The sequence below is a fragment of the Staurois parvus genome, unplaced genomic scaffold (assembly GCF_062004578.1).
Source record: "Staurois parvus isolate SC_StPar_1 unplaced genomic scaffold, SC_StPar_1.0 ptg000085l, whole genome shotgun sequence".
Lineage (NCBI taxonomy): Eukaryota > Metazoa > Chordata > Amphibia > Anura > Ranidae > Staurois > Staurois parvus.
Window position 1 is genome coordinate 1,884,072 of NW_028317881.1, and position 60,948 is coordinate 1,945,019.

General features: G+C 42.2%; 1 protein-coding gene and 1 pseudogene across 1 annotated transcript; one reads left to right on the plus strand and one right to left on the minus strand.

The window, feature by feature from the left end:
• Positions 1-16,898: 16,898 nt before the first annotated feature.
• LOC149468564 (uncharacterized) lies at positions 16,899-17,966 on the minus strand (annotated as a pseudogene).
• A 4,564-nt stretch (positions 17,967-22,530) lies between these two features.
• PPP2CA (protein phosphatase 2 catalytic subunit alpha) lies at positions 22,531-56,825 on the plus strand. The gene is made up of 7 exons (XM_089669951.1): positions 22,531-22,959; positions 42,123-42,332; positions 46,955-47,128; positions 48,700-48,789; positions 53,124-53,285; positions 53,825-53,943; positions 55,912-56,825. Exons 1-7 carry the CDS (start codon positions 22,858-22,860, stop codon positions 55,982-55,984), a joined length of 930 nt encoding a protein of 309 aa, XP_089526077.1. The 5' UTR covers positions 22,531-22,857; the 3' UTR covers positions 55,985-56,825.
• The last annotated feature ends 4,123 nt before the right edge of the window (positions 56,826-60,948 follow it).

Below are 60,948 nucleotides of genomic sequence, written 5' to 3' on the forward strand. Positions count from 1 at the left end.
AAGGAAAACATGAAACAAGAATGGAGTACATGGGAGGACACCACGGAGGAAGCCATTGCTGTCCAAAAAGAATATTGCAGCACGTTTGAAGTTTGCAAAAGAGCACCTGGATGTTCCACAGCACTACTGGCAAAATATACTGTGGACAGATGAAACCAAGATTGAGTTGTTTGGGAAGAACACACAACACTATGTGTGGAGAAAAAAAGGCACAGCACACCAACATCAAAACCTCATCCCCACTGTAAAACATGGCGGAGGGAGCATCATGGTTTGGGGCTGCTTTGCTGCCTCAGGGCCTGGACGGATTGTTGTCATTGATGGGAAAATGAATTCCAGAGTTTATCAAGACATTTTGCAGGAAAACGTACGACCATCTGTCCACCAACTGAAGCTCCGCAGAGGATGGGTGATGCAACAGGACAATGACCCAAAGCATACAAGTCATTCAACAAAACAATGGCTGCAACAGCACAGAATACGCCTTCTGGAGTGGCCCAGTCAGAGTCCTGACCTCAACCCGACTGAAATGCTGTGGCATGACCTTAAGAGAGCGATTCACACCAGACATCCCAAGAATATTGCTACACTGAAACAGTTTTGTGAAGAGGAGTGGTCCAAAATGACCCCAGATCATTGTGCAGGTCTGATCTGCAACTACAGGAAACGTTTGGTTGAGGTTATTGCTGCCAAAGGAGGGTCAACAAGTTATTAAGTCCAAAGGTTCACATACTTTTTCCTCCCTGCACTGTGAATGTTTACATGTTATGTGCAAATAAACCATGGCAACATCTAATTTTGTGTAGTATTATGTTCAGCAGACTGTGTTCTTCTATTGTTGTGACTTAGATGATGTTCAGAGCACATTTTATGCCCAATTCATGCAAAACTCCACGTAATCCCAAGGGGTTCACATACTTTTTCTTGCAACTGTACGTCTGACCCTCATGAACTGACTCTTAGGAATATTGGCCAGCCATTGTGGGTGATGACAGCTGCTAGTGGGGATGTATCCCTTCCTGTCTGTTTTTTTTGAAAAAAGCCTCAGTTGTGCAATAACCTCCTTTGTTAAGTATGGTAACAACCAGGAAATTAACCTTATCAGTGCTATATTCGAATGTCAGCTTAATATTCAAGTTGTTATTGTTTAGTGTACCAAAAAAGTTCACTAAGGCTGTTTCCTCTCCTTGCCATAGAAGGAGGACATCATCTACATAGTGTTTATAGAACAGTAGCTCTGGCCACTTCCTAGAATAGATGATGTCCTCCTCCCACCTGGCCATAAACAGATTGGCCAAACTAGGGGCAAATTTCACCCCCATCGCGACGCCTCTGGTTTGTAAATAAAAAACATTATTTTACCAGAAATAGTTTTTCCGCATTGCGAAATCTAATAACTCCAAAATAAATGCCTTATGATTCGTGGAGATATTGTCGGCCAAGTCAAGGTAATAGTTGGCTGCAATCATGCCATCCTTGTGATCAATATTACTATACAGAGAGGTTACGTCCGCTGTGACAAGAAAGGTTCTAAGGTCAGAATTCCATCTCAGGGCCCCAATCTAAGGGCCCCAATATCATTTAGCACTTGTTTGGTGTCCTTAATATATGAGGGAGTAGATAAGACTAAAGGTTGCAAGAAAAAGTCTATGTACTCCCCAACTCTGGAACAAAGGGAAACTATCCCACTGATGATAGGTCTGCCAGGGGGGTGTATAGGGTCTTTATGTATTTTAGGGAGGCAGTAAAATACAGGCAGTCTAGGTGCTTTAGGGCACAGGTATTCTTTTTCTCTTTTGTTGATAACATTAAGCTCATAACCTTTATTTATTACATTTTTCAGAGACCGTTTATACATAACGATAGGATTTTTAGGTAATATAGTATACGTATCCTTATCATCAAGAATTTTCTGAGCTTCCATCATGTAATCTGATTTGCTTAGAATTACCACCCCTCCTCCCTTATACTGTATGCGGGTCTTATTACAAGATCTTTATTCATAAGTAAAGACTTAAGGCCCGCTTCCAGGTCCTTAGGATTACATGGGCTTCTAATTTTGATAGCTTCAATGTCTTTTAATACTAGTTCTTTAAAAATGTTAACATATGATTGTGTGTGTGGTGGGGGATTGAATAGAGAAGCATTATGGAGATTCGAATAGGTAGAGGTGTAGGTTGTGTTGTTAGCACCGGATGGTTTATTCATGAAGTGTCTCTTGATGGCTAACCTCCTTGTGAACTTGTGGATGTCCACGTAGGTCTGAAACTTATTAAGTTTGGCTTTTGGAGTGTATTTAAGGCCCTTGTCTAGAACTAGAAGTTCCTGTTGTGTAAGATTAGCACCACTAAGATTATATATACCTTTACCTATTATGTCTTTCTCTTTTTTGGATCTATTGATCCTCTTGCCTCCTCTGCTTCCTCTGCTCTTATGCTTCTCTTTCGTGTATTGCCCCCTCCTAAAAAATAAGGCTGTTGGTGTGACTCTGTACGATAATTCGTATGACGGTTATCATATTGTTCATCTGGGTAGGTTTCCCTCCAGGGTGGAGGGTTGTAGGATTGACCCTTAGGATAGGAGTTGGGGTTACAAGGTGTTCCCCAATTCCTTCTAGGTGAATACTGGTAGTGTGTGGAGCTTGAATTATTAGCTTGCCAGCGTCGTAGGTAGTTGGCATTACTATTCTTATATTTGTTTTTATTTTTATTATTATTGTTGTTGTTATTCTTCCGAGGTTTCTTAGGGAGGACTGGGTGCCATCTCATGTCCCTAGAACCTATGTTATCATCATCCAGATTATACAATGGTTTTTTTATTTTGGGTAGGGGTATAGGGCCCGGTCTTCTAGGTGATTTTGGATTATGATAATTCTCCCTCCTCTGGTTGGTTGTGGGTCTTTGAAATCTGATAGCAGTGTGGTAATTGGAACTATCAGTGAGTGGTGGATTATGTATATCCTGATTAGAGTCAGCCTTAGGGATCTGCCAATGAAAAACTAAATTCTCTTGGTAGTCCTTTGTGTCTATCATCAGTGGGATAGGTTCCCTTTGTTCCAGAGTTGGGGAGTACATAGACTTTTTCTTGCAACCTTTAGTCTTATCTACTCCCTCATATATTAAGGACACCAAACAAGTGCTAAATGATATTGGGGCCCTTAGATGGAATTCTGACCTTAGAACCTTTCTTGTCACAGCGGACATAGCCTCGCTGTATAGTAATATTGATCACAAGGATGGCATGATTGCAGCCAACTATTACCTTGACTTGGCCGACAATATCTCCACGAATCATAAGGCATTTATTTTGGAGTTGTTAGATTTCGCAATGCGGAAAAACTATTTCTGGTATAATAATATTTTTTATTTACAAACCAGAGGCATCACGATGGGTGCGAAATTCGCCCCTAGTTTGCCCAATCTGTTTATGGCCAGGTGGGAGGAGGACATCATCTATTCTAGGGAGTGGCCAGAGCTACTGTTCTTTAAATGCTTTATAGATGATGTCCTCCTTCTATGGCAAGGAGAGGAAACAGCCTTAGTGAACTTTTTTGGTACACTAAACAATAACAACTTGAATATTAAGCTGACATTGGAATATAGCACTGATAAGGTTAATTTCCTGGATATTACCATACTTAACAAAGGAGGTTATTGCACAACTGAGGCTTTTTTCAAAAAAACAGACAGGAAGGGATACATCCCCACTAGCAGCTGTCATCACCCACGATGGCTGGCCAATATTCCTAAGAGTCAGTTCATGAGGGTCAGACGTAATTGTACTGACATCAGTGTCTATTATGACAAGGCTCCCATCTTAAAACAAGGATTCCTAGAAAAAGGATACGTGGAACACACTCTTGACATGGAGATTAATAATGTAGCTAATTTGGATAGGGACAGTATGCTTTCTGGTCCACCCACACAACGTAAGAGTATATTCTGCCCTTTCATTACCCTCATCTTAAGGGCTTTTTTCCAAGTAAGAAATGTCAAATGTGCCAACATAGTAATATGTCTAAAGAGAAAATTGAAACATTCACCTCATCCACAATGGGGAAATCTTATGATATTCCTATTTTCATTTCTTGCAACACCCGCTATGTGGTATATCTTCTGGAATGCTAGTGCCGGAAACAATACATTGGCCGAACAACATTGGCCGAAGACTAAGAGATCGTTTCCGTGACCACATATACAACATCAAGAGAGGCTTTCGTGAGCATTCATTATCAAAACATTTCAGATACTTCCACCATAGAGACCCGTCATCCCTTAAATTTGTAGGGATAGATGCAGCACAACATCACCGGTGGGGTTCAAATAAATGCAGGCAGGTCTCCCGCATGGAGACTAAGTGGATTTTTGAGATTAAGACCCTGATCCCTGCAGGCCACAATGTCGAGATCGACATAAATTATTTCATTGATAACAGCTGAACTCTATACAACATGAATGAACATCACCTATATTTCATTTTATTCATTCTATCAGTATCACTTTTATGAAGGGTACGACAGTCTGATGGTACCATTCTTACTCCTAGTATATTCATTTATTTTAAGATTTTATGATTTTAAGATTCTTTTGTTTGTGATATATATGATAATATATGATACTATAGCTCTTATGAGACTCCTAATACCGGTATATATCCATACCGGACACAGCTCTCATTTTTCATGATTTTGCCATTTTTTAACTTTTTATGGAATTTACTGTTTATGGAATTTATTCACTAATTATTTGAGACGTAATGTGTATATGTATATGTCAATGTTTTTATTTTTATTCTTATTTATATAACTTGCCTTCCTCGTACGTGTGGCTTAATGATCACATAAGGGAGGAATGCAAAGATTTTAACTTACATGCCCATTTGCATTGTTACAACTGTGTGTGCCTATGTCCGCACAGTATTATTATTATTTCCATCATCATTCTTGTCACCAGTAAAATGGCGATTGCGACCCTCGCGCATGCGCAATCCTATGCGCACCGGCCATGTCCACAATCTCCAGTAATATGGCGATCGAGACACTCGCACATGTGCAGTTCTATGCGCGTCAGCCATGTCTACGATCTCCTATAACATGGCGCCCATGACACTCGCACATGCGCAGTAGCGCGAATCTCGGGCAAGATGGCGCACGCTCATTTCCACGTGCATCTGCCTATAAATAGAATCAAAAGACGTCACGCGGCCACGGCATCACCCCTACAGTAGACGTATGGTTATACGAAACGCGTCTAGGAGGAGCCCTTGCACCCCTTGACGTCACGCCGCCGGATCAGGGAGGTCCGGCGGCATCCATTTGTTCTGGTCAGTGTATTCAGCAGTTTCATACTGCGCTTCTACCTACACCCACAGTCACCCTGTGTTGTGATATACATATGTATGTATATTGGCTACTTTTATGCTCAATAAATACTTGACTTACTACACTATGGGTATCCATACATTGTTTCTCTGCACTGAGCATTTAACCCCAGCCCAGGACCTCAGATGATCCAATTGGACCAGAGGAGGAAGGTGATAGACCAGACCTATACTAACCATCTGATTGAGGGACCCCCTGGAGGACATCAATATTCCACCGACCTTTATCAGACCTCCAGCCTTTTTGGATTTCTACATGCGCATTAAGATTGCGCTTCTGGTTAGTGGGCAATCTTATCACTTTCTCACTGGATACCACACTGGAATTTATTACAGAACTGTCACATCAGCACTCATTATTATTATCATTGAGGGGCCCGTCAACTCATGACTACATTCAACACATGAATTTCTATCATATATGAGTTTTCATTGGTTTTTATTTTCCTATGCACAAGTGATATTCCACCCGCGGGTAGATTATTATGCAAACAAACAAGAGGTACCTGTGCTCAAATCCCAACAGCTAGTGCATGCATTTATCCATCAGGTGCTAAAGGGGTGTAACCACATATTAACACTAGAAATTCTGAAGAACCCTCTGCACACTGGTATATACCCTTTCAAGCAGACTATGAAATAAATAGGGATATTTAGTTCATACATATTGCAATACATGCTTAAGCTGGCCAACTGCGTCAAAGTAATCCCTCTATGGCCAGTCCTACTCTGCTCTGCCTACGCAAATGCTACTGTGGACACAATGCTAGCATAAGGGAAAAGACACAATGGAGAGAGCTACAATGTTCAGGTCTGGCTACTGACCCACAATACAACAAACAAGAGATACCTGTGCTCAAATCCCAACAGCTAGTGCATGCATTTATCCATCAGGTGCTAAAGGGGTGTAACCACATATTAACACTAGAAATTCTGAAGGACCCTCTGCACACTGGTATATACCCTTTCAAGCAGACTATGCAATAAATAGGGATATTTAGTTCACACATATTGCAATACATGCTTAAGCTGGCCAACTGCGTCAAAGTAATTCCTCTATGGCCAGTCCTACTCTGCTCTGCCTACGCAAATGCTAATGTGGACACAATGCTAACATAAGGGAAAAGACACAATGGGGAGAGCTACAAGGTTCAGGTCTGGCTACTAACCCAACAATACAACAAACAAGAGATACCTGTGCTCAAATCCCAACAGCTAGTGCATGCATTTATCCATCAGGTGCTAAAGGGGTGTAACCACATATTAACACTAGAAATTCTGAAGGACCCTCTGCACACTGGTATATACCCTTTCAAGCAGACTATGCAATAAATAGGGATATTTAGTTCACACATATTGCAATACATGCTTAAGCTGGCCAACTGCGTCAAAGTAATCCTTCTATGGCCAGTCCTACTCTCCTCTGCCTACGCAAATGCTACTGTGGACACAATGCTAGCATAGGGGAAAAGACACAATGGGGAGAGCTACAAGGTTCAGGTCTGGCTACTGAGGGTCAGAGGACCTGAACCTTGTAGCTCTCCCCCTTGTGTCTTTTCCCTTATGCTAGCATTGTGTCCTCAGTAGCATTTGCGTAGGCAGAGCAGAGTAGGACTGGCCATAGAGGGATTACTTTGACGCAGTTGGCCAGCTTAAGCATGTATTGCAATATGTGTGAACTAAATATCCCTATTTATTGCAGTCTGCTTGAAAGGGTATATACCAGTGTGCAGAGGGTCCTTCAGAATTTCTAGATTATTATGCAGACACGTCTGAGGATTGATTAGATATGAATTATGAAATTCTACACTGAATGGTTCACGAGATATACTTTTCTGCTTTTCTATGTATTCCAACCATGAAGAGTAACCTATCAAGCTGTTCACCTCCTCGTGGCCAATCTGACGATATGCCTGGTTTTTATGTAAGTCTCTCATATTCCAAGATAACAGACATAGGGGAAAAATGGATTTTTAAAAGTGTTAGCTGTTCCCGCCTTCCTTGGGATGTTTTTGAACTCCTGGGAAGGCTTAGTTATCTTTTTACGAAGTGTTAAATGGCACAGGTTCTTTGGACAGCTCCCTTGAGGATTTTATAGCTCCTAGCCCCCTGCTGGGCTCTGGCCTCCTGTGGCACTCCTAACACTCACACACTCTGGCCAAATGTCACTGTGCCTCTCAGAGAGGGAGGGGAAAAGTATGAGGGGAGAAAATGGAGATTTCTTAACAAAATGGAGGCTGCGTCCTTCACTGTGTGCACGGTTGTTACAGTGCCCAGCAGTGCCTCCCACCAGTGCCCAGCAGTGCCTCCCACCAGTGCCCAGCAGTGCCACCCATCAGTGCTGCCCAGCAGTGCCACCAGTCATTGCTGTCGGTCAGTGCCGTCAGTCTGCGCAGCCCGCCAGTGTCGCCCATCAGTCCCCATCAGTGCTGCCTATCAGTGCCACTTATCAGTGCACATCAGTGCCGCCTATCAGTGACCATCATTGCTGCATATCCGTGCAGCACCAGCAGTGCCTCCTCATCAATGCCTACCAGTGCCACCTCATCAGTGCAGCCTATCAGTGCTGCCTATTAGTGCCCTTCAGTATTGCCTATCTGTGCAGCCTTATCAACGCACATCAGTGAAGGAGAAAAATTACCTGTTTGCAAATTTTTATAGAAACAAAGAAAAACTTTCACATTTTTTGGCTCATTTTTGCTTATAGTGCAAAAAATAATACACCCAGTGGTGATTAAATACCACCAAAAGTAATCTCTATTTGTGTGAAAAAAATGATAAATATTTCATATGAGTACAGTGTTGCAGGATCATGCAACTGTCATTCAAATTGTGACAGCGCTGAAACCTGAAAATTGGCCTGGGCACGAAGGGGGTAAAAGTGCCCAGTAGGCAAGTGGTTAAAGAACGAGGACTTACATGACCTTTGGAGGTGTATGAATGACACCAGATGAGAGTACTCATTTTACTCCCAATCCCATGACTCATACTCCAGGATTAATCTTTTCCTCACAGACAAACACCTCCTCCAATCTGTTACAGAAATATCCATTGGCCTGATCTCATGGTCTGACCATGCCCTAATCTCTATTAAAATATTCCCAAACCCTCATCCTACTCATCCTCTCTACTTTTGAAGCTACCCCTATGCTCACTAGAACTCTTATTACCGGATTTATCACTTCATCCATGGCTTAGTGCAGGAATCTCCACAGTGGGAACTTTACTTGCTAACCATGGACTCCACTCCTTCTCACACCTCCAAGATACCTATCAACTAAATCCTGCTTCATGTATCTTAGTATTCATTCTCTGTTCTCTAAATTCCGATGGTCTGATAATGATATACCTTGCTCCTTGATCTAGTACTTTAACACACCTAAACCAGTCTCCAAGGGTATATCATTTATGTACAAACTGCTCACAAAGTCTCCTTCAGAATCCATCTCTTCTCTCCCGTATTGGTTGAAGGTCACACACAACACTCCACCAATTGAACAGATACACCACGGCCTTACTTTACCTTTATGAACTTCTCACTGTATAACACATTGGGAGTCTCTTCAAAAATTGTTCCATAAATGGTATTTTACTCCCACCAGATTGGCTTCAATACATCCCAATACTACTTCTACAGAAAAAAAGCACATTCACTCAGCGCTACCTTTGCTATCACTAGAAGGTAATCCTATCGGATCAGATTGGATCATGTATAGTGGATGGGTTTAGATCGTTTGCACATATCTGTAGCAACTCAGAGGTGACATAAATGGTCTAAACCCCACTCAATAGCAACATATAAAACTATATGTGTGAACCCAAAATAATGAGTATATATATTCTATATAGTATATATTTGTATATAAAGTCTGATTCCAGAGGTTAAACCGTAGAAAGTAAAAGTCACAGGCTAGCAACAAGAAGCTGAAGTGAGACTGCCTTCACTGGAGGACTGGGATCCCTAGCACTGCAACAGAAAAAAGGAAGGGAAAGAGAGGCACCAGGCCTCCAGCGTAGTGTAGCTAAGATACCTATATATTTATGGATATATTACTATACTAAATGCCAACTGCTTTTTTAAATATTTAATTATTAAATATCAAGGTATATTTAAACACATTTACCTAAAATAATAATTAATTGGACACTAGGGTTACTCATTATAATAAACAGAATGGTGCAGCGCTGTTTTTACACATACAAATAATTATAAAATCAGTGGATACAGATCAATAAACATAAACGCATATACAGTTATAAAACGTACAGGTGCGTAAGATCTGCCAGGATCTATTAGGTGATAAAAGGTGCAGAAGAAAAACATGCGGTCCAATAGGACCCAAATGCGTGACTTAAACCTGTCCCTCACTGGGACCAATCCCCAATATTCAACTGTGATATGCAGAAAAAAAAGAAAGTGGGTCCCTATACAGGGCTATATATTGCAAACAACACGTGCTCAGTGTACCATTCGCATTTGTTATAAATCAAGTGTGAATCATAAATGTCCATATAGTACCATCATACATGCTAATAGCAAGAGTAACACAATAATTTTCTCCTTCTATGGGTGCTCCAATGTTAGTGCAAGTGGTGAGTGTAAATCCTAAATGGCAAGCATGCCCGCTCACCTTCCTGCTGCAACCCTACAAGGGTCAAAACACTTTTCGGATCTCCCTGGATCCTGCCCACAATCTCCAGGTAGGTAAGATATCACAGCCCTTTATTGGTCTCTCCTTCCCTTCCAGCTCCTCTTCCATGTGCAGGTGACCATAGGCTTACCAATACGTAAAGACCATGTAGGAATCATATAAGGACAAAACAAAGATCCTCCATAGTGCAATATTGTATTTAATGGTAGAATAGAATAAAATCGCCAGGTAATCAACTCACATTTAAATAGAAAATGTCAGGCACTTAACACCACTAAGCATGGGTGTAATGCAGACACTTTGGAGTCCTAAGATGGCGCTCACCGGAAGTGCGTCACCACACCGCATCTACGTGTTACGTCACGCCCTCGTGACTTCCTCAGGATCCTGTCTGCAGTACACGGACAGTAAGGCCTGTCCATAATGCAGGTTAAGTTCCACGGCGCACAAATATGCGCATGCGCAGAGTCCTTACGAGCCAAACAGATGTGCAGGCACTTGGACATAGGCGCGCACACGTGCGTGCATGCATGCGCACTCGCACATAAGGGCGCGCGCCTGTCACTAATACTGGCGCCAAAAGGGCTATTTAAACTGGCTGCAGTAGTTGTCCAATTGCTGTATGGTCTTTTCCCTGCTCGTGTTCCCTGATTCCCATGATTGTCTCCTGATACCGAACCAGCCTGTTCCTGATCTCCGCTTGATTGCTTCCTGCCCTGACCTCTGGCTTGTCTTGGATTATTCTTCTGTCTCCACTCCTGTCTGATTGATCTTCCGCTGCTGACCTGGCCTGCGACCTGACTACTCTTCCTCCTGCCTCTGTAAGCCTGATCTGCCTGACTGATACCGAACCTGGCTCGTCTGACCCTGCGTCCTCAGCACACAGCTCTCGAGTATCCATCCAGCACGGCTACATCAGAACCCTGCTCCCTGCCTACAACTCATCTGCTTACCAGCTACTACTGGACTGATCACAGGCACTCTTACCCCACCGTGCCCCTGCGACTGCTGTCTCACCATCAACGGTCCTTGAGCTTGTACAGAAAGGCCTGCCTCTTCACGTCAGGCTCACTATCCAGGTACGTGACAGAAACACTGGCATAAACAAATGCCTAACGAATTTAGAAGTGTCTCTAAATGAATGATCAAGAAAGCCTGTTCTCAAATAAATAATAAAGAATCAGCTAAACATTACAGATCTAGTCAATCTGACCAGACAAGAATTCATTTATTAACATTAGACTATGGTTATCTGCTGCTGTCTTTGAACTTTACATATGGCCTGCTTGTCCTTCAAAACTGTGAAAAATTCAACAGTTTCAGTTTGTTGTGCTAACCATAGCAGATCTGGATTAACCACTTGCCCTCCTGAGGATTTACCCCCCTTAATGACCAGGCCTCTTTTTGCTACTCGGCGCTGCACTAATTCAACTGATAATTGCGCGGTCATGCAATACTGCACCCAAATGAAATTTACGTCCTTTTTTCACACCAATAGAGCTTTCTTTTGGTGGTTATTGATCACCTGTGCGCTTTTTATTTTTCACGCTATAAACAAAAAAAGGCCAAAAATTTTGAAGAAAAACAATATTTTTTACTTTCAGCTATAAAAAATATATAGTAAACTCAAAGTTGGTTATAAATTTAGGCCAAAATGTATTCTGCTACATGTTTTTGGTAAAAAAAATCTCAATAAGTGTATATTGATTGCTTTGTGTGAAAGTTATAGCGTCTACAAACTATGGTATAGATACTGCAATTTACACCATTATTTTGCTATACAGCGCTGTGCTAGTTTAACGGACAATTGCGCGGTCATGCAATACGGTACATAAATGAAATTTACATCTTTTTTTCCCACAAATTGAGCTTTCTTTCGGTGATATTTGATCGCCTGTACGTTTTTTATTTTTTGCGCTATTAAAAAAAAAAATGCTGACAATTTTGAGAAAAAAAAACAATATTTTGGACTTTTTGCTATAAAACATGTCCAGTAAAAAAAAATGTAAAAATCAAATTTAGTAATAAATTTCAGCCAAAATGTATTCTGCAACATGTCTTTGCTAAAAAAATACCCAATATGTGTAAATTAATTGGTTTACATGAAAGTTATAGCGTTTACAAATGGTGGGAAAGATACTGGGATTTTTTTTTATTTATACTAATAATGGCGGCGATCAGCGACTTATGGCGGTGATCAGCTACTTATGGCGGGAGTGCGGTGGACATTCTGAAATTGGGGGGGAACTCACTTGGGGTCACTGACATCCCCAGTGACACCAATACAGTGATCAGTGCAAAAAAAAAAAACACTGACACTATACTAATGGCACTGGGGAGGAAGGGGTTAACTTTTTTATTTACTGAAAGGGTTAACTGTGTGAGGGGAGTGTTTTACTAGGGGGCGGGGGGTGTACTGCAGGGGAACATGCTGATCCGGAGAGATAAACTCTTCTCTCCGGATCAGCATGTCAGGAGCTGACAGGGGACTGACAGGAAGCACAGCTCAAGTGTAAACACTGCAGCCATCCTGTCAGTGGTTGCCGCTAATTGCCGGGACATGGTAGGTAATGACCGGCCGTGACCCGGCGACTGACACCCGCGGCCGCAATCGGAGGGATGGGTAGGGTGGGCACGCGACTCGCGCGCGCCCCCTGCCTGTTTTGCAAATGCACGTTTTAAAATGTGGTTTTGCCCAGCCGTGTCGTCCTGCCACTGTATTTCTACAGTGGCTGGTCGGCAAGAAGTAAAACAATGTTTCCAGTTTGCTATTATTTAGGTCAGCCTTTCTCAACCTTTTCAACACAGAGTAACCTTTTAAAATAACTTTCTGGTCCCAGGGAATCCCTGCTAATAATGGCCATATCTACAACTCATTATTCCTTAGTATGATGGTCAGTGGGAAGAATGTTCCTTACACTTGTGGCCATTGAGAATAATTACCCACTTACAGATAGCTAAAAAGATCAATGGTGTCATTGGGAACTAACCTGAGAGACAGAAATTGTTCATTGTTCAAGGAACCCCTAACAACCTCTAAAGGAACCCTGGTGGAGAAACCCTGGTTTAGGTAGTCAGGTGCTGCTAACATTAATGACCATAGGTAGTTAACTCATAAGTTTATTGAATTTGCCGAGTCAGAAAAGGATTGCCATTGCAAACAATGCCTAATAACCTTATTACCTCAGGGAAACATCATTAAATATACAGTATATTTACCTTCAATATCAAAATGCTAAGCAGGTATGTAGAGCTTTTGGAAGAACACACATATGATCATTGCCTATTCTCTGTTTCAGCTGGGAGAGTCAACAGCTATTTTACATCATCTGAGTACTTTGCAGATAATTAGACAGCTTATCATGGTGTAGTTATTGACAAAAATTGAACCCTATTTTGCAAAATGCCACTACTAGTAAGTGAGTTGATCAAGTAATCCTTAGTGAGATATTTAGATTTCAGTTTTAGGATTAAAACAATCAAAGTGGCAGATAGGTTGAAAGGTTACAGTATAATCCTTGAGTATAACATTCTAAGAGGATTCCAAAAAGGGAAATCCCTCTTAAACGTAACCTGTGCTACTGTCATTAATGATTTTATCACTTGATACTTGCTTTCACATTTTAATAAATAGTGTGTGGGAATTTTCTGTCAGAAACTAAGCCATTCACCTGCTATGATATTCTAGAGTTTTATAAGACCAGAAATCAAAGTAATAATTGTTTTATAGTTATGAATTTCCTTGCCGATCCATTACAAATATACTTTGCAATATATTGTTTTTTTTCCTTTTTCCTAGATATTTTCAAAAATATCCTAGCTAATGGAATTGTTAAATTTACTTCTCCAAAGCCCTAGAGCAGTTGATTGCATTGATAATTGAAAGGATTAAATGGAATATAACTGAATCCATTTTGTATACACTAATAGTGTGTACATATATGAGATATGTACACACTAACAAAACTGTTTATGCCAGCTTCAGTTTTTGCTACCTACTTTCAATAATCATCACCATTTTTATAATGCAGTGAATGGGACTTTCACCATAGGTTCACTACAGGTGATTCATCTTCCCAATACAAAGCACGTGCAGCAGGAAGATACACCTGCAATGAATATTTGTTGAATTACACATTCACTATTTTATAAATATACCCAAAATGTCTTTATTGTGGTAATTACATTGTTAGTGAGGTTGAAAAAAAAGTTCATTTAGTTCAACAAAAAGAAAAGGTAAATAAATAGAAAACCCCAATATACAGAACCCTGTACCCACAGTTGATCTATTCTAGAGGAAGGTGAAAAGCATGAGCCAATTTGCTCCATTGTTGGAAAAATCACTTCCTGATCCCCTGAAGCAATCAGACATTCCCTGAATCATCAATCTCTGGTGTTATTACCAATAAATGTTAATATCCAGTTATGTTTTGTGCATTTGGGAATGCATCCTTTTTTTTTTTTTTAACACTCCGCTAAGCTGGCCAGATCTAGTTACTGAGGGAATCTATTTCATGTTTTCAAAGTTCTTACTGTAAAGAAGTCTTTCTTTCTGTGGAGTTTAAACCTCTTTTTCTATAGACATAAAGAGTGCCCTCTTGTCTTCTGTAATGACCTGAAAGTCAATAACTCAACACCACTTCACTATGTGGATCACTCATGTATTTATACATGATGATCATATCCTCCCTTAATTGCTTCTTATCGTGAAAGAATAAATCCAGTTTAGCTAATCTTTCCTCATAGCTGAGGTCCTCCATGACTCCCTTTAGTTTGGTTGCACCTCTCCGCACTTTCTCCAGTTCCCCAATATCCTTTTTGTTAACTTTTGTGAACTTTTCAGTTCAATTGCATATTTCAGATGGGGTCTTTTGTACGTGGTAAAATTATTCCTCTTCATATACTGTACCTCTTTTAGCACAAGAGAATCATTTTCTTGCCATTGCATGCTATTATTAAGCCTAAACATTTTTTACCTTAATGTACTGCTTACATTAACAGTAAAAAATGTTTAGTATCAGTTTCCCCATCACCATCATCTATTTTTTCTTACATGCATTTGACAACACAGCAATTGTGTAAACTAGACTAATTAGAATAAATTGATTTTCCTTACACATCCATTCATACTGCATTAAAAAATGCGTTCAACTGCATATAGTGTAAATGAAGCCTAAATTAGGTCAAATTGTAGTAGTAATACCAAAAAGTAAAAAAAAGAAAAGCACACCAATGTTTCAAGTCCATGATGCACCCCTTTCTTTAGGTGCCAAACATATACTGTAAATATAATATAAATCTCCCTGACTGCCACCAAAGGCAAGTATAGTTACTGTTCTATTACAGAAATATTTTAGCATAAAAGCTACCCAGTGTTAACAGGGTAACTTTAAGGATTTCCCTCAGTATTTCTCTTCAGTCATCTACCAACATCTCAGTCTACACATTTGCGTTCTGTTTCCTTACGAATCGAATTTCAGCCAAAATTTGAGTGAGTCAGAGATTCGGATGCATCCAAATCACAATACTAAAGAATTTCAACTAATCTGAAATAAACTATAATAAAAACCACAAATTAATTTGTATTCATTTGTTTCCTTCGGATGGCATGATGCAATAGTTTGGGCCTTTTGTTAATGTTTAGCATATAAATAACATAACGCCATAACAAATGATTCAAATTGATTAGGATACAATCATTTTTATTCTAGTGAGCATATTCTAAAAATATTATTTTTGTATTGGGGTTGAACTTGAGGGACCATTCATTTATTTGTATGTGTGCAGTCCAACAAACAAAGTCAATTGGGAATGGGGAAATTAATTCAACTTAATAACATAATTAATTATTATGTACTAATTAAATGAATATAGCCAATCTTCTGAAATAACAAAAGAATAGCAGAACTTCCAAAAATACAATTCAATTTAGAGCAATGAATATATACTCTCCCGAAATAACAAATGGTTCTGAAAATGAATCATTCTAACATTCCGAATATAATGAAATGAAATTATTTACTTAAATGAAATCGAACTGAAACACATTTTTCTGTAGTTTACATCTCTTGCTCAGCTTTCCTCAGTGCAAGCATATACTGTATATGTGACCTGTTAGTGAAATGCCGCAAATTAAAAAACCTTTTGTATGGCCAAAACCTGTTGTTCCTTTAAAGCCATGCAAGGAGAGTCCGTATCTCCTGCATGCAGCACAGAGGGACCATTCTTTCTCATTTAATATCTGTTAAAATGTATCAATAAGCATAAATTCAAATGTAATAATCTGCTCACCAGATCATCTAGGCACTATATTTGGCATCTGACATTTTATTGATCAAAGGTAGGAGTGTATTTCTCCCCATATATGATATGATTGATATTTTTGTAATCCATGTAAGAATGAAATGTAATTGTAGGAGGACTTAAACACACCTATAGGTAATCACAGACTTGAGATCATAGTTTGGAAAATGTGATCAATAGTCATTGTTGACTAAAGGTCGGGGTCTATTGACGCCAGCATTTTTCAACCTTAGTCACAACACACTTTAAAAGTATACAAAATCTCAAGGCACTCCAAGTACTTTGTTTTTTTCCTCCTGATTTGTTTTTAATTATCATAGGAAAACTGGCCAGACATAGCAATTTTTTTTTTACTATTAGCTGTACATTTTAGCCCATTACCATGATCCACCACATGATATGCATGAGGATGCCACATATATGACGTTAAGCTTTTCCCCAGGCCTGGACTCCAGAGAACCACTAGGGCCAGAACCTGGTACACAGTCATTCACCCCCTGACCCTCCCCAGAATCCCCAGTGTTCATGGAGTCTTTAAACAGTACTTTACATGAGTCCAGGGCCTCAGGTGGCTATGTAGGTTCTAGGGGGGGCTGGATATGGCTCATATTGGAATACCAACTGCCCCAGGTCAGTACCCAATAATACATTAGTGGGAATGGCATCGGTTACCCCAACTTCACTCATTCCTCTCCCAGCTCCCCAGTCTAGATAAACACAGGCCGTGGGGACCGCTGGGTTGATGCCCCCAACCCCCTTTACAGTCATGGTCTTACCAGGAATAAGATCTTCAGGGCTCACCAGTTCTGGATGCACTAAAGTCACCTCCGCTCCACTGTCCCTTAGGCCGGTGGTAACTTTGCCACCCACAGTGACAGGCTGCAGGTTATCGGAGAGCCCTCCGACATTCCTGGAAGCACACAAAACAGTAGACTCCAGGCGGGTTGTCTTGGTAGATGGTGGGACAGCCTTCTTTTCTCAGGGCAGGATATACTAAGATGACCTGTCTGGTGGCACAAAAAACATCTCCGGGTATCCACAGTTGTTGGGGTTGCTCCTAAAGGTCTGAATGCCTTGGTCTTCTGGATGTCCTGAGAAGAGGGGCCGGTTGCCTTTCCTCCTTTCCAGCTGGGTTCAGTAGTCCTCCGGGTGACAGGCATTCTGTTAGCCGCATAGGAGTCAGCTATATCTGCTGCTTGATCTACTGTCTTGGGATCACGGTTGAGTACAAACTGCCGGACCTCAAAAGGACATGTCTGTAGGAACTGGCCCTTGATCATTAGCTCCTATAGGGCGTCAAAGGTGCTCACAGACAGTCCCTTTTAGCCATTGCCGGAAAGCAGTGTGCTGACTGCAGACGAGGTCCGTGTAGCTGTCATTAGGACCTCGATGCAATGTCCTGAAATGCTTGCGGTACACCTCTGGCGTGAGCTGGTACCATTTAACAATGGCCTGTTTAAGAGTCTCATAGTCCCTTTCTTGGCCCTCTGGAAGACTCAGAAGCACATCCAGGGCCTTGCCTTTCAGCCATGGTATGAGGTACTGTGCCCATTGCTCCTTGGGCAGGAGGTATTGATGACAAGTCCTCTCAAATCCTTGTAAAAAAGTGTCCATATCACCATCCAGGTCCATAGTGGGGAATTTGTCCAGGGAATTTCTGTGTATCCGTTCTTCCCTGGACTCAGTGTTATCAGCAGACCTGTTCTGCTGCAGCCGGAGTTTTTCTAGCTCCAGTTCATGCTCATGTTGCCATTTTGCTTGCCTTTCCTCTGCTTCCCGCTGTGCTCGCCTGTCCTCTGCTTCCCGCTCTGCAGCTGCTCGCCTGTCCTCTGCTTCCCGCTCTGCAGCTGCTCGTCTGTCCTCTGCTTCCCAGCGCTGGTTAATGAATTGGAAGCCTAATGTTTCACTGACTGGGCCCAGCAGCTGTAGCTCAGCCTGCAGGGACAAAGAATGGGCTTCCAGTTGGCCCTCCCGGATTTCACCACGATCCACATCCGGTGGTGGGGAAAGGCAGCTGTTCCTCTGGGGCATCAAGGTCCACATCCTGTGGCTCCATATCCAAGGATAGCTCCTCCTTGTCTTTCTCGACCAGGGCGCGCATCATCTGCTCCTTCGTCTGGTCCCTTGTGGTCGGGATACCTCTGAACTCGCACACATTCATCTCGACTTTGCTTCTTGTAGCTGATTACTGTCTCAGCCATTTTGCCAAAATAAAAGATAGAAAAACAAAAACAAAGAAGGGGGGGAGCAAATAGCCAAGTATGTCTTCTACAAAACAAAAATTATGCACTGAGTGAGCTTCTGTAGGTCAGTCACTTCTACCAAGCTTCCGACCTTTAGTACACGGGTTAAATGAATAAACCATGCACTAATGTACTAAGCAGATCCCCCACGCTGCCGCCAATCTGTCACGTATTCCCCACATGCCACGCCCACAGCGACTAGCTAACCGAGGCGTGCACGTGCGGCCGTGACTTGGGGTAAGAGGGAATAAAAGGGACTTAACTTTGAATATATAAAACCGTATATATAAGATCAGCCGTGATATATCGTGATATCACAGCCCACACTACCATTTGGCCACCACCAGAGGGAGACTCCACTCCAGCTGGTCGACCCCACACACTGGCAGATACAAATCTTACATACAATCTGGTGTGCTGTTTAGAGTTAAGGAGAAGCTTAGCAATTACACACCCTTCTAAGGTCCCTCCAGCTATCCTACAGCTTGAACCCCGGTGTTAATCACTCTTCCATTGTCAACACACCCCCACACCAGACACACCACAAAAGGTAGCCTGCTACAACCCAACAGTTTATCCACAGAACGGTCTGCTGAGACACCAAACACACACAGATCTCCGTCTGGCAGATCTGTTACCTTTTACAATCTGCATGCAATTTGCCCACACACAGCGCAATTGCATACAGATTGGCAATGAGCTTGATCGAGCGTTTTTAAAGGCACTAAAATACAATACAATCTAATCCAATCTAATCTCTCCAATCTAATCCCTCCGAAGATATGAGCCCGTGCTTAAATATACAGAAGTCACTAATTCATTTTAAGATTTAATTTCCCAAAAATGGGCAGTGCATAAAATATGTACAAAATATAAAAAGTTACAGAAATACAAAAAATACAAGAAGACACACAAATGACTATTCACTATAAAATAAAAGGGAATAAAAGACAGAAGTAAAACTTTACCAGGATTTACCCTGCGACTGGAGCAAGTCAGAAAAGTCATCAATCCGTTGGTCGATCAACCAGCTCCATACGAATCACCCTGTTAGGGAATGGGAAGATTGCTGCGGTGATCGAATCCGCACATGCTTCCTGACAAAACTTACAGGCAGGCGGGCACTAGGACCCAGGCGCGCCTGTCACCAATGACGGCGCAGGGCAAGCACTAGGACCCAGGAGCGCCTGTCAGGAGTCGGGCGGGCTATTTAAACCCAGCTCTTGCAATGCTCAAGTGCCGTATGGTCTTTCCTGTGAGTTTACTTTGCTGCTGACCCTGCCTGATCCTGATCTGCTGACTTCTCCTGCTCTGACCCCTGGCTTCCCTGACCATTCTCCTCCCTGCTCCTGCACTTTTGATCTCCTGTTGCCAAACCCGGACCGTGACCCGTTTATTCTTCTGCCTGCAGTTTTGTACCGACCTGCTCCGCTGTTACCGACCCGGCCTGTCTGACCTCGCTTACTCTACCTCCTCACATCAGACTCTCACCTGCTGCGTACCACCGACAGGTGCCTCTACCACAGCTGGTTGCACCCAGGGGTCGCAACCTGTTCTCGGCTTGCTCCAAGTCCATCCCCACCATCAGGGGCTCTGGTGAACAAGCAGGTCGGAACTTAGATTCCGCGCCCTGGGGAATTCTGGTCTGTGGAACGCTAGAGGCTACCACCGGCTGGTCCCTAACAAACCCTCTCCCAGTGCTGACCTGCCCAAGTTCAATTGGGCCAAGACTGGCTTGGAACACCAAGTCGGGGATTGAATTTCCGACACCAGCGCATCAGTCCGATCGCGACAGTACCACTGTTCAACTGTCGCACTCCAGCGCCACCTAACCATTTCCTGCATTTTCCTGGCCTTCTACCTAGCCACAAATATGGTTTTTAGGTGTCAGTGTGACCCACAGGGTGCACTATTAGAAGGAAGTATTTCCAACTCTCTGCAACTAATATTTTAGCTTTTATGAGGGATGAAACATACTTCTTTGATGTATGTATATTCCTTAAAGCTCCCCTGGTCATCTGCAGCCGAACTGTCTCAAGCCATTTCCTTTAAACTGGTTTTCCCAGAAGGTGACAAAACCTTATTAGCACTTAGGTGTCACATCCAGAGGAAGCTAGGCTTTTCAGAAGCTAATTGATGAGCTAATTGATATCTGAGTACCTATGACTGAATATTTCTTTAACAACAAGGCATGCAACTCGTTTACGATTACATATTGCTACCGATCACATCTTGTTAACTCAAATCTGTACATTTATGTAACAGACTCTTTATTTTTTGTTTTAAAGGCCTCATTTATTTTTCTGAAAACACTAGAATGATGGGCTTTACCGAAAAGCAGTAATTTTGTTTCGTGAGTGCACAGCACATTCTCCAAAAAGGATTTTGGCTTCCTCAGGTACGGTTTAGAAAACTCCAATCTGGCTTAAGTTTCTGCGTCAACAGTGGGGTTCTCCTGGGTCTCCAACCCTAGCGTCCCTTTTCATTCAGATGGCAACATATTCATTCAAACAATCCTCCGTTGCAATATTTGATCAGTTTTTCTCTTTTGTTCACATCCATGGAGATTAGCTACAGTACCAGGGGCTGTTAAACTTCTTGACAATGTTGCGCACAGTGGACACAGGAACTTTAAGATTTCTGTAGATAGACTTGTAACCTTGAGATTGTCAATGCTTTTCCTCAATTTATGTTCTCAATTCCTCAGATAATTCTTTGCTGCTCTTTCACAGAGAGACACACAACAGAAAGGTTGAGTCCATTTTTCACCATTTTAATTGGTTGCTGGAATGAGTTCTATATTGTCATTACCCGTTAATTGATATAAGTGAGTTTAATTACAAATCACAGGAGCATCACAAACTTGGAATGCAATTATTTCTAACAATTTTTAGAAGGTGCCAATAATTTTGTCCAGTCCATTTTTGTAGTTGTGCATGGTATATGTCAGATTTGTCTTTTTGTTTCTCCACTTTTTTGTGTCATATCAATGCAAACCAAAGAAATAAACATGAGAATACATAAACATTTATAATTGCAACAATTTTCTGGGTTAAGTGGTGCATTATCTGACAGAAATGCAGGGGTGCCAATATTTTTGGCCATGACTGTATATGCTTACCTATTTTTAGGCTGCTCCAGTTATGTGATCCAGCTCCTATGTATCAACCAATGGTGGCTAACTGAGAGGAGGTTGTGCTGCCAACGGATGGGTCATAGGAGCCTATGGGTGACATCACGGCTCCCAGGCATTATCCCAGCCATTGTCAAGTGCTCTCGCTTAACTTTAAGCACTTTAGGCATCTTCTCCCAAGCCCCCTCTCAATCCAGCGATGTGCACTGGAGTCTCGGCTATCCTGGGACTCCTTCTTTTCATTGGCTGAGACAGCTCCCACTGCTGTCAATCACAGCCAATGAGCTAAGCGAGGGGGTGGGCTGAGCCACAGCTGTGTGTGTGAGTGGACACACAGAGCAGCAGGTGCTCCCATACCAAGCTGCTTGCTTGCGGGGGCACCCGACAGGAGGGAGAGGCCATGAAAGCCTGCAGGGGACCCAAGAAGAGGAGGATCCAGGGTGCACTGTGTAAAGCCACTGCACAAAGTAGGTAAGTATAGACATGTTCTTTCTTTAAAAAAAACCCTTTAGAATCACTTTAAACAATGTGTCCCGGCACTGTTCAGTTGCTCCTCTAACACTGTGTAATGTTTGTGCTAGAATCTATGTCAACGGGACTAGTAAGGGCAATGACCACAGCATGACCTCATCTCTCATCTATTCAAGTCACTGCAGACCTGACTGTACGTGCTGACGTTTCCGGACACACCCCCTGACGTGCTGGCTCCTCATAAATGAAAATGTAAAGAGAGGGGCGTGTTCCCGGGGGGTCGGAAGTGACGTTCGGGGCACGAGCGAGTGCTTGAACGTTGGGAGGAGTGCGAGCAATAAAGGAGGGGTGCATGACGTCACGGCCGCCATTACAGGGAAGGCTGAGAGGCGACGAGCCGGCTATTCGAGGAGAAGAAAATTCCTAGCCATCGGGGAGAGTCGCGATTGATTTAATTCCAACCTGTGCACCGGATTACCCTCCTCGTCAACTGGGATACTCTATGTCCGGGGTGATCGGCTCATTATTGGTTTCAGGCTCCTCTATTTGCCGGTTCGATTAGGCTGCCTGTGCCCCTTATAATAGCCAGTGCGGGTCCTACACCTCCACAGCTCCTCCTCTCCCGGCTGGCCTTGTAGGCCCCGGTACTAGCCGCCTGTCTCCACGAATTCTCAGCATGGATGAAAAGGCCTTCACCAAGGAGCTGGATCAATGGATCGAGCAGCTCAATGAGTGCAAACAGCTGACCGAGAGTCAGGTCAAGACCCTGTGTGAGAAGGTGGGTATGTCCTGGTGATGTGAGGAGAGAAGAATGGCCGTGTCTGTATCCCCCTGTACTTGGTGTATAGTGCTTCCTATGGACAATCATTCAGATGTAAAGGGCAGGGGTGGCACGGGCTCTATTAGTGGAGATGGTTCTGTGGAATCTTTGGGGTTCCTTCAGAGATTGCAAGGGTTTCCTGGAGAACTGATCAGTTATTCCCAGAGAATTAACCACTGACCCCAATAATGTCTTCAATGTTCTAGATTAGAAGAATATATTCACTGACCAATGTTGGAGGCATTTTTTCCCACCAGAAGAGTAGTGAGGCGCTTCCACCCTCCCCAATGTAACTAGATCTGTCTCCCTCTAACACCAATGTAATAGTGTCCTCCCACTGACCACCAATCTAAGGAAGTCTCACAGAGGCACTTCACTGCCTGCTAACTGGCTTGGTGGGCACTTTGCTGTATGGGGAAATATCTCCATTCATTATCTGCCTAAACGGGTGTTTCTTCCAATGTACCCAGACCTGTTTCCTGATAACACCAATATAGAGGGGTCATTCTCTCGCTAACCACCAATATAAGGAAGGCTCTCTCATTGGTCACCAATGCCTGCTAATGTACTGTAGGGGGGATGGAGGGCATTTTGCTGGCTATTGGTGTATGGGGAAACCTCAATTCATTACCAATGTAAGTGAATGTTTCTCCCACTGACCACCAATGTACCTAGACCTATCTCTTGACAACAATGTAAAGGGGTTGTTCTCTTGCTGACCACCAATGTAAGGAAGCCTATCTCACTGGCCACCAATGTACAGGGGCTCTTCACTGCCTGCTTCTGGGCTTGGGAAGGGGGGAGGGCACGTCACTGGCTGCTGGTGTATGGGGAGAACGCTCAAGCGGGTGTTCCTTCCACTGACTACCAAAGGAAACAATACCATTTCACGGTTTGCCTTTCTTTTCTAGCAGTGTTTTCCTGAAATATTTCTTTGTATAAAATAGCCCTGGGTGTCAAATGTGCATTCCTGATTCTGTTCTGATATACCAGGAAGTATTCATTCTACTGTATTATGAGCCTTAAATATAGCCACTCTCAGGGGTTCTCTGAGACCAGAAAGTTATATTGATGTCTCCATGTTAAGAGTATGATCTAGCGTTTAATTCATGGGCACTGAATTTCATTTTCTAGCAACCCTTGTATTGCTGTTCAACTTTTTTTTTTTTTTCTCCAATTTATGTCTAAATGAGCCTGCTATATTGTATTTGTATAATGCAGTCCTTCAAAAGGTAAACTGGGACATTATGTTGGCCATGCTCATGACCATATTATTTAACTTCAGTCACCAAAGCAACCTGCTACCAGCAGTTAACATCTAAACTGGTGTCAATCTGTTGGTTTATTTGTTTGGATGTTTCTATGATTGAAAGCTGATTGCATTACTCATGGATTGCTTTACAGTTAGACTTATGAGCCATTAACAGTTGATACTTATTATAGACAAATGAAGGCAATGCCACAAAATTTGACAAATTCAGATTGCTTGGACTGACTTGTCTAATGGATTTAAGCACCTGAGCCTTTTATTTCTGTTACTGCTTGTTTTGTATAAATGTTGCATTTTTATGGCTGTAGCTGTGTATCCATGGTGCCAAGTGGCTGGATAGCAATTTATTAGATGGCAAGCGTTCTGATTTGTGGTGTTATTTACAGAAGCTTTAGTTTCCTTGTGGCTTTACATACACCATTTTAAGCTTTGACTGTTATTTAAGCAGTGTATAGAAGTGTTAAAATGCCACTTAGATCTTTATTGGTGGTGTTCCCACTGGGGAGATTTATCCTCTTGGCAACCATTCTCTGGAACAGAAAGTGGTGGAAAATCCAGCTTTTTCAAGTTGTAAACAAAACTGAAGTTTTGCACTTTCCTGTGACAAACTGCCTAAGAGGGCATTCCCCTGTGTTCTAGCGCAAAGAACTTCCTGTTGTCTTTGGGACAGAAAGAGGAAGTCTTTCCAGGGACAAAAGCAGCAAAAAAAAATCCAAAACATTTTTTTTTCTATTAATGCCATTTTATTGGATGTTGCTGCACCAAACAGATGTGGATAAAGACAGCTGGGTAGTCTTGATCCACTGTTCTCAACCAGGGTTTTGTGGGACACTGGGGGTTCTACTAGTGGTTTTCCTTGAGCTGTCTCTGATTTTACTTCCGGTTTGTTTGTACCTGCATAGTTCTGGGGCCGATATCTCTTGGTAGAGCCAGCTGAATGGACCCCTGTGAGCTTTTTAGCTGTCTGTAGCACTGCACGGTGGATGTTCTTCCAGTGGCCATCAATGTAAGGCTTTTTTTTTTTTTCTCAATGACCCCGCAAATGATTGGTTTTAGCTAGGGATTCCCTGATACCTGAAAATGTATGGGTTTCTCTGGGGTAAAAAGGTTCAGAAAGGCTCGTTTAGATGAATTGAACCTGTTTCTGTCTGCAATTGCATACTTAAAGTAATAGCTCATTTAAGTGTTCTTGTGGGGATTTATATTTTGCTTTGACTTTTGGGGTTCTCTTATGGAAGATCCTGAGACCTGTATCAAGCTGTTACCAGGTTCCTAGGCAATGTTGCACGCTTGGCCCCCTAGTAATACATGTCAACCTGGTGACTGAGCAACGGGTTGGTAATTTCCTTTACCCTCATTTATAAAAACTAATTTGCTTTGACACATTAGGTGCCACATTCCCTATTTGCATATGGACAGCTCCTATGGTAGACAAACATTTCTAACCTTCACACATTAAACCCCAGTACCTGTCCTCTAAACACCCTTATTAAAGACACCTGCCTTTCATGCCCCTATAACCTAAGTCCCCCTTCCAAGTCCCTTGCTGCTGCTGTTTCCATGTGCAGGGGTTCAATATTCCAGTACTGCAAATATTCTCTCGCCAGATGGTCCTTGACTGTATGTGATGGCACTTCTGTATAGGATACTGCAGACCCTGCTGATGGTGTTCATGTCATGCAGTGATATGGACATGTGAAAGTGTCTTTTCCCGGAGTTGGACTTTAACATTGAAGTTGCCCCTCAATGCTCCCAAATGTAAATGTAAAGATAGCCGAACAGTCTAAACATTTCCCCAAAGGTAATTCTCCCCCTTGTTAGTTGTTAAATAGAACCATTCCATGCTGTGGTATCATGTGACCTACCAAACCCTATCTTCCTCTCTGGGAATGTCAGTGTAGCAGGTTCTGCAGTTGACCTATAGGAGTAAACTGGGGAAATGCTAGTTGTGTCAAAGCACTGCTTTTGATTTTTGAAGTGTATGGCCCAGCAAGCTGCACTCCTGCAGGAGTGGAGCTGCTCCTTCTAGATGCCAATCGTGTTTTCATTTTGAAAATTGTGCATGAGAAGGGAGAGGGAGGATTGGGGAATTTTTGGCCTGAGGCAAACACAGCCAACTGGTCCTTTCATGTAGAGGACAGTTTTATGTGAGTGTGCAGAACACAAGTAGTCATGGAGAATGGTGGGTGTTTTATTAGAGGACATGACTTATTGTAACACATTGTCTCAAGGGTGGGGGTTGTGGGGTTTTGTAAACCAGGAAGAACTTTGAGCTGAACAAGATGGCTGCTGCTCTATGAAAATGATTGCACACAAACTGGCATTGTTCATGCATGGACTTCTGAATTCATGCACAGAACTGTAAAAGGAGTGGATGCTGGTAGTCTTCCTGTGCCAGGCGCTCTGATTGTAGGTCTCTATGGGTTGCAGGAAGCTATAGAATGCCACCTGAAAATGAAGTACCAGATTGTGGTGTAATTGGGGTGTACCCCCCCCCCGAATCAGGACCCCCAATTATTTGTACTGGTTTGGATGGGGGGGTTATGCCACCCAGGCTTTTCTTGACAAAAAAATGGTATCTGTGAGCCTAAGGGGCCTATTTAGGCCTGATGCACACAAGACGTTTTTGCAACTGCTAAGGGAGGGGGTCATGCGTGTATTATTTATTTCTTTTCCTGCCTCTAAATTCCCCTACGTTAGCCTGTGTCCATGCACATGTAAACTTTTAGTAGCATTTGGCGGCAGATATTAGAGACCGGGAAAAAACCCCCACTGCATGCTGGAGCAGCAAAAAAAACGAAAAACTTGATGCTTCTAAATGTGTGCGAACGCTAGGCACACTTAGTACTTGAGCGTTTTATTCTGGTCAATGAAATGAATGCCCAAGCGCTTGATGAAGGCTTCATGCATGTTGGGCTGCTTCAGAAATGCTCATAAGCTGCATTCCCCCCCCCCCCAAAACACTTTTAGGCGCGTTAAGTGATTGAGTGTTAATTTCATTGGCCAGAATATGAATCTATTCTGGTCATTGAAATAAAAAGCTCAATTGAAAAACATGCCTAGTGCTTACACATGTTTAACAGTGTTTAGGGATATCGGCATTTTTTTTCTGCCAAAAACACTATTAAATGCACAAGTGATTTTTTTTTTTTTTTTTCTTGTGTGCAGGGACACATAGGCCAACATGGAGAGGAGAGTTAAAGCAAAGTTCCAGTCACACCATTTAAAAAAAAAAAAAAAAAGTCAGCAGCTACAAAAACTATAGCTGTAGACTTTTAAAAAAACCAGCCACAACTGTCCTTGATCCTGTGGTCTTTCCCACAGCCCGTTTCACCAGCTGTCCGGTGGACACCTGACTGTAACAGCTTCCAGCTTCACAGCCGTGTGCTCACTCCGCATGCAGCACTGCGCTTTGTGAATGGTCCTGTAGTCTTCTGGGATCTTTCACCTCTCCCAGAGGACCATGGGGAGGACAACTTCTGCTTCTGATCGCCTAGGCGATCGCAGCAGAAGTGGGAGCAGGTACCTGTCCTTGTTGAGTACCCACCCAAAGGTGCCAATCCTTAATGGGCAGTGGGGGACCAGTCTTTAAAGCAGAACTTCTTTTGGGTGGAGCTCTGCCTAACCCCTGGTTCACATATATATGCGGCCCTGTGGGCAGCGTTTTGTGCGGGCACAAGAGCCCATTCATTTGAATGGACTCCTGTGCCCTGTGACACGCAGGGAAGAAGTCCCTTCACTTCTTTGGAAACCGCAGCCCAGTGCTGTTGCGATTTCCAGTGCGGACGGCGTGCCATTAGAATTAATGGCACCCACCCGCTGGTCCGCATTCTTCTGGTGGTGTGGCTGCATGGATTTTTGTGCTGATCTGCAGTGGCACCACCCGCACATATTGAACCTAGCCTTATTGCTGAGGTGTTTTCCCAAACGCATGTAAAAATCAGTGTTTTGAGATCGTGTGTATGGGGCCTAACTGAAAACTTCCATTTACACCATTGAATTACAAAGGAGGCTGATGTGATACATTGTTAGAACACAGTACTGGTGTATCTATTACAGTGCTACAAAAGAACACTTCATTCATCTTTCTGTACTGCACGGCTTCGGGAACACTTGGCAGCATGTCCTGTTCAATGTTTCCTTCATCTCCGCCACAGTGCGCCTGGTGTTCCCAGGCCGACTCTATAGATTTGGGCCAGTGGCGGGGCACGACATGTATGAATGCACCCATGGAGACTTGTGTATTGGTACTCCTGATGTTACATGGCATTGGGCAGCCACTGTTATTAGTAGCAGGCTGGCCGTCCAGCATGCGTGCTCTGTATGGGGAATTCTCCTGTTGGTTCATGGCTCCTCTGGTCTCCTCACATACCTCTGTGTCGGAGCAGGCAGAGGCCTGGTGGCGGCATGTTTTTGAGGTGAATGACAAGTGTCAATGTGCCCCGCCAGCCCGGGAATGTTAGAGGTCACGTAGTGAGCCCCGCGGGCTTCTATCGGTGCATACTGGGACCTGTGGTTCTTGTGTAACAGCTGCGGTGGATATTTATTCTCCGTCCGTCAGTTCTCGCAGCACAGCTGAACAGCTCGGTAAGTCGAGGCTGAACACTGTGTAGACCCCTGAGCAGGCAAGGCTGTGAGTAGACCGGCTCATGGCGGCGGCCTCTAAGATGGCGGCTGCTCTCTTCGCCACCCCTCCGCAGGAATGCTCGGAGTATGCACGTGCCCGCGGTGCGCGTCTACAGCACGTGCGGTGATCTGTCTTGCTGATACAGTCATCAGCCGGGGTTTGTGCCAGGATCGGCTCTTAGGGCACTGCAATGGGCTGCTATTCCATAGCTGGGATTGAATGCAGCTAGAAAATAGAGCAGAGAATGGTCATCTCAAGAATTGTATGAAATGATCATATTGCAGTAGTTATACTGATCATTATTTATGTTCACCAGTGTACTGCTTTCAATGGTCGCCATACACAATGGGATAAAACTGGATGATCCATTGATGTCTGATGCAACAAATCTACTTGGACTTCAGGAGATCTAAAATGACATGGATGAGTGACAGTGTCCGTTTCAGTTGGCACAAGTTGATCAGTCCTGGTGTTAACCACTTCCAGTCCGGACACTTCTACCCCCTTCCTGTCCAGGCCAATTTTCAGCTTTCAGTGCTATCACACTTTGACAATTGCACGGTCATGCAACACTGTAACCATATGCATTTTTTTGAGACAGATAAAGCTTTATTTTGGTGGTATTTATTCACCACTGGGATTTTTTATTTTGCTATGTAAATAAAAATGTCCAAAAATTTTGAAGTGTTTTTCTTATAACATTTTGCAAATAAATAGTATTTCATCATAAATCTTGGCCAAAATTCCGTTTTATCTTTTTAGTAAAAAAAAAATAACCCAAATTAGTTTATAACCAAAAATTATAATTTTTAAAACATTTTTTACTTTATTTTTGATTTTGTTTTTTGTTTTTTTTTTCACATACCGTCACCCTAGCAGTACAGTGTCACCATGGTACTACTTGTTGGAGGTGAAGAAGATTTTTTCTTTTTTTTACACATTATTATTATACAGGATTTATATAGCGCCAACAGTTTGCTCAGTGCTTTACATTATAGTGGGAGACAATACAGTTCAATACAAGAGGGATTAGAGGGCCCTGCTCCTTGGGGCTTACAATCTAGGAGAGAGGGGTGAATGGTACAATAGGTAAAAACGGTGGGGGATGGAGTGGTTGGAAGAGTAGAGGATTCCAGTATTAACAGAGGGCGGGATAGGCCTCCCTGAAGAGAGGTTTTCAGTGATTGCGTAAGTAGAGTAGGTGATAGTCTGATAGATTGGGGTAGGGTGTTCCAGAGGATGGGTGATGCCCTAGAGAAGTCTTGGAGACTAGCATGGGAGGAGGAGATAAGGGAGCAAGAGAGTAGGAGGTCCTACGAGGAGCGGAGTGTACGGGTTGGGTGATTATTTAGAGATAAGATTGAATATGTAAATTGGGGCAGTGTTGTGGACGGCTTTATATGTCATTGTTTTGAATTTTATCCGTTGGGCAACTGGGAGCCAGTGGAGGTATTGGCAGAGGAGTGGTCGATACAGAACGGTTAGTGAGGTGGATGAGTCTGGCGGCAGCGTTCATGATAGATTGGAGGGGGGATAGCCTGTGATGAGGTAGGCCAATGAGGGAGTTACAGTAGTCGAGGCGTGATATGACAAGGGAGTGGATAAGTTGCTTAGTGGTTTCCAGGGTTAGGAACGGTCGTATCTTGGAGATGTTGCGGAGCTGAAGTCTACATGATTTTGCCAGTGATTAGATCTGGGGCTGGAAGGACAGATGGGAGTCTAGGATTACACCTAGTACCCTGGCATGAGGGGAGGGACTGATGATTGTGTTATCGATATTTATGGTGAAATCAGTGGAGGTGGCACGGGCAGGGGGGAATACTAGGAGCTCAGTTTTGGACAGGTTGAGTTTCAGGAAGTGGAGTGACATCCAAGCCAATATGTCACTTAGTAGGCTAGCGATGCGGGTGGAGACTGAAGGGGTGAGGTGAGGGGTAGACAGATTTGCGTGTCATCAGCCTAGAAATAATAACTGAAGCCGTGGGAGTTTATCAAGTGACCAAGGGAGGAGGTGTAGATGAAGAGAAGGGGTCCAAGGACAGAACCTTGAGGGACCTCTACAGAGAGGGAGTGAAGAGGAGGTGGCAGCATTATGGGTAACACTGAAGGAGCACTGCGATAGATAGGATAACCAGGAGAGAGCGGAGTCTGAGGCCAAGAGTGTAGTTTTTTTTTTTTTTTTTTTTTTTTTTGAGGAGGAGGGGATGGTCAACCCATAAAGGCTGTAAAAGCAATCATTTCTCCTTCTCTCTGGCTGCATTCATGCAGCCATTGAGAACTACTGTGTGAGCTGTGATTGGTCACAGCTTGTCATATGGTACAAGGCTGTTGTGAATAGCCTTGTACCATGTGACCTCTGTGATCATTCACAGATTTCACACGTAGTAAGCAATGTTGTCAGAAGTGACATCTTGCTTACTACTCTGCATGTGATCACTGATTGGCCAATCAGTGATCACATGATCGGGACCTCGCACAGAGGTCCCGTCCGACGATTGGTATTCCACTGTTTTTGCTTTTTTGGCTCACTCGTGTGTCCAATTTTGTTCATTTTGGCTTATTATAAATCAGTTCAGTTTTATCGCACTGTGTGGCCGCCATTATCCTTTCCCATGCAAGATGTTTAGGATCGTGTTGCCAGATGTTATAGAATGGTCTGTCAATGCCTGTAGAGTCCAGAAATGTCCTTCTGCAATAGCTTTGGGTCTCTGTACCATGGACTGTTCATCTCCTCTTCATCAGCAGAGGATTTGATGCTCCTTCCAGCAAGTCTCGGTTTTATGGATGTAGTCATGGCTATAACATTGACCAGGTCACAATATTGGGGTTGGCCATACATAGATTTTTCTTTAAGCCTGAGAAATAAACTAAATTCTTCACCCCTGCTGCAGGCTGTTAGTATTCTGACAGCTGGTACTGCCTGTTGTCAGAATACCCAAACAGTGCTTGCATCTCGGTGCAGGGGCTGTTCAGGTAACCATTTGTTTTCTATTCTAAAATACTCTAAAGTGTCCTCTGGTCGGTTCACACTGAATCATACTTTGAAATTGTGCAACTTCAAAGCCGCGTGTAAGTGTGACTTCATGCATAGTTGTCTATTCAAGTCGTACCTGAAATCGCAAAAAATAATGCAGGAACCTTTTTTTTTCAAGTCTGAGTTGAACCAATTTGAACGGTTCCATTGCATACAATAGGGTGCGAGTTGTGTGATTTGAAACTGACAAACTGCAGGACAAGTCCTACTGGTGTGAACCAGGGCTTAGAGCCCACAAACTATATAATTCCCAATTTATTTGTACAAAATAAGATGAGGATGTCAGTTAAATCTACCACAACTGTATGTGCCTGTGGAAGGGCAAGAAACTACGCTACCCAAAATGATCAATGGGCAACACTTTAATTCTTTATAGGTCATCCGTAAATGAGGGACCTAGTGATAACCAATATTGCACAATTTCTATGTATACACTTTTGCTTGTGTGCATGGGACAGCAGATGTGATTTTTAAATGTTCTATTTTCTTTTTGTTTACTTTTTTTCACGTAATGTTACTGCTATCACAAGGGTGCTAAGTCTTCTGTAAAAGGGATCTTGTAGCCCTGAGTCTATTGATAAAATCTAAAACAAGCTTGTGGCTACTATTGCAGCTTAACACTTTATTTTAACTTTCCTTGCTGTGATGTGGTAGAGAAGGGTTAAAGCCTACCTACCCACCATATTGCTTTTGTTGCATTTTCACAATGCTCCATTGGAGCCAATGCAAAATACCTGTTGCTTCTGGGTATGGGGGGGCATAGGAGGCATGGGACTGCCTTCTACAACGCAGAGCCAGAGCTGCCAATTACCATTCATTGAACACATGTGCTTGTGAAGGTTTCTAATACAGCAATGTGCTTTTGAATGGCTTAAAGTTGTACTCCGGACACAAGAACTTTCATTCTGTTTCCTCGTTAACCGCTAAAGAGAAATTCACTTTGTGTGCACCAACCCAGATATTACCTTTTCGATAGTAGAAGTGACATCACTGTGCTGTTCATAGCTCTTATAGAGCTTTGAGGATCCAGCAGGGTCCACCCACTACAGACTTCTCCACCCCCTCCTAGTATTTTGCCAGCAGAGACCAGTCCCTCTATAAAAGAGAAGTGGTAATCTGTCTTTATTACGGGAAGCTTTTGTACAGAGGTAAGTTTCACACTGGATTACTGCACAGGCTTGGAAGAAGTACCAAGATTCAAAGGGGTGTGGAAATAAAAATTGTCCAAAGGACTAAATCAAGGTCCCAATCTACTTGTCCCAATTTAAATAAAAAAATTTAACAGACTGTTTTTAAATAAGGTTGATCGCCACTTGGGAAACAGGCTTAAAATACTTTAAGGCAATTAAAGACCAGCAGATGGTGATCTTAACCAGTTGCCGCCCGTCCTACAGCCAGATGGTGGCCGGGTGAACAGCTCGTCCCTCCGGGTGGACGCCATAGGGCGTCTTTTCATTGCGCCTGCCTGCTGCGCTGCAATCTGTTACCGGCCGTGTACCTCAGACACAGCCGATGACAGATCTGTGTACCGGCCCCGTTGCCAGTACCATGTGACCTGCTGTGACCAATCACAGCAGGTCACATGACAGTTGTATACAATGGATGGCTTCCTTTCATGCCATCCATTTGTTTACTAGTATGTCTAGCTGTGAATGGTCACAGTGATCACCTGCACAAGCTGGGCTGATCACAGCACTATGGTAACATTATACTATGGTCATAGTGAAATGTGAAAAAAAATCTTAAAGGGAACAAAATGTAATAAAAATTAAAAATAATAAAAAAAAGTAAAAAATATATATATTTTTTTTTTTGTACACCAGTCCGTGTCCCTGATCACCGCCATGCCAGTTATATGATGACGCTGTACTGCACTGGTGACAGTATGTGTAAAATGGAAAAAAAGTGAATCATTTTTTTAATTTCTTCATTTCCAAAAAAGTATGACAAGTTACAACTTCAAAAAACTCACCATGCCTCTTATGAAATATGTTGGACTGTATACTCTGCAAAAAGGGGTAATTTGGGGGATATCTGTACTGTACTGACATTCTTGGACATTCTTTGGTGATTAAATACCACCAAAAGACAGCTCGAGAGGAGAGAAATGCCGATAATCGGCATTTCCGTGTTTTACATGTGATCCACTGTGATTGGACACAGCTGATCACATGACTGAGCAGACATCTTTGGCTCTTTCCGTGATCCGCTGTGTCCCAGGGACACAGCGCACCGATCTCCGCGCGCTCCCTGAGCCGCGCATGCGCAGTGAGAATGGTAGGACGTCGTCAGAACGAGAGAACCACCTTGCGCCCGTCGTACTATAGGGCGGGCGGAAGGTGGTTAAAGTGCCTCTGATTAACACCAAATAACGTTCAGCTGTTCTAGTAAGTCTTTCCTGACATTTTCTTAGTTGCATCCTACAGCAAAAGCCATGGTCCGCAGAGAGCTTCCAAAGCATCAGAGGATCTCCTTGTTAAAGGAGAAAGGGTACAAAATAATTTCCAAGACATTTGATATACCATGGAACACAGTGAAGACAGCCATCAAGTGGAGAAAATATGGCGCAACAGTGACATTACCAAGAACTGGACTTCCCTTCAAAATTGATAAAGTCTAGAAGAAAACTGGTCTGGGAGGCTGCCAAGAGGCCTACAGCAACATTAAAGGAACTGCAGGAATATCTGGCAAGTACTGGCTGTGTGGTGCATGTGACAACATTCTCCCATATTCTTCATTTGTCTGGGCTATGGGGTAGAATGGCAAGATGGAAGCCTTTTCTTATGAAGAAAAACATCCAAGCCTGGCTAAATTTTGTAAAAACATCTGAAGTTTCCCAGAAACATGTGGGAAAATGTGTTATGGTCTGATGACACCAAGGTTGAACTTTTTGGCCATAATTCCAAAAGATATGTTTGTCGCAAAAACAACACTGCACATCACCAAAATAACACCAGACCCACAGTGAAGTATGGTGGTGGCAGCATCATGCATTGGGAATGTTTTTTCTTCAGCTGGAACTGGGGCCTTAGTCAAGGTAGAGGGAATTTTGAACAGTTCCAAATACAAGTCAATATTGACACAAAACCTTCAGGCTTCTGCTAGAAAGCTGAACATGAAGAGGAACTTCATCTCTCAGCATAACGACCAAAAGCATATATCCAAATCAACAAAGGAATGGCTTCACCAGAAGAATATTAGTTTTGGAATGCTTGAGCCAGGCGTCCGATTTTTTTTTTTTTTTTTTTTTTTTTTTTTTTTTTTTTAAATCTGTAGGGTGATTTGAAGAGGGCTGTGCACAGGAGATGCCCTCGCAATCTGACAGATTTGGAGTGTTTTTGCAAGTAAGTGTGGGCAAATATTGCCAAACCAAGATGTGACGTGCTGATAGACTCGTACCCAAAAAGTCTGAGTGCTGGAATCAAACTTAAAGGTGCTTCAACAAAGTATTTAAGTGTGCACACTTATGCAACCATATTATATTTTAGTTTATTTTTACTTCCCTCCACCTAAAATTTCAGTTTGTTCAACTGAGTTGTACAGTTTATAGGTTACATTAAAGGTGGAAAAAGCTCTGAAATGATTTTTGTCATTTTTCTACATCACAGAAACCTGACATTTTAATGGGTGTGTAGACGTTTTATATCCACTGTAACTCCCTAGTGTGCACCACCATTTAGACACTGGAAATAACAAAGGAGGTTTTCTTTGGTTGGGGAAGCATCCCTAAGCAGGGCAAATGAGAACATAGCAAGAACAAAAATGTGTTAAAAGGGAGTAACACCCATGAAGCTGAGGATAGTGGCATTGCCATGACAAGTTACACTTTAAGCAGAGTCAACTTCATGAGGCCTCTTCCACCCACATGCTTGGTTCTAACAGATGTAAACTAATACTGAATAGCTCTGCTGGGGTCCTATTCCTTAAATTTGGGCCCCTTCATTTAATGAGCATTAAGTCCTGTAGCATATCTTGCTCAAGTGTTTTAAGTTCATGGCAGAAAACACCCGTTCTGCCTTTGACATTGTTCATGTGTGCCTTAGAAGCTGGTTGCTATGCATGCTGATTTCACCCCAGCTGCTTTATGTTCTGGCTGCTTCCGTTTTGAATATTCCCCACATTGTGGGGTTTATTTACTAAAGCTGGAGAGTGCAAAATCAGGTGTACATCTCTGTAGAAACCAATCAAATTCCACGTTTTATTACCAAAGTGTTCTGGAATAACCTGAGGTTAGAAACTGACTGGCTACCATGCACAGGTGTACCAGATTCTGAGGGAACCAGTTTTAGCAAATCTCCGTGTGTACACACTCACCAGCCATTTTATTAGGTACACCTTGCTAATGCTATGAAAATATCCCCTACACCACCAGCCTGAACCATTGGTACAAAGCAGGATGATCCATGCTTTCATGTTTATGCCAGATTCTGACCCTACCATCTGAATTTTGCAGGTGAAATCGAATGCCCAACCTCTGACATCAACAAGGCATTTTTTTTTTTTTTTTTTTTTGTCCACTTAACTGCTGCTCACTGGATATTTTCTCTTTTGGACCATTCTCTGTAAACCCCAGAGATGGTTGTGCATGAAAATCCCAGTAGATTAGCAGTTTTTTAAATACTCAGGCCAGCCTATCTTGCATGCCGTGTTCAAAATCACTTAAATTCCCTTTCTTCCCCATTCTGTTGCTCAGTTTGAACTTCAGCAGGTGGTCTTCACCACATCTAGATGCCTAAATGCTTTGAATTGCTGCTATGTGGTTGGCTGATTAGCAATACGTGTTACCAAGCAGTTTAAGAAATGTACATATTAAAGTGACAGGTGAGTGTAAACTCGGGCTGGAATTGCTACAAGATGTTTAATGTTCTAATGTTGGTTTATTAAATTTATAGACATTATTTTCTTTCTTTCTTGTGTCATCGTGGCATTAGATGCCATTTTGAAAACATTAAGTACAGGAGTGAGGTTTTCAGTCCCTACTCTGTAACTGTCGTGGCAACAAGTGCTTGTTCTGTGTTGTGGCAACTGTATAGTTGTTGGTGGAAGTTACCCATGGGTGTTTCCTGAGGTAGATAGATATCTATATCCCATGGATGTGTGTAACAAATGTATTCTCTATCTTTGTTCACCAAACTGCATCAGTTATTTTAACTGGTATTTTGGAATTCTTGTCAAAATGATTCACAAACCTAAATTTTTGCGTAGATTTTTTTTACCCACCTTGATATGGCCTTTTTTCTTTCTTTTGTTTTCCTTGGATCCAGCATAGAATCCTAAGTGTGTGTGTGTCCTAATATACGGCAGAAGTTTAGTTGCTGTATCAAGTTAATCCTTGAGGTACTTGGGGGCATTATAATTTAGCATGTAATAAAATGCTGCATAAGCACTGCGGGAATACATCTAGTGAATGTCCACAATATCCTTTTGGCTTGCTGTAGCACTAGATTTTGCTAGCTTGGCTTGACAGATTGGTTCTAATTTTGTAGTTTAAAGCTAAACTCTTCTATTACAGTGGAGCTGTCCCTGCAGCTTCCTTAGTCTAAAGCAGTGGTGGGCAACCTTTTTTTTCAACTGAGCCAAATCTCGCCAAAACCATGATTGAAATTTATTTTTGAGAGCCACATTTTTAAAACTGAAAATACATCTCCCATATAGTAATTCATCCCCCATAGTAATTCATCCCCCATAGTAATTCATCCCCCATAGTATTCATCCCCCATATAGTAATTCACCCCCCATAGTGTAATTCACCCCCCATAGTAATTCATCCCCCATATAGTAATTCATCCCCCATCGTAATTCATCCCCCATATAGTAATTCATCCCCATATAGTAATTCACCCCCCCATAGTGTAATTCATCCCCCATAGTAATTCATCCCCCATATAGTAATTCATCCCCCATAGTAATTCATCCCCCATAGTAATTCATCCCCCATATAGTAATTCATCCCCCCATATAGTAATTCATCCCCCATCGTAATTCATCCCCCATCGTAATTCATCCCCCATATAGTAATTCATCCTCCATATAGTAATTCATCCCCCATATAGTAATTTCATCCCCCATATAGTAATTCATCCCCCATATAGTAATTCATCCCCCATATAGTAATTCATCCCCCATAGTAATTCATCCCCCATATAGTAATTCATCCCCCATAGCAATGTCCCATCCCCCGTATAGTATTTCATCCCTCGTATAGTATTTCATCCCCCGTATAGTATTTCATCCCCCATATAGTAATTCATCCCCCATATAGTAATTCATCCCTCATATAGTATTTCATCCCTCATATAGTATTTCATCCCCCCATATAGTATTTCATCCTCCCATATAGTATTTCATCCTCCCATATAGTAGTTCATCCCCCCATATAGTATTTCATCCCCCATATAGTATTTCATCCCCCCATATAGTATTTCATCCCCCCATATAGTATTTCAACCCTCATATAGTAATTCATCCATCATATAGTAATTCATCCCTCATATAGTATTTCATCCCTCATATAGTATTTCATCCCCCCATATAGTATTTCATCCCCCCATATAGTATTTCATCCCCCCATATAGTATTTCATCCCTCATATAGTATTTCATCCCTCATATAGTATTTCATCCCTCATATAGTAATTCATCCCTCATATAGTATTTCATCCCTCATATAGTAATTCATCCCTCATATAGTATTTCATCCCTCATATAGTAATTCATCCCTCATATAGTAATTCATCCCTCATATAGTAATTCATCCCTCATATAGTAATTCATCCCTCATATAGTAATTCATCCCTCATATAGTAATTCATCCCTCATATAGTATTTCATCCCCCCATATAGTATTTCATCCCTCATATAGTAATTCATCCCTCATATAGTATTTCATCCCTCATATAGTATTTCATCCCCCCATATAGTAATTCATCCCTCATATAGTAATTCATCCCTCATATAGTAATTCATCCCCCATATAGTAATTCATCCCCCATATAGTAATTCATCCCTCATATAGTATTTCATCCCCCCATATAGTATTTCATCCCCCCATATAGTATTTCATCCCCACAGTACTATTACCCCCCCCCCCCCCCTTCTAGTAAGCCAAGTCCCCCGTGTCAATTCACTTAACCTTTTGCGTTCCTCTCGCTGTCTTCCCGCGCCGTTCGGGTCTTCAGGGCGGGACTGTGAGAGGAGCCTAGGCTCCCCTCCCCTCACGTTCGGCACGCTGCCCCGCCTACACGCCCGACAGCCACATCCGCGGGCCGGATAAAAAAGGTCCGCGCCGGACTTTTGGGGCTGCCAACCGAGAGGAGGCAGGGGAGCGGCCGACCGAGAGGAGGGAGGGGAGCAGGCGCCCGGCACACAGAAGAGCCGCATTAGAGTGGGTAAAGAGCCGCATGTGGCTCGCGAGCCGCGGCTTGCCGACCACTGGTCTAAAGGATGGTGAGAGCACGTTTACCTTGAGCCGCTGCTTTCCCAGCAAACAACGCATCCTTCTGTTCCAGCAGTGGACTGTCCCTTGGTGCCACATGCAGGGCTATGGCCCCTGCATCGGTCCTAACCTCAGAAACCTTGGACTACAGAGTTCAGGGAAACTGTCTCCAGGGTCTGGCCTAACAGCATAGAGGAGCCTTCTTGAGCAAAGGATTAAGGAAACAAAACTGTTGCAACTGTTCCTCTTGGATATAAACAAGTAGTTGACCCTTACAGTGGAGGTACAGCTCCACTGCAAGGCCATTTAACTTTAAAGCAGAACTAAATTATCTCAACTAGTTTTTATTCCTTTATGCTCTTAGCATTAGTAAACTGATAGGAAGATATATCCTATTTACTGGTTAACTTTCATTTCTTCAGTTGCTTCCTGGTTTCTGGCCTAGGCCAAAATGTCATACATCCCGGGAGTCTTCATGGGTATTTTATTCATCAGGAGGAGGGGTTTTCTAAGCAAAGTACACCCTCCTGCTTTTGTGCCTGAGCTAAAGGCGGATTGATTCCAGGAAGTAAATCAATGTTTGTTTCAAGTGTGATTCAGTGTTGTGGTGTTTGAGCCCAAATTACACTATTTCACCACAAGTAGTGCATGTGCTACTTTTGGAAACTCACTGCAGTTGGTACTTATTTTGTTTGGTGCAGGCAAACACTGCATTTACTATCTGTTTGGGGTGTCTAACTTAACATTGACACCTACTGCAGATTTCAGCTGCAATGCATTTTGAACGCAGTTTGACGGGATTGTGGGTTTCCCGCACTTCGTTCTAGTGAGAACCTAGCCCAGGGGTCTGCAGCCTTTAAGACATAAAGAGCCACTTGGACCCGTTTCCGGGAGGGAAAAAGACTGGGAGCCGCAAAACCATTGCAACATTTAAAACAAATCCGACACTGCATATATTGCAAAAAGCGCTCTGGTCATGAAGGGGGTTTAAGGGCCCAGTAAGCAAAGGGTTAATAAGGGCCACAGTGTATCGTCATAATCACAATCATAGCCTTAGGTCAGTGGTGGGCAACCTTTTTTTTCAACTGAGCCAAATCTCGCCAAAACCACGATTGAAATTTATTTTGAGAGAAACATTTTTAAAACTGAAAATTCATGCCCCCTATAGTAATTCATGCCCCCTATAGTAATTCATGCCCCCTATAGTAATTCATCCCCCATAGTAATTCATTCCCCCTATAGTAATTCATTCCCCATATTGTGTCAAATCACTTACCTTTGCTCCGCGCGTTCCTCTTGCTGTGTTCCCGCGCCGTTCTGGTCTTCAGGGCGGACTGTGAGAGGAGAGAAGTTCGTCACGCTGCCCCGCCTACATCCTGACAGCCAATGTTTGCCAGCAGGCGCCCGGCACACAGAAGAGCTGCATTAAAAGAGCCGCGGCTTGCCGACCCTATTGCCTGTCACCTGGTGGGCAGTGTGCTCCGGAGCCGCAGGAAAGGTGAAAAAGAGCCGCATGCGGCTCCGGAGCCGCGGGTTGCCGACACCCGACCTAGCCTAACTGTTGCTGAAGGGGGAAGAAAGCAACAAGAATGCCACTGTGTGGAAAGAACAGATTAGGGAGGGGGAAAAAAAAGCAGGGGAGATGATGGGACTAACTGCTGCCAGGAAGATGCAAGAACTTACAAGGGTAGTGTCTTATCTCCCTGATATTCTTTTCTCCCTCATGGCAGCCTGTCAGTGCTGTCAGCCAGCCTTCCTCTCTAACTGTGAACCAAGACATTTAATCTCCTTCCAACCGCCCTATAGCAGAACTACTTCTACAGGGCGGCGGGCTGTATTTCTGGGTAGGGGGCATGCGCCTTACCCGCACTGCCATTGGTGGCTACAGCTGTTGATCACCGGGTCCCAGCCGGTGATTCCCTGCTGGCAATTGCTGAGTGTCACTGAAGGGGGAGAGGTCTGTATGTAAACAATACAGCTCTCCCCTGTTGGCTCCAGCACGCTGCTTTGTATTGCTCTGCATAGCAGTAGTCCAGTATTTGTTGTGTGGTGTTTTTTTTTGTGTTTTGCCATTCTTGCACACTTCTAGCTGAGTTTTGGGTAGTTATCCTGTTTGAAGACCCATGAATTGTGACTAAAACAGTGCTTTCTAAGACTGAACAGTACCTTTTTCACTCCAGGATGCCTTGATATTCTTTAGATTTTATTTTGCCCTGCACATATTTAAGGCTCCTTGTGCCAGGCACAGCAAAACTACCCCAAGGCATAACTTGAGCCTCTTCCATGTTTCTTGGTGGATAGTGTTTTTTCTTTTGAGAGGTTAACTTTTTTGGAAGCCCTGTCAGCTGTGACAGCACCCCACTGGAGGGCTTAGTTTCAAGGTAAGTGTTTCACAGTGTGCTAGTATGTGATGCATACTAGCACATTATGACATTTCTTTGCAGGGAGAAGATGGTGGGTTTTTTCCCCAGGAGGAATGAAGCATTGTTTCAATGAGCTGAAGGGGACCAACAAATTTTGTTTTAATATGGCATCATTGTGTTTACTCAAGAAGAAGCTTATGGTGGTCAAATGCCTATTATGCATTGCTATATTTTTTTTGTGTCCTGCCTGATCTGTAGTATTCCTTAATTTTATATTAGATTACGTAATGGCTCTCAGGGCAGGAAAGGAGTCACTGCCTTTTCAGTCAAAATTGCACTGTTGAGTAATTTAATTCCTAGTAGTATAAAAAGGCACTGTTCTATCTTTTACAGGCAAAAGAAATTTTGACGAAAGAATCAAATGTCCAAGAAGTAAGATGCCCAGTCACAGTATGTGGAGATGTCCATGGACAGTTTCACGACCTTATGGAGTTGTTCAGAATTGGAGGGAAATCGCCAGACACAAATTATTTATTCATGGGTGATTATGTTGATAGAGGTTATTACTCAGTGGAAACTGTAACACTACTGGTTGCACTGAAGGTAAGTGTACCTATATGAGATATTTGGGGAAGAGAGGAGGGTGGTAGTGTTTTGGCCCAGAGCAAAGGCCCTGTTAACATTTTTCAGGCAAGCATTTGCCACTGCTGTCATATTCTGGGTCTTCTTGCTTCTGCCATTGGGTGCCCACAGATTTAACTACCCTAGAATCAGATCCATTCTCGTCATAACGAATGTGCTGACTGTGTTTGGTAGAAGAGACTTGGGACCCATACACATGAGCAGTAAAAAGATATATATATATATATATATATATATATATATATATAATATATACATTTTTTTTTTTTTTTTTCTAATTTTGTGTGGGTGTGACTCTGAACACAGCCAATGTGTCCTTACAAATTGTGGGGTTTTAGATTTGGTTTTAAGAGCTGTCTTCAGGAACATAAAAAAAACCCACACCTGGGTTTGGAGAGGAGCATACTGACCTATTATGTACAAATGACTGCAAATTCATTATAAGGACTACAATATTCTAGCCAGTAGAATTTTACACACTCACTGGCACACAATTGTGTGCATATAAAAAGCATGCGTAATCCCCCCCCCCCCCCCCCCCCAAAGACTTCCAACATGCCTGAGCACTCAAATTCGATGTCACACAAAAATCAGCTGCTTTTGTGACCCACTAATGATACGAAAATTCTTAGAAAAGATTTTCTCGGCTGGCTTAAGTCTCTTACCTGAAAGTTGCCTGCTGGCAAATCTTTGTTTAGTGAATTAAATTCTGCTTTGATCATATGAGTATATCGAGCGCAATTTCTAAAAATAGCCAATCCAAATTCAGTCAGCTGAAGTTAAGCAAGTATGGTATGATTTTTTTGACTGGTTGCTATAATTTTCTGCATTTAAGAAGTTTAGTTGCATAGTCTGGCTGAAAAAAGACAAAAGTTCAACCTTATAAAAAAAAAAAAAAAAAAAAAAGAGAAAAAAGTTATCCTACACCCACAGTTCTTCCAGAGGAAGGCAAAAAACCCCCCAGCAAAGCATGATCCAATTTGCTCCTGCAGGGGAAAAAACTCCCTGGATAAACTTTACCTATAAATGTTACTATCCAGTTACCGTATATACTCGAGTATAAGCCGACCCGAATATAAGCCGAGGTACCTAATTTTACCACAAAAAACTGGGAAAAACTATTGACTCGAGTATAAGCTGAGGGTGGGAACACCAGTGGGAAGAATCGTGCCCCATCATTGGTGTCAGTGGGAGGAATAGTGCCCCATCATTGGTGTCAGTGGGAGGAATAGTGCCCCATCATTGGTGTCAGTGGGAGGAATAGTGCCCCATCATTGGTGTCAGTGGGAGGAATAGTGCCCCATCATTGGTGTCAGTGGGAGGAATAGTGCCCCATCATTGGTATCAGTGGCAGGAATAGTGCCCCATCATTGGTATCGGTGGCAGGAATAGTGCCCCATCATTACTATCAGTGGGGGGAATAGCGCCCCATTATTGGTGTCAGTGGAATAGTGCCCCATCTTTGGTGTCAGTGGGAGGAATAGTGCCCCAACATTGGTGTCAGTGGGAGGAATAGTGCCCCAACATTGGTGTCAGTGGGAGGAATAGTGCCCCAACATTGGTGTCAGTGGGAGGAATAGTGCCCCAACATTGGTGTCAGTGGGAGGAATAGTGCCCCATCATTGGTGTCAGTGGGAGGAATAGTGCCCCATCATTGGTGTCAGTGGGAGGAATAGTGCCCCATCATTGGTGTCAGTGGGAGGAATAGTGCCCCATCATTGGTGTCAGTGGGAGGAATAGTGCCCCATCATTGGTGTCAGTGGGAGGAATAGTGCCCCATCATTGGTGTCAGTGGGAGGAATAGTGCCCCATCATTGGTGTCAGTGGGAGGAATAGTGCCCCATCATTGGTGTCAGTGGGAGGAATAGTGCCCCATCATTGGTGTCAGTGGGAGGAATAGTGCCCCATCATTGGTGTCAGTGGGAGGAATAGTGCCCCATCATTGGTGTCAGTGGGAGGAATAGTGCCCCATCATTGGTGTCAGTGGGAGAAATAGTATCCCATCGTTGGTGTCAGTGGGGGGGAGGAAAAGTGCCCCATGATTGGTGTCGGTGGGGGGTGGAATAGTGCCCCATGATTGGTGTCGGTGGGGGGTGGAATAGTGCCCCATGATTGGTGTCGGTGGGGGGTGGAATAGTGCCCCATGATTGGTGTCGGTGGGGGGAGGAGCAATAGTGCCCCATCGTTGGTGTCGGTGGGGGGGGGAGCAATAGTGCCCCATCGTTGGTGTCGGTGGGGGGGGGAGCAATAGTGCCCCATCGTTGGTGTCAGTGGGGGGGGGAGGAGCAATAGTGCCCAATCGTTGGTGTCAGTGGGAGGAATAATGCCCCATCATTATCAGTGACACCAATGATGGGGCACTATTCCTCCCACTGACACTTGCTGACCCCTGTTCCAGTATGGTGCTGCTGCAGCCAGCTTATGTGGTTGCAGCAGCACCTAAGCACGGCACACTTACCTGCATCTCCTTCACTCGATTTTCGTGGGGCCGCTCAGCTCCGCCTCCTCGCCGGTGATTGGCCGCCTGTGTGCCTTTCCTGAGCTACAGTTCTGGCGGCCAATCACCGGTGAGAAGGCGGAGCCGAGCAGCCGCGCGAACATCCAGTGGACGAACCGAATGAAGGAGCAGCCGCGCTTCCTGGACTGTCGTGGGACCGGAGCCAGGTAAGAGACAGCAGCCCCCTGTAGACGTTGACTCGAGTATAAGCCGAGGGGGCTGTTTTTCAGCACAAAAAATGTGCTGAAAAACTCGGCTTATACTCAAGTATATATGGTATATTCTGTCTATCCAAGAAAAAAATCTAATTTTTTTTAGTTTTATTTTTTTTAGCAATCCACTGAGCTGGCCAGAACCAACTCTTGAGGGGGTCATTTTCACAGTTCTTTGGTGAAACCTTTCCGTGTTTTGGAGATTAAATTATTTTATTTTTTTTTTGCCCTCCACACGTAAAGGTTGAATAACTCTACACCAAGTTCACTATATGAACCACTGATGTGTTTATACATGTTGATCATGTCTCCTCCTCATAAGGGAGAATAAATTCAGTTCCTCATAGCTGAGCTCCTCCATGCCTTTTATCAGTTTGTTTGCCCTTCTCTGTACTATCTACTGTTCCCCAATGTTCTTTTTGTGAATTGGTGCTCAAAATTGAACTGCATTTTCTGGATGAGATTTTACTAATGATTTGTACTGGGGTAAAATCTCTCTGGAGTCTATACCTCTTTTAATACAAGAGGATCTTGCTCTTTTCAGAAACTTCAGCTTGGCATTGCATGCCATTATTAAGCTTGTGATCAACCGCAACTCCCAGATCCTTCTCCATCATTGATTCCCCCAGTTGTACTCCCCTAGTATGTATGATGCATGCATATTCTTGGCCCCCAAGTGCATAACCTTACATTTATCAACATTAAACCTCATTTGCCACACATGGTTGCCCAATTAAACAGTGCATTGAGGTCGGCTTGAAATTTGGAGACTTCCTGTAAGGACGTTATTACACTGCACAGCTTGGTGTCATCTGCAAAGACTGAAATGGTATTTTTAATCCCAGACCCTATATCATTAATATATTAAAAAGGTAAGGGTCCCAACACTAAACCTTGGGGTACACCACTGACAACCCTTGACCATTCAGAGTATGAATCATTAACCACTACTCTCTGAATACGGTCTTTTATCCATTTTACATATGGATTTTTCCAAGCCTTTAGACTTTACCTTACACATTAGCCATGTTTGGGGAACTGTCAAACGCTTTTGCAAAATGCAAGTATACCACATTCGCCGCCACCCCTCTGTCCAAGGTTTTGCTCACCTCATAAAAAGAAATCAGATTTGTTTGACAACTCCTGTCTTTCATGAATCCATACTGTCTGTTGCTTTAAAATATTTTTTTCCAGCAAGAACTCATCTATGTGGTCTTTTATTAAACTCTCCAGTATCTTCCCAACTACAGTATAAATGTTAAACAGGTCTATAATTGGTAAAGATTTTGACCCCTTTTTTAAATATTGGCACTGCATTGGCCTTACGTCAATCCAGTGGTACTATGCCAGTCATTAAAGAGACCCTAAAAACTAGAAAGCATGGCTTTGAAATAACAGTAAGTTGTATGTTGGTAAATAATGTTTATCCACAAAATTAGTTTTGTCTACTGCACGAACATTCCATATACATCCTTTTTAAAAGGATTGTTCGAAGAGTCCTAGCACAAAGAAATGTCCATGGAATTCAAATTTGTTGAGAAATGAAAGGCTGCTTGTCTTCTGTTGAACACATTCTTATTCTGCAAGAAACCTAAAACCCAGTATCATTACATTTCTTAGGTTGCTATGAATGGCCTTTATGGTTGAGACAACTATGGGTCTTTCTATTGAACTGTCAGAACTCGTTTTGGTCTGTCACAGCAGGCAGTTTGTCCACTGAATTCATTTGTGGTATATGAAAGGCCAGCAAGCAGCATTTCTTCAGACTAAAACATTGACATACCCTTCGAGTAGCTTTTGGTAAATGTTTTTTAGATTGTATTTAGCTTGTAGCATATTTAAATGTTTGTTTTTTTTTTTCTTCCCTTTTGCAGGTTCGCTACCGTGAACGTATTACAATTCTAAGGGGAAATCATGAAAGCAGGCAAATTACACAAGTATATGGGTTTTATGATGAATGTTTAAGGAAATATGGAAATGCAAATGTATGGAAATACTTTACAGACCTGTTTGATTACCTTCCGTTAACTGCCTTAGTGGATGGTCAGGTATGGACATAAATTAAACGACCAAGATATTACAATTCTCTTAACCCAAATAACCTGTTTGTCTACTTGACATTTTTAATAAAATCTGAAGCTACCACACTTAACTGACTATAATCACACAAACACAAGGGTATTTTAAAAATCCTTTTATGACCATTGATCAGTATCTGTTCCACTGGCAAATATGCTTTAGGGACCAACATTTTGTTGCTAGTATGTTACAAAGGTGGGGTAATTATAAATATACTTACAAGCAACATGACATGTTATGTTGTATACACGATTGCAATGCGTAAACCTGATCTGTGGACTCGCTTTATTTTGATTTGTATATAGTTTGATCCCCTACCTATTTTTTATGGCTTTCAAAGGCCAGGTAGCATGGAACCCAGGAAATTCTATTAACCTATGATAAAAATGCATAGATTCATCTTCAGTGAAAACACGTGTAGATCCTGATGTACACACAGCTGAAAATGTAGGCTTTCTAAAGTTTGATTTTTGGCACTATGCCTTCAGTGTGCCTTAACAGAAGGGTAGTGGATTTGCTTTAGAGGGGTAGTCCCTTTCAGCATTTAAAGTATTACTAAACCCAGGACCCTGCATTCACAAGATCTGGTCTACCACTAAAAACATGGAAATGCAATTTTGTTCGTAAATATAAACTGCTTAATACATTTTTCTCATCAGCAGATAGAGCAGTCTTGTGACTTCCATCAGTGTCTAGCATAGCACTGTAGAAGGAGTTTTCATTCTCCCCTGCTTTTCCTGTGAGGCTGCATTACCCCTGACCCTCTGTTTGGACAGCGCTGATTGGCCTTGTGCTGATCACATGCACTCTCCCAAGAAGAAAAACCTCTCTAGTAATACCAAACTGAGCATGTGCAGCTTGCTCCCAAGTCTGTTTGATCAGCAGATCGACTGGGGACAGCAGAAGGGGGGAGGATCAGAGAAGACAGGATCAAACCTTCTTTTTACACAATGAGAAGGATTAACCCCTTAGCGTTACTGCATATACAGACTTATTTTACTGTTGTGGTTTTAGCAACACTTTTGGGTCTGTTTCAATCTTTGAACCATAAAGCACTTATTTACTGCTTTTTTTTTTTTTTTTTTTTTTTTTTTTTCGCCCCCCCCCCCTTATTTACCCTTAAATGTTCCCATCTCTTTAGGTCCAAAGAAAACTGTGGATCCTGTCAAATGCAGTGTTATCCTTTTTTTTTAATTTTCTAAATGACCCTTTCAGGAATTATCTGCAAGTGTCTTTTTACACAGAGGGCTACTGCAGTCACTGCTGTAATACAGGGCTAGTCTTGACTGTCCTTTTTGAAAGCTGGGATTTACCTGCTAGTGTGGTAGGAAAACAAGTGAAAAGGAGATATGCCCTAGGAACGTTGAAGCTTTGTAGGGCATGTTTCATAGACCCATGGTCCTTGTATTGCAGAGCTGTACTGAATCTGCATGGATGTGGGTTTTTTTTTTTTTTTTTCTATACACCCCCCCCAAATCATAATAAGCTTTTTTTTTTTTTTTTTTTTTTTTTCAACAATTGTGTAATCTTTTCTCTGCAGATATTTTGTTTACATGGAGGATTGTCCCCTTCAATAGATACACTGGATCATATTCGGGCACTTGATCGCCTGCAGGAAGTTCCACATGAGGTATTGGCATATCTTTGAAAACTGATTTCCACAACTGAAATGACTAGATTTGTGATATGATTTTGTTTAATAAAATGTGTGGATACCTCTGCAGCTTATTTTTGGGCTTTTTGGTCAATAACGACAGATTTACAATAACCTGGTAATGAGCATTCAGTCTGAACCAATTCAATACCGGGCAATTTTACACTTTCCTGCCCAGGCCATTTTTCAGGTTTCAACGTTCTCACACTTTGAATGACAATTGCGCGGTCATACAAAATTGTACCCAAACAAAAAATTTTATCATTTTCTTCACACAACTAGAGCTTTCTTTTGGTGGTATTTAATCACCGCCGGAGTTCTTATTTTTCGCTAAATTAACAAAAAAGACCAAAAATTTTGAAGAAAAAAACGTTTTTCTTTGTTTCTGTTATAAAAGTTTACAAATAAATAATTGTTCTTCATAAATTTAGGCCAAGATGTATTCTGCTACATGTCTTTGGTGAAAATAACCCAAATTAGGATGTATTTAGTTTGTAGGAAAGTTTACAAACTATGGTATAGATCTGAAAATTGATCAATCCTGAAGTACTGACAACCAATCTAATTTCTTGAGGTCCAAGAATGTCAGAACAGTACAGATATCCCCCAAATGACCCCTTTTGTAAAGTAGACAGTCCAACATACTTCAGGAATGGTGAGTTTTTTTTTTTTTTGAAGTTTTTTTTTTTTTTTTTTTTTACATACTGTCACCAGTGCAGTACAGCATCATCATATAACTGGCATGGTGGTGAACAGGGACACTGACTGGTGACAGTATGGGAAAAAAATATATATTTTTATTTTTTTTTACTTTTTTTTTTTTTTAATATATTTTACTATGATCAAAGTAGTACAATGTTACCATAGTAACATTGTACTACTTTGGGGAAGTGATCAGTATTTTTTTTTTTTTTTTTTTTTTAACACAATTTGCTTATAGCAAAGAATTACTTTGCTATAAGCATTTACCTGAATGACATTGATTCATTCAGGGTTTTTTTTTTTTGTGCTTAGCTGTGATTTGGCCACAGCTAATCACATGACATGTGCATGTGACCTGTTGTTACCGTTCACAGCTAGACACTAGTATACAATGGATGGCATGAATGAAGCCATCCATTGTATACAACTGTCATGTGACCTGCTGTGATTGGTCACAGCAGGTCACATGATACCGGCAACAGGGGCCAGTACTCAGATCTGTCATCGGCCGTGTCAGAGGTACACGGCCGGTGACAAATAGCGCCGCTGCAACCGCGCGAACTGCGCATGTGCGGGAGGACGCCAAATGGCGTACACCCCGGAAAGCTAATGCATTTTTGCGGCCGCCAAACAGCTACAGGCCGGGCGGCAAATGGTTAATAACCACTAAACAATTGAATATAGGTTTTTATGCCTAGATTATGCAGTACCTCTGTGCATTGCCACACTGTCCTGTCAATAAGGATCTGTAGCTTGGATAAGCTGACATGGTGATTGTGTTACTGATCATATAGTTAACCAGTTTATTCAATCCGCTTGTGCCTGGAAAAGGTGGAGCTCTCACTTTGTCTCAAGACAGGAAGTGGGGGCTATTTGCTTTATATCTTGTTGGGGTTGTATTAAAACGTATGTGTTTTTTTTTATTTTGCCGTTATTCATGGTACAGAGAACTGTCCCAATCTCTGAAAACAAATGCACTGCTTTTTAGGTTTTTGTGCTTTGTGGTTTTTTTTTTTTTTTTTTTTTTTTTTTTAAAGTAAGAGTAATTATTTAACCTCTTTACGTCCTTGGGCCATTTAAAACATTTTGGATTTAAAAAAAACAAGCAAATGTGCATGGAGGTCCTGCACATGTATGTAAACTATTTGCACCACATGTGAGATATTTCTGCAGCAATAATTCTAGGGCCAGAATTCATGTACTCTTCAGTAGTTTGTTGCCATTTGAAGGGCACACGTAATGTAGTCCTAATGTGTTATTATATTTTAATAATTTGCAATGGCCACTGTTTTATTCTTCAGGAGCTCTGCTTTCAGAAACTACAGAATTCTTGGGGGTTCTAATTCTTCTAGTGAGAACTTTAAAAATTTCCTCAGACGTGAAGTGGTTAAAGAGCATTGCCATGAATATTTCTATTCACTTCTACCAGGCTATAGAATTTTTTGTTTTTCATTCTGTTGGTAGTTCAGTGACTGCTGTGCTAAGAATTAACCACTTGCCCTCCAGAGGATTTACACCCCCCCCTTTCCTGACCAGGCTATTTTATGCAATATGGCATTACGAGTCTTTAGCTGACAATTGTGTGGTCATGCAACACTGCACCTAAATTAAATTTTGTGTCTTCTGTGCAGAGAAGTACACAGCAGCATGTCTCTGCTGGCAGGAGAGAAATGTGTTTACACACAGGTCTCTCCCCTGTCACTGTTCCTTGACGATCGCTGGGTAACGGCAGGGAATCTCCGGCCAGGACCCAGTGATCAACCTCTGTAGCTGCCAGCGGCTACAAATACGTGATTTTGTGCAGCTCTGTAGCAGTAGTTCTGCTATAGGGCAGAGGGTAAGCAGTTAAAATACAGGATCACTTCCACGGACTTTACCTGACTTGCTGACCCTCCCCTGGATTTTTGGAGTGGGCTCCGACTGCTTTTCTCTGCTGATGCTCACTGGGCACTCCAGCCCTCTTACAGGTTTTGAGTCCTTGTGTCATAGGGGGAACATGTACGCCACTCCCTCTCCCAGATATATGCTTCCCTGATCCATCCTGGAGCTGACTTTGTACTGCCCTTTCTGGCCAGATGGGAGGCAAACCTTGGTCTACAACTTGTGGCACAGCTCAGAGAATTCTCTTCTACTTCTCTCACAAATCCTCGATCACCTCGCGGCTTCAGAAAACCAACTACAAAATTCTTACCAGGTGATATAAGGTCCCTGCCATGCTTCACCCCATTTCGCCTCTGATATCCATCTCCTTCTGGTGCTGTAGTGTGGGGGGGGGGGGGGAGATCTATGGTCCACATTTTCTGGCAGTGCCCACGAATTCAGCCTTTCTGGCAAGTAGTGACCACTATCAAGTAATTCACTGTGGTTGGCCTGCCTGCTGCACCTGACAGAGACCTACTAGAAAGTATAAGAACTCCCTTACTATGCAACTCTTGAATGCTGCTAAAACATGCATCCCCCCCTCCCCTAGAGATGTCAACCTGCCGACGAAAGCTCTGTGGTTTACAAAAGTCAATGCACTTTGGGGACATGGAAGACCTCACGGCCATGCTGCACAATACAGAGGAAGTGTTTACTGAAACTTGGAGGCCCCAGCATAATTTCATATATACAGATGCCTACATTGATGAGCTGGCTACCACCCAGTGACTCAAAGCCCATGCCTTTCAGTCTCCTACCCAGGAAAGGAATGCCCCTCATCTCTCTCCTTTTGACAGGGGTCCCGGGTTTATCTGCCCCTTCCACACTTTCTCCTCTATTTTCCCTTCCTCTCTTCTGCTTTTCTTCCCACCCCCACCACCAAGCCCTCCCCACTCCTGAAAGCGCTTCTCAAACTGTTTTTATGCTTAAGAATTTTGGTAATTCACTTAATACTATATCTGGGAATAGACCACCACATTTGTTCATTTTTATCCCTGGACCCCCTCTCTATGGTCTGGTCTTTCACTGCATATTTTCAGGACACTCTTCAGTAACCTGTTTTTTTGGAGTGGAGTTTTTTCAGGGTTCCCTTTTTAGAAGTTAATGCCTCTTTATATGACAAAGCATTCTCCTATATGTATGATACTCTGTAGCACAGTGGCTAAATGGTTATCGCTTCCGCCTGGCAGTACTAGGGTCATTGATTTGAATCTCAACCACGGCTCCACCCACCTGGAGTTTGCATGTTCTCCCTGTGCTTGTGTGGGTTTTCTACGGGTACTCTGGTGTCCTCCCACACTCTAAAGACATGCTGGTAGGTTAATTGGATCCTGTCTAAATTGGCCCTAGTATGTGTAAGAATGTAAGTTGGGGACCTTAGATTGTACACCCCTTAAGGGTTAGGGACTTGTGTGTGTGGCGCTGTGTAAATTGACTATAATAAGTACCTGAAATAAAAAATATTGAGCCCATATCTGTAAATGGTCTAACTTCTGTTTTTAAAGTAATTAAAAAAAATAAAATAAAACACTGACAGTTTCATGTGTTTTGGTTTGCAAAAGTGTTACTTTTTTGTTGCTTAGGTTTTTAAATCGTTAACGTGTACATTTTTGCTTTGATAATTTTAAAGGCTGTACATGAAGAAAAGTATTAAAGAACATTTTTTTTTTTCTTTTTCCTGTTTACAGGGTCCTATGTGTGACCTGCTGTGGTCTGACCCAGATGACCGTGGTGGCTGGGGTATTTCTCCAAGAGGTGCTGGCTACACATTTGGACAGGATATTTCTGAAACATTTAACCATGCCAATGGCCTTACTTTGGTTTCTAGAGCCCATCAGTTGGTGATGGAGGTGCGTATTGACTACTAAATGTACTGTAACAAAAAACTGATACTTGCGCAAAATTTAAAATGGGCTTAAAAGTGTGTGTGGTTTTTTCAAAAAACAGCCTGCAAAGCTTTGCACCCTCAGAACAGATATAACCTGTTGTAAATCTGGAGTTGGCCTTTACGTTTCCTGCTGGTCTTCATTTCTTCCTCTCCTCTGCTTGTCAGACTCAACCCCCCTCCCCAAGCATTCATTTTTTGCTGCAGTCAGTACTGTTTTTTTTTTGTTTTTGTTTTTGTTTTTGTTTTTTTTGTTTTTTTTTTGCTGCACAGCATATGTGGTGATCAGCATTCCCACCATTGCTGTGGAGTAAAAATGATTTCAAAATATGTCAGTGATATGCATGAGACATAAATTCTTTGGAAAAAGCCCAGATGGTCAGCCCTTGTAAATAGGGAGCAAAGTTGAATGACAAACTAACCCCTTTAAAAACTGTACCATAGTTATCAATAGCTCTGATGATTTCATTGTCCACTGATTAAAATGATGCCTTTGTGTAATAGGGATACAACTGGTGCCATGACCGGAATGTAGTAACCATCTTTAGCGCTCCAAATTATTGTTACCGCTGCGGGAATCAAGCTGCAATAATGGAACTTGATGATACTCTTAAATACTCCTTGTAAGTATAAAATCAAATCTAATTTATTGTAAATGTTAACTTGTGAAGTGAATATACTTTAAGATTTAAGGCAAAATCTTTTAATTCATAAATTGTGTTCAGAAATCCAAAGGTTAGGTAGGTTTTTAGTGAATTGGACTGTCAAGCTACATACCTAATGGAAAAAACATTTATCAGATTTGCTGGATGCACTGTAATTCTATGTTGGTGACCTCTCCTTGCAGCCCAAGAGTCGAAATGGCTTATATTTGAGGTGCTTGAGATGGATGCTCAGTTTAGTGTCCAATTCCAGTATTGCAAGCATTAATTTATTTATGGGGCAAGTCCAATTCAGCACCCTGTCAGAGGACAAGTGCACAGGATTTTGGATTTTGATCAAAAAAATACAGCTTGCTTCCAGGGTCATTTTGCTTGCATTTGAAAGGTCTTTAAATAATTCACAGTTCATTGGCTGTTCGGTTTCACCAGCAGTTGACCTCCTTTTTGACCTGCATTTGCCATCCTTGTAAGCTGCATTAACCTGTTAGGAGGAGATTTTGCATTTTTGACTTGTATATGGAGAGCAGTTCTGATGTGTACAAAAGCCCATTCATGCAGGTCTAGTCACAACTACCATATTCCAGAAAATCTTTTGGCCTGACTTTTTTAAAGGCTTCCCTTTTTAGAAATGGCTAAAAAGGCTTTCCATTGTTTATGGACGGGGACAGCTGCTTACTCCATACTTAAGCTATACTGCCACCTATGCTAGGATTTGGATACTTGGATTATTATTATTCATAATCCAACAGTTTGATAGGGATAATAATCCAACAGTCAGCACTAGACAATACAGCAATGATACAGTTCAATACAAGAGGGTTAGGAGGGCCCTGCTCCTTGGAGCTTACAATCTAAGAAATTGGGGAAAAAAGAAAGAAGTCTGTCCTTCCATTTGTTTTGACAACTTTCTAGCAATAAATTAATGTGGTCTTTTTATTATACTAAAGTATCCTCAGACTATAGATGTTAAATTTCACAGGTCTGCAGCTATTAGGTAAAGACTGATACAATTTTTTTTTTTTTTTTTTAATATAGGCACCACATTGGCCTTGTGCCAATCCAGTGATCATAGCCAGTCATTGGCCTGGCTTAGAATTAAGCGCTCTACCCTGAGGACCATTGGTGTAAGCCACCTGGTCCAGGTGCTTTATTCCCCTTTCTTTTTTTTTTTTTTTTTTGTCTAGGTGTTTCTGGACTGTATCAATTTTCAGCCATTGTGGATCATTTGGGGCTTTGTGAAAACTTTTCCCATTTAAGGACTTGAGCTCCCCAATTTGCAGGCAGCCAACTTTTATCTATTTCAACATACACTGGACACTGCAGCAGTTTTCAGCACCTTCACCGTTTTAAGCGTACAAAAGGTGAAATAAGCCTAGCACAATCAGTTGTATTTCTGGGCCTCTCTGAGCACATCACACTACTCTGACCGCCACCATAAGTCTACCTTGCACTAGCTGAGACAGAGCAGAACATCCCTGCTACCTAAAGTGATCTGGTACATTGTTGTAGTGTCTTTTGTACACCATTGTATGTATGTGGTATTTATTAAACAAACCTGTAAGGTAACCCTGTAGAAATTGGGTAGCCTTCAGTGTCACAGCTCTACCTTGTTTATACAGCCTGCCAACTTGCTGTTGAAGCCCCTAACAATTTCTTACATTCTCTGACAGCATATTAGATGGCTTGCAAAGTTATGCAATGGAAGTGCAAAATGATGCTGACCATTTACAAAATTGCTGTGCTTTGGTGCTCGAGATTTTGTCTGCTTTACGCCATGCATAATTTTATCTATCTTATTTTACAACATGCATTGTCACATTGCAATCTATGGTCTAGAACTTGCCGGTGTAAATGAGTGTTATCTTTAAATTTTTCTTTTAACTCTGTACTAAAGGCATGTATAACGTTTTTGTTTTTTTCTTTTTCTAGCTTGCAGTTTGATCCAGCACCGCGCAGAGGAGAACCACATGTTACCCGTCGCACCCCAGACTATTTTCTCTAAAGAGGATTTCACACTTGTACAGTATTGCCACAAGCAGGATATTGACCTCGGAGCCGAGAAAGAATCTGAAATTTGAGTCAGGAGAGAGCATTTGTCACACATGTACTGTTCTCAAATGGACCAAAAGATGTGCCATATACTAAAGAAAAGCCTCTCGTCCCAGCAGCCCCTGACGATATTAGAAAAGACTCAGTTCATTGCATGCTGAAATCTCATTGTCAAAATGAGAAATTCCCAGTTTCCTGGCATAGCACTACTTGTAGTTTTGCTTTCTCAGACTGCAAAAAATACAACTTAAAATGTATACATTAACACCTCGTGAATACAATTTAACTTTCCATTTAGTAATTAGCTTTACTCGGCATGATTGTAGATAAGGATAGACACTGTCTGGCAAACCCTTTATCCTGATTAGAGGCCTGCAGCCTCTGCAGTTGGTGTGAAGGGATTTTAAGGACCTTTCAGAGAATAAGTACTAAGGCCTACATTGCCTCTCTTGTGACTACAGAAATGTTTATTTTCAGGGAATACAATCTTAATTTAATTTCTCACCCATACCCACAGTTTTTTTTTTTTTTTTTTGTTTTCTTCAAGTTTGCGTTCTTTCTGCCTCTCAATCCCCATTCATTGTTTAATGTTAGTTTTGACCAGAACATTTTCTGTAAATGTTGCAGTCCAAATGCAGCAGTGGATTTTTTCATAATAAACTTGTGAACGAAGTACTTGGAGATGTGAAACTTTTAATTAGTTTTTCATACTTCTACATTATAATTTGCAATGACGTGGTTTGTGGAATTGTAAACAAGCTCCAGAAAACCAATAAACTTTTAAGATCTTTTGAGATGTTTTAGACGTGTGAATCAAAAAACTAGCTGGGTAACGTCTTCATGTCCAGTTATTATAGTGGAGACCTAATGCTTAGATGGTTTAGGTCTGCAGTAAGTTTCTCTAGTTTTGTGCCAATACCTCTTGAATAGGGTATGAGTTGCCCCTTGCATACATGCATCTTCTTAAGGGTTTCAAAACAATTGTATTGCATGCAGCATCTGAGAAGCTGTCAGGTGAATAACGTACATCTTCAGTCCAATTTCCCCCCCCTTCCATCAAGACAAAATGTGAGAGTTTGAATCTGTTACTGGAATAGGAGGGGAAATCTTTTAATGGGGTTACCTGTTCTAGTGCCAAGTCTTGAGAGGGGGTTTTGGCTCATTTTTGGAGAGATTTCGCCTCATTCTTGTTGTGACTATTAATAACTGAATAAAGGGGAAATCACCTGTCTCCCAATAGGTAAACCCTGACTGGGGTTTTTCAGACTCGGGCTGAAACATTTTGAGTTTTGGGATGCACTTTTAAGTGGAACTTTAGTCAGTAAATTTATGTATTTTGTAGGTATAGCTATGTAAAACATTAAGTCTCTATATTGTTTTTAAAATCCAGTAATACTGTCCCACCCTGTTCTGCACATGCTCAGTTGCTCTCAATTTTAGGCATTTTTAGGCACTGTGCTGGCTTTGTGGAGGCCGATCTGCTGACAGTCTAAGGATATTAAAGCAGAACTAAATCCATTGATTTAAGTTTAAAAAAAAAGTTACATTCCTGGCACGTCAGGAATGCTAACTGTCTCAATTGCTTGTGTTCTCAAGCTGTCAAACCATCAATTGGCTGGTGTTATAACTGATCATATGTAAAGCGCCATGGCAGTTGCAGTTCACACAGATGGCAACTTCTCTGGCTGAAAAGGATAGGAGGGTTTAGCTCTGCTTTGACTACTGATTGGAGTTCTGGGCTTCAACAAAATAGCAGCCTCCAGCGAGAAGAAACCGGAACAAGGCTGGAACAATTTACAGCACATGCTAATTTTGCTTGCATAATTACTAATGTTAAATGTATGTTCCTTGCTAAAGTACCTTTTTTTTTTTTTTTTTTTTTTTTTCCCATCAATTGGAGTTCTGCTTTAAGTATTTGGATCAATGTGATACTCTTCAGGGTGGCAATTTCTTGGAAAGTGCAAGCATAGCACTCATGGCTAACAATCGGTTTTATTCAACAGTATGTCCAAAGAAATCTTAGGGAAGGGAGTAGTCACAACAGAAGAGTCTCCCTACTTTTATGTTCTACAGGTTACAAGTTGTTTAAAATGTGTTAATTGGCATTTGTGTGCTCTATTTTCCTATGTTGCTAGACTCCTTTTTGGTATACACCTTTATTGAAAAACGTCAGTTTTTTTGGGGGGGTTTCCCCTCTATTGAGGGAATGCAGCACTTCACATATGTAGATAATGGGTTATTCTCTGCTACATTCCTTCTGAATCCTTCTGATTGGACCCTAGGCTCAAAAATTGGGAGGCCAGCTCCAAGGGTCCATAACCCCTCTCGTAACAAGCCTGCTTGGTTCTTTCCTTCCTTCCTTCCTTCCTTGCTTCCATTTCCACTCCTACAAATTCAGGCTGTTGATTGCAACCAAGATTTGTTAATTTTCACACACAACAGTATTTTTCCTAACAAAATTCATTAAAGACCATGTTTCAGAAATGCACACCCCAATTAAAATCTTAGGATTTTGTTGTCTAAAATTCTTTGTTCCTAATTAAGAATTTAACTTCAGGTGAGTCTAATTATTCATTAAACAGGTGTCCAGGAGACAGTTGATTATAAAAAGGTGTTACTTAACGAAAACCCCTTCCCATTTCATGTCAGCAATAGCACCACATGGAAAAATGTTACATAGTCTGGCTGAAAAAAGACAAGTCCATCCAGTTCAACCATAAAAAAAAAAGTTATCCTACACCCACAGTTGATCCAGAGGAAGGCAGAAAACCCAGCAAAGCATGATCCCATTTGCTCCTGCAGGGGAAAAGAAATTCCTTCCTGATCCCCTGAGAGGCAATCTGTTATTCCCTGGCTCAACTTTACCTGTAAATGTTAGTAACCAGTTATATTCTGTGTAACCAAGAAAGAATCCAGGCCTTTTTTTAAAGTAATTGACTGAGCTGGCCAGAACCAACTCTTGAGGGAGTCTATTCCACATTTTCACAGCTCTCACTGTGAAGAACACTATACATCTGGAAGATTTAATCTCCAAATACAAAGCGTGCCTCCTTGTCCTCTCTGATGACCTCAAGGTGAATAACTCTACACGGAGTTCACTATATGAACCACTGATGTATTTATACATGTTGATCATATCCCCCTTAATCTCCTTCTCAAGAGAATAAATTCAGTTCCTCTAATCTTTCCTCATAGCTGAGCTCCTCCATGCCTCTTATCAGTTTGGTTGCCCTTCTCTGTACTTTCTCTAGTTCCCCAATGTTCTTTTTGTAAATTGGTGCCCAAAACTGAACTGCATATTCCAGATGAGGCTTACTAATTTGTACAGGAGTAGAATATCTCTCTGGAGTCTATACCTTTTTAATATGAGAGGATATTTGCTTGCTTTAGAAACATTCTGCATACCATTATTAAGCTTGTGATCTACCAGAACTCCCAGATCCTTCTCCACCATTGTACCCCCCCCCCCCCGTATATATGCTACTCATATTCTTAGCCCCCAAGTGCGTAAACTTGCGTTTATCAACATTAAACCTAATTTGCCACAGTTGCTTACTTAAAGAGTGCATTGAGATCGGTTTGTAAGTTGGAGACATCCTGTAAGGACGTTATTCCACTGCACAGCTTGGTGTCATCTGCAATAGATATTGATCAGACGGGTTTCATGCAGGGTAAACCTTTGTCGGGTACTTACTCATCTCCAACTCACTGCTGAGGATTCTGGAAGTCGAGTGCTGGTGGCCCTTGATATAGAAAAGGCATTTGACTCTGTATGCTGGCAGTATATGTCTGTAATTCTCCAGGTTTTGGGGTTTGGTCCCTTATTCTGTAAGTGGATTGGGATATTATACAAGACACTGATGGCTCAAATTAGGTTGGGCGGGTATGCTCTCTCAGGCCTTCCCCAAAGGTAGAGGTACGTGATAGAGTTGTCCCTTGTCTCCATCTCTTTTTGCTCTGGTGATGGAGCTCTTGGCGGCTGCCTTGCAACAGTCTGATATGGTCTGGGGCATTCATGTGGGTACCATAACTGAAAAATTAGCTTTGTATGCTGATTGTGTTTTCCTAAAGCTTCCCGAAGGGAGGGACCTGGATCATTAAGTATCCTATCCCGCTTTGCGGACTTCTCTGGCCTGAGAGTGAACTGAGTTAAGTCACTTTTTATACTACCTATTGACCGAGAGGCCAAAAAAAAAGGCGGATGTATCCCTTCCCTTACCCTGGACTGCCTCCCTGTGTTATCTTGGGATTATTTCTCTGGATGTGACTGAATACATTAAATTAAACTTATGCCCCGTTTTATCTTCTACCAAACTACAGTTGAAGGCATGGGCTAATGAAAATCCTCCCTATATGGTTGTATACTCTGTGCCACTTTCCCATTTGATATCGAAAGCCTTCTTTTGCGAAGCTTGACTCCCTAATCTCATCCTTTCTTTGGGGGTTGGGTGCCCTAAGATTCAGTAGGGTGACCCTATGTAGGCCCTGGACTCGGGGTGGGTTGGCGTCCTTGGACTTCCAGGCTTATTTTGTAGCGACCCTGCTTACTCATGCCCATAACTGGTTGGTTTTGGATAATTCTAACTCAGTAGTGTTATAGGTGGCTCATTTGGGGTCTTATGAGGCACTTGGGCTCCTTTTTCACTCTGTCTATGAAGATTAGAGCTTGGCAGTGGGTTCTAGACAAACTACCTCATATCAGTGGCACTTGGTCACCTGATACTCCTTTATGGCTTAATCCATGACTCCAGGAATTCCAGTCCATTTCTGATCCCAGGGTGTGGGCCTCCCATGGTATCAAAACTTTGGAACACATCTGTGAAGGGGGCACTCTTAGATCCTTCAATGCTCTAAAACAGGTTTGGTCTGCCTAACACTCACCTTTTCTGCTACCTTCAGCTTCGGCATGCCTTTTCT

What these genes read in the sequence shown, in the direction of transcription:
- PPP2CA (XM_089669951.1), top strand. Translation starts at nt 22,858, where the DNA reads ATGGATGAAAAGGCCTTCACCAAGGAGCTGGATCAATGGATCGAGCAG. An exon ending in CACTACTGGTTGCACTGAAG is followed by an intron (nt 42,333 to 46,954) that starts GTAAGTGTACCT and finishes TCCCTTTTGCAG; the next exon opens with GTTCGCTACCGTGAACGTAT. An exon ending in TGCAGGAAGTTCCACATGAG is followed by an intron (nt 48,790 to 53,123) that starts GTATTGGCATAT and finishes TCCTGTTTACAG; the next exon opens with GGTCCTATGTGTGACCTGCT.